Below are 71,735 nucleotides of genomic sequence, written 5' to 3' on the forward strand. Positions count from 1 at the left end.
AGAGTGAAGATAATGTAATGCACGCGCCACTCCAATGTAAATCTGGAGTCTTTGTTTCCACGACAAGGGATCGCCATCATGCTCCTGGAAATTGAGGTATTTCGAGAGGGTTCCATTTGGTATGAACTCATAGACTAGGATCGTCTGTTGATCATCGAGACAATATCCGATGAGAGGGACGAGTTACTATTCATTTGTTTTAAATGCAAATATTTGACTATTTAGCTACCAAAATTGATTTCAACTTTTCATTTTCTTCTTTCTAATTTCAAGTAATTGTTAAAATTGAATAATTTATTATCTTTTTAGTAGATATATGCACATGTTTGACTATTTGAACCTGTTAATGCATTCTATTACTATTCAACATGTTATTATTTATTTGTTTTAAATGCAAATATTTGACTATTTAGCTACCAAAATTCATTTCAATTTTTCATTTTCTTCCTTCTAATTTCAAGTAATTGTTAAAATTGAATAATTCATTATCTTTTTAATAGATATAGACACATGTTTGACTATTCAAACCCTTTTAATACACTCCATTTCTATTCAATATGTTACTATTCATTTGTTTTAAATGCAAATGTTTGACTATTTAGCTACCAAAATTTATTTCAACTTTTCATTTTCATTTTTTTAATTTCAAGTCATTTTTGAAATCTATATAGATTAAAAAACTGAGACATAGAATTTAATGTTGCTTTACTCCCGTTGAGCCACTTTATTAGCCATGTCATACTTTAAAAAAAAATTCCTTTATGATTTTTCTATTTATTTTATATAAATTAATTAAATATAGTTCATGGACGAACATGTTAATACTCTCCATTACTATTTCAACATGGTACTATTCATTTGTTTTAAATGCAAATATTTGCCTATTTAGCTACCAAAATTGATTTCAACTTTTCATTTTCTTTTTTCTAATTTCAAGTAATTGTTAAAATTGAATAATTCATTATCTTTTTAGTAGATATATGCACATGTTTGAATATTCAAACCTGTTAATACACTCTATTACTATTTAACATGTTATTAATCATTTGTTTTAAATGCAAATATTTGACCATTCAACTACCAAAATTGATTTCAACTTTTCATTTTCTTCTTTCTAATTTCAAGTAATTGTTAAAATTGAATAATTCATTATCTTTTTACTAGATATATGCACATGTTTGACTATTCAAACCCATTAATGCACTACAATACTATTCAATATGTTACTATTCATTTGTTTTAAATGCAAATGTTTGACTATTCACTATCAAAATTTATTTCAACTTTTCATTTTCTTTTTTCTAATTTCAAGTAATTGTTGAAATTGAATAATTCATTATCTTTTTAGTAAATATATGCACATGTTTGACTATTCATTACAAACGTTACTATTCATTAGATGCAAATGTTTGATTATATTCAACTACCCTAATTGATTTCAACTTTTCGTTTTCTTCTTTCTAATTTCAAGTAATTGTTAAAATTGAATATTTAAACTTTTCATCTTCCTATTCAAAAAAAAAAAAAAAAACTCTTCTTCTCTTCCTCCAACCTTTCCTCTCCCTCTTTGTCTCTTTATCTCCCTACTACTCTTTACTTTACTATTAAACTTCCTTTATCATTTTCTTTCTTATATTTTGACTCTTCTTCTCCCCTCTCTTATTTTGTATAAATTTGATATCATTTATTCCATTCATTCCATATTTTTTCCACACAAAAACCATTAGTACACACACACACACACACTCTCTCTCTCTCTCTCTCTCTCGATTTTTGTTCTTTCTTATAATTAACTCTAATTTAGATTGATGGTTTTTAAATTTTTTTGGGTTGTATTTTTTAAATTTCCCATCACAAATCACTTATAGATTTGGTTGAATTTTGGTTTGGGTTAATATGTACTTTTTAATAAAAATAGAAATTTGAGTTTATACATAGCTATGAATTTGAATGTGCCTACCAATGGACTTCCATTGAGCATAAATGTATTCACAATATTTTTAGCTTCATATACTTCTTTGGTAATGTGAATTTGAGAAAGAGAAAAGGGTAGGCAAAGGATGTATGATCTTTTCTAATCCCCTATGTCTTGGAGGAAGTAGAGGGTCTATTAGTCTCCATTTTATTAGAATTTTGTATAGAAAGCATTTTGCTATAAGTTCCTTGACTTTTTGTTATTTTTACTTTGGTCATTTAATTACAAATAATTAGCATCTCCATCATCAAATTTTTAGTTAATTTGAACTTTCTTGGTAAGGTTTTACTTTGCTTAGTTGATCATCTTTATTGAAAATGCCAAAAAGAGAATAAGTTAAAATATAATTTACTCTATAGCATCATTATGCTATTAATGTTTTTATGCATAGATACTTAAGGAATTTTATCTTTTTGCATTTTATTTTATTTTATATTTCCACTTTATGATATATGATTTATTGATAATGATCTATTGCATAGTTATCTTTATTTACTTTTTCACTTAGTTTCAATTGTGAGGAAGAAAGAAATGTGGATCTATGTTTTGGAGAAAAATATACCTATAAGAGTTGAATCGCATACATCTGTATAGTAATAAACAAAATATACATAGTTACAACTTGGGTCTAACAGCTCTCACACTATCAATTTAAAAAAAATATATTATTGTATTGTATTTTCATACATATCTCATTATATATAATACTTGACTACAAAAAACTTCTAATTTAAAACATGATTTCAAATAACACATATTGAACTTTTAAAAATATACAATCCAATATATTAATTCAATAATCATCCAATAAAAAATAATCATATCAAATTTTCTTGTGCATTGCGTGGGTCTGCGACTAGTACTTGATAAAAATCCAAACTAACTACAGGTCCGCATCAAGCTACAACTCATAAATGAAATGAACTGAAATCAATATATATTATATATAAAGCCAAAGACCTCATGTGAGAGTGCATGAAGTCCTACCAAGTGGAGCTTTAATTTTGCATCTAGCTTTTTTTTTACCTCTTTCATTAAGTTTTTTTTCATTGTTATCCAAAAGTCCACATCAACTTATTTTACTGTTATCTCATTAATGTCTCATTAATTGATTAAACTATTGTTGAGAATCAATTAATTGATTAAACTTACACCACACATTTTTCTACTCTTTATGTCTTTTAGCATACCCACTGTTTTAGTATTTAAAAAAAAAAACAAAAATAATTAAGGACTAATAGTAATAACTAATCAGATAAGGCCTTGAGAAGAGATAGAAAGACACAAAAATGTTATGGATTGTTAAATAAAATGCATTGTTTCGCTATATGTTACCAAAATAAAAGACCTGAGATTGACAAAATATTTGAAAGGGAGAGAAAGAGAAATCTAAGAGGTCACTACCTCTGTTATACTGGCCACCCACTACCATCAAGATGTTGAAATCCCTACGGTTATAATTTTTTTTCTTTTTTCTTTTTAAAATTAGGGGCTTAAATATGATTTAGGTTTGAGTAATTCGGTTGGATGGTTTTTACTTTGGGTATATAAGGAGAGAAAATATTTGGTGCGCAATGTAAAGCCATATTCTACCATAGTTTAGTTTTAAATCATCTATAAAATACATGCATATACATTTACCCACATCATGTCTTAATGTTACACTATCAATGAGTAGAAGACGATGAGAGAGTTGGGCATACTTTCATTTTATGGTATGAAATATGTGAACATAACACAAATCAGTTGATTTTTATGGTCTCGTTACTTTTTTGCATTTATCTTTGGTTTCATGATTTAAAAAAATAATAATCTTACCTTGAGAATGTTACAAATATCCAGTGAAACTACTAAATTAATTTTTAATATCTCAAAATGTATATGTTTATTTACTCTAATTTATTTTACTTTTTCTTTATAATATATGTACAACATTATCCAAAACCATCTTCCATAAAATATCTAAATGCATATATTAATTATCTATAGTTGTGTATTAATTATATATATTAAATGAATTTATATGATTATTTTTTATAAACTTTACAAAAGAGATCATTATTAGTTGGAATAACAATAATAAATTTAGAATATGACATTCTTACTAATGTTTAGTTGCTAATCCTTTAAACTTCCTAACTTCTTTCATATATATATGAGTGTGTGCGTAATAGAATAAATATATTTATTTTATTATAGCATAATGAAATTTTAATACTCTCTCCTTCTCAATTTGTTTGTTCTATTTGAAAAGTCAAACTTTTAAAGAAAATATCATTTATTTTCTTATTTTTCCAAAACTATTCTTAAATAAATTCGTAAATACACTCTTAGTCCCTACATTTTTTTTTTCATTTTGGTCCCTATATTTTCATTTTATCACTTTTAGTTCCTAAACTAATTAACGCGTGACATTTAAATCCTTATCGTCACCCAACTAACAAAAAAAACTGACGTGGCTGACGGCACCTTAAAATAATAATTAAAAAATCTATTTTGGCATTAAAAAATGCCACATCAGCATCTAAATTAATTTTAATTAAAAACAAAAATTAAAAACAAAAAATTACTTCAATTGAGATCTAAGAACATAAGAACATAAGAACTTGTTCTTCAATGTTCTTCTTAAATCAAGAAATAAACCTAGCAACGTCATCAAACCCAAAATCAAAGAGCAAACCCAGAATCAAGAAATAAAACTACCATCTTGTTCTTCAATGTCCCTCTCATACGCTCTCTCTTCTCTCTTACCCATAACGGCAAAACTACCATCTTGCGCTCTCTCTTTGAATTAGTGCCATGAAAACAGTTGTCTAAGAATTTTCAAGCTTTTCCTCACCACCACTGCTGCTAGTTCCTCACTGAAGGCTTCAATCAGGTGCTACGAACGCTAGCTTTGGTGCTCCACAACCATGGAAGAGAAAGTTTGCATTTGTGCTTCTGTTTGGATTTGGGTTTGAGTCTAGGTTTGTGTGCCAAACGTCAAGGGAATGAGACCCATGACCTCTGCAACAACCACAGGTAACGAATCACACCGGAAACGCCACCAATCGTTCTCCTCCTCCTTTGTTGGTTTAGGTCTTGGTTGGTTTAGGGATTGGGTTTTTTTTTGGGTGACAAAGATTTGGTGATTTTTGATTTGGGTTTGAAAGGTGGGGTTTGGGTATGGTCATCTATGGGTATTTTTTTGATTTGGATTTTGTCTGAAAATTGGTCTAATATAGTGTTTTTGTTGGAGTATGAATGATTATGGATATGTTTGTATGCTTTGTGATCAGAGATTTTTGGGGGTTTAAAGTTTTATATGGCTAAGTGTATATGTTTGTATGGGTTTACTCCTTGATTCTGGGTTTGCTCTTTGATTCTGGGTTTGATGTTGTTGCTGGGTTTATTTCTTGATTTCAGAAGAACATCAAAGAACAAGTTCTTATGTTCTTAGATCTCAATTCATGTAATTTTTGTTTTTAATTTTTTTATTTAATTAAAATTAATTTAGATGGTGATGTGGCATTTTTTAATGCCAAAATAGATTTTTTTAATTATTATTTTAATGTGCAGTCAGCCAAGTCAGCTTTTTCTATTAATTGGGTGACGGTAAGGACTTAAATGACACGCGTTAATTGGTTTAGGGACTAAAAGTGGTAAAATGAAAATGTGGGGACCAAAATGGAAAAAAGCCAAAATGTAAGGACTAAAAGTTCATTTACGCCATAAATTTATCAGTTTTTTTTTTTTTTTTTTCAAAAGAGTTATTCTTAAGGAAGCAACTAAAAAGGTGTCCCAATTAGATTAATTTTTTAAATATTTGTTAGTTTTCTTTTCAAATAATTTTGAAAATAAAGTGGGGGTATAATAGGAACTTTAGTACTTTAATGACTTTTATTTTTAGAAACTGGACAATATTTTGGGACATTCCAAAATAGAATAGAGGACAAACAAACTGGGACGGAGGGAGTATCATTTTTTCTTAGAATCATATGAGAAATATATATATATATATATATATATATGTTTTTTAATGTGAGAAACAATTGAAACACTGTATTATGCAACAATTGATGTAATGCCCAACAAAAAGGGGGAAAATTAGTAACACAAAATCAAGAATGTTACAAAAAAAAAAAAGTATATATACATTTTTTTAGTAGGCATGAAACATACTTATCTATATTAACCATTTTATCATGTAATCTTCAATTAGTGAACACATATATATAGTGTGATCAAATCACTACACTACTCTTAATGTCTTTCTATTTTGTCTAAAAAATAACTAAAGATTATAATTTTACAAGAAAATTTATTGAATTTTTTTTTTTACACATCAATAGTTGAGGGATCTGAATTATAAATGTCTTTATTGGAAATTGAGTGCCAACCAGTTAAGCTACAATATTCATTATAAAAATTATTGAAATATTGGTGAAAACTAATAATAAGTTGTACCACACATCATGTGAGAATTCAGCTAGTATACATAGACTACATATATGCAGTCAAGCAACCAATGAACGACAATAAATTAAATCAAGCATCAAGTCAAGATTCTCTTTCCAGTGCCCCCATAACTCTTCCAGGTATAAACTTCAAATAATTATCTAGGCACCAAGTTATTCTTTCACCTTATCATTTTATAGTTGCTCCCATTAACGTACCTACACATGAAATTGGCGATATTTTGTAACCATTATGAGTGATGTAATTTGCCATTTGTGTTAATGAGTAACAATTACACCCACTAAAACTTTTGACATTATACCTCTCAATATGTTTTTATTAGATACTATGTATTTTGACAAAATATTGTCATTTAGGATTGGGATCTATGATATTTATTTATCTCTCCCAATCTTCTTTATAGCAAAAACAAAGATTGTAGTGAAGTAGCTAAAGAATTTAGATAGTAAGTTTATACAAACCTGGAGTTTGTTTTTAACTGTTAATCACCCTTCCTTGTATTCTAAGCTCAGTTCAGAAAAATAATGGAAGGCACATGTTGGACTTTGTAGAAATCATCTCCTTTTTCTTCAAGCCTATGTTTGAATGCTATTGGCATCCATTGTATCTCCAGTTCCTTTAGCATGCCGACAAACTTCAATCCATGTGGAACTGTCACCAACTTGTTGCAATCTGTAATCTCTAAATGGCAAAGACTAGGCATTGCACCTGCCTCCACTGTCCACTCCTATAAATTAGGCAAGCCTGTAGTAGTAAAGATTTGAGTTGAGGAAAACCTTTCTCAGAGCAAACCATTTGCTTCCCAATGAAGGCTTCCCATCCTCTTAGGACCCTCAAGTAAGGTAGCTTCTCGAGTATTGGCATTGGATCTTCTGCAAGTCTAGATCCCCACAAAGTTAACTTGGCAAGGTATGGAGAAAATTCTTGGTGATTTGGTAGCTTGTTAATCCGCCCTTCTATGTGCAGCTTGTGAAGACGAGGACAACCTTGTACTACATGTCCTACATCTACTACCTTATCAGGGAATGAAAGCATTTTAGTCTTCATGGACAAGGATCGAGGGCTATTTAATTTTTCATTAGGGTGATTGAAGATTTCCTTCAACTCTTGGAAGTCTCTTGGGTCATGTAGCACCAATTTTCTAAGATTCATCAAACTAAGATCTCTTACATCACATTTGTTGGTGGGGAAGTTTACTAGTGTCTGCAAATTACTCAAATTTGCTAGTTGCAGCTTATCATCAGTTATATAGTTACACCACTTCGGAAGATAAAGATGTCTCAACTTTTTCATCTTCCATATCACTGTCGGTATTAGTACAGTTGATTCCCAACTCAGTTCTTCAATGGTTTCCATATTTAGGGTCTCTAAAAACACCAAATTGACTATGGAGGAAGGCAATTCTCGTATATGAGTTTTCTTCAAGCTTAAGAACCTCAAGTGAATCAAGCTTCCTATTAGCTCTAGTAACTGTCCATCCAATGACTGGATTCCTTCTAGATCCAAAACTCTAAGCAATTTTGAGTACTTAAAAACTTATTTGACTTGCTGGCTATTTTCATTGAGTATATAAGGGACCTGATCTCAAGATTCTCTTTGTAATAATTATTTACGAGAAGTTCATCATAAAATATGGCAAGTCTTCGAATACTACTGGTTGATGAATCAGCTGTCTCATTTCCACTCCAAGGATTCACTATGTGGAGGAAATTTTCCTGCTTTGCCTTTGACAAGCATAGGTCTCTCATAAGATCATGGAGACAACAGGATTTAATCCTTCCATTAGACCCAATTACACCCACTTGAACCATGCATCTATTTACCAACTCAACCAAGTAGCGTTCTACATAATCTTCTAACATTTCATCTCCCTCTAGTTCATACTTCAGTGGCACAAAGCCTTTTGCCACCCATAGTCGAACCAATTTCTTTGCTGGTATATCGAAGTCCTCTGGGAAATGGCTTAGATAAAGGAAGCATGGTTTCAATTGGTAAGGCAATTCAAAGTAACTCAAAGCCAACACCTCGTGAACCCTTGATTGTTGTCCTTCACCTTGGCCTTTGCCTAGGAGTAATTTTATATTTCGATGCACAATATCCCACTCATCCAATGTTTCTTTTGTTGCTAAAAGTCCTCCAAGCACAATAATTGCCAGTGGTAAACCAGCACACCTTGCCACCATTTCCCTCCCTAACTTCTCCATATCTTTGAATATTTGAATTCTGCATGTTCAAAGGAACTAAATTAGAAAGTATTACATTTTCAAGTCTTTGAAGTTTTATTGAAAGGAAAAGTGATGAGGATGAAAGGCATGGAAAGAGAGAATTAGGAAATTAGAGGCACAACAAGAAAAAGAAATAAATGGGACCAGTGCTTAACCAAATGACAATACTCAATACAGAATTACCAGTACAAATGCTAAATTTAGAATACACAGCTCTACCATATATATAGAATTACTTCAAGTGCCACTAATAAATTCTTTGATTATAAAGATGTGTCCGAGACTCAACAGGTGAATCTGGTAGCAACAAGGCTGTGTAGATATCTTCAAATTGGTGGGACAAAATTCAAGAAATGCGACTTCTCAAAGGATATCCGAGGTAACAACATTCAAGCCTTCTAGAGACACAACTACCCTCATAATTACTACAACTTCCAATAGTTAAATATACAACTCATAATACAAACTCAAATTACAAGACAATACACAACAAGATTTGATGATTATAAAACTTATTTTCAAAACAAAGATTAATTGACCAAGTCCACATTTTTCAATTGAATTTTAATCTTCAAATGGCTCTCTCTTGAATTCTTACTTGGAATTACGTATTCAGTTATGAAAAACTACAATATCCCACCAGATTAAAAAGAACTTGACCTTTGGTTTAAGATGATAGCTTTTCCCTCTTTCAGAATCCCAATAAAATCATTCTAGTCCTTTTTAGCAAAAAAGACAAACTAACATGCTACTTCTCCCCCTCTCAAAAAAAAAAATAAATAAATAAATAAAATGCTACTTCTCAATCAGGCATCACGCATGATAAGCATGGCTGAATAAATTTGAATGCATAATCTTCTTTTCATTAATTGAAATTGAAACAGTTTGCACCTATTCACCTCATAGCTTTCAATAGTTGATTTGAAACCCTCTTCAAAAAGAAACCATTTGTATTTCACAGCTTTTAATACCTTTGATTAAATAATAACTACAATAAAACCACTATTAATTAAAACACTCATCTGATGAATCAGATGATAAGATGTTGTAGAAATGAATCGAGATTTCCACAGTTTGTAGTGTGTATGTAGTAGTACATATGTATACAATAAAAAGTGGTAGGATGAGAATATACTTGGATTGTTTCTGTGAAATGCCTTCTTCTGAAACAGCTCCCAACTCTGTTCTTCGTTTAAACAGCACGGCTAATGTAGAAAACACTTGGATCTATATGCAAGGCTACTTCTCTATTGCGAGTTGTTAGTAAAATTTTGCTTCTACTTTTGTGTCCTAATGGGAAGCCTGGACTAAGTAAATCCCATGCCTCTTTGCTCCAAATATCATCCAGGATCACCAAACATCTCTTCTCTTTCTGAACTTGATTAAGCTTCTTTGCCAGCTCTTCATCTCTCATTTTCAAAATTTGATCCCTCTCATCTTTGGTTGGAGAGGTAAGTATGATTAATATTCCTTCCCAAACATCTCTTGTTTTGCATTGTTGAGATATATAAGCCCAAGCGAAACCATCAAAATGACGCCTGACCTCACTGTGATGGTAAACTTTTTTAGCAAGAGTGGTCTTTCCTAGACCACCCATCCCACAAATAGACACAACTTGGCAGTGTTTATCTTCATTTACCAACTGAGCAAGTGCAACTACTTCTTTTATATCTTCATCCAACCCCACGATATACTCTTCAACAATATGGGAATAAGACCATCTCAATTGCCTTTGTCTGTCCAGCGCAGAACTTGAGCCCACTTCTTTTATAGGAGTCACACCATAAGTTTGTAAACTTCTAGTAAGATCAGAGATTCTTGTTTTAATGTCCTCAATCTTGGACCCCACTTTATAAAGCTTTCTGGCGTTGAAAATAGGAACACGTTTCTTGAATGTGCTGTCTCTATTCTTCAAAGCAATTTCAAGGGCGAAAGTTTCAATAACATCCTCAACTTCATAGGCAGCTTCCCGTATCTGTGAAACCCAAATTCGTGTTGGGTGTATTTGCACAATAAGTTCAGCCCACTTTTAATAGACATGCTCATTTAATGAGCTTTTCTTTAATGTTCCTTATCTTTTTTTCATCATATACAAAAGTCAGCATGAGTTATTGAGGTTGGTTGGCTTAGGCGTCTTGGACACGCTGAAGAAAAAGGAAAAGAAAGATACAAAGGCCATTCGGCCTAAGGAGCTGAAGAAAGAGATTTTGGTTGAAGTAAAGTCAAAGTAAGTGGCTTGCATTTATTGTGATTCGATGAGAAGAGTGTGGAAGGAAGAAAAGAAGAAAAGGTGAAAGAAATAAAAGGGATAGCCCATTCGGCCATTTGGGGCAGAGAGAAGTGAGGTCCCAGATAAACTGAGGACTAAGTGCAGTATTGAAGAACTACGTGAGTGAGTGAGCAAGCAAAAGAGAAGAGAAAAATAGAGAGAAGTGAGTGAAAAAAAAAAGAGAGGTTTTTTCTTTTTGTTCAAGTTGAATCTCTAAGTGTTGTAATCTCTATTTAATATAGTGAAATTATTCGGAGTTTGTCTCGTGATTTTTCCCTTCAAGGAAAAAGGACTTCCACGTAAATCTGTGTTATTGTGTGGTTGTATTTCCGCTGTGCTTGCTAAAATTTATTCACAGTTATATAAAATTTTTCCTAACAATTCGAACACTCTCATCTTCGTTTTTCCTTTTATCTGCATCTTTTAAAAAGCACTGTATCCGCTCTAATTCAATTTGTGTTTGCTTGACTTGTTGGCTCACCCCTTTTAAATATGTCGCTTCTTCAATCAAAAGGTTGCCTAGCCTTCCCACTGCATTGAAAACTACAGACTCGGCCATGCTATGCGCCTCCTCCTCCTCCTCCCCTCACCAGAACAAGAAGCAAATATCAAAGCAAATTTCTCTTCACTTTGCTCCATCAGTTTTTCATTTTAGTTTGTAATATTGGCTTTCATTTATTTTTACCATTCTTGTAAAATAACCAAACAAATCACATATTATAATTGTTGAAGATTTGTGTTGCTTGTGCAAATTAATTAAAACAGCTACTCAGCTCTAATAAATAAGGGTCATGCTAACGAGTGTTCTTAGGGCACTGATTAAGAATCCATTTTAGGAAAGTATTAACATCACTTTTATGGGAAATGAAAAAAACTGTCAAAACATTAATTGTTTTTTTTCTTTTCCCATAAAAATTTTCTTTAACTGGATTCTTAACCAGTGTCCTAAGGGCACTCGTTAGCATTTCTCATAAATTAATTAGAGCACGTAACAATGACCCCATATATGCTGCCACCGGGAATGCCTCCTACAATAAATTAATTAGAGCACTTGACAACGACCTCAAATCTGCTGCTGCCAGGAATTCCTCCATTCAAACCAATTAATTTATAGCACTAACAACAACCCCCTATATGTGCCAAATTCTCTTTTCAAACCAAGTAATTTAGGAATAAAGTTTGCACTGTAGCAATAATTTTACAAAATATTACAATACAAGAAGCAAGCCATGCGGCACATGGCTATCCCAGTAATGCCTACAATGTTGAGGAGGTTCAGAGGAAGATCTCCCATGTGTTGTGGCGATAATCAGCCGAGAACAGAACAATCTTTGTCTGCATATCTCCTAGTATGTTTTGTCTCTTGTTCCACGCTTCTGTTTTTTGCGCTCTATCTGTTGGTGTTGTAGTAGTTTCAGACTTTCAGGTTTGGCCTTTTACTCTCTCATTTACGTTCACTCTTCATGTAGTGTACAATCGCACACATATGCATGAATGGTGTACAATAATACAATATTGTACACACTCCTAAAGAAAAACCTTAAGAAAAAGAAAGATTTGAGATATCTATTTTCTTTTTTGGAAGCATCATATTCACCAATGTCTACTCTTACAAAGAAAACGTTCAATGCACTTCATGAGCAAATCAGTTTGACTGAAAAGTGTAAAAGACCTTGAGCAGTTTGATGAATAAACAAGCAGTGATCCCCATAGTAAATACGGAGAACTAATTTATGACCAACCTCAAGTAAACTGCAGCATAAAGGCTATTACCGGGTGTTGGTCCGACCAAAGTGAGATCTTGGGAGGAAAAGGCACTTGTGCCTTACAACTCAATATCATCTAAGGATCTACCATTGCAACAAACGTAGGCCACTAACGGCTAACCTATCTTGCAGCATAAATGTGGACTTGATCTAAATTGTGACAAATTGAAGGCTCAACTTTATCATGAAGAACAAAGAATACGGTATCTTTGAAATACGATTTTCAGAAAAAGCAACCATTCGAATTTGGAAAGCAAATGAATAAGACTTTTACCGGCCTTCTCCAAGTCATAACGTTTTACAAAACAGTTAACAACGTTGAGATTATTGTGGTGGTTAATTCAAGCTTACAAAATACAAACAAAGTCATTTACATCAATCTATCAATACTGTGTAGCATCCATTACCGTGAAAACTTTATCCAACTACCATGGAACATAAATTTCTAACAAAACTAAAATCAGACCAATTTCCCAAACCCAAAAGAAGACCTCCACACCAGCTGTGGCAGCACTATCACTGTCAAACAATCCATTCTCACCCGCTTGGTTACACCAAACCATGAAATAGACTTTGAAGTGGAGAAGACCCCAATCCAAATGTGAATTTGATAATTGTATGTTCATTAAGCCGTTTGGCATGGCGGTGCCCAAGAACAAGTTGGCTGATTCCTCATAGAAGCACTTACAGGTATATTTAATTTAACAATGGGATAGGTATATTGAATCATTGGTCACTACCAGAACCCACATCATCTTTCCTCATCGCAGCATCTGCATACTCTTGCAGCTCCAATGCGTGCTCAAGGCCTATCTCCACTTCACCAATCGCAGGACGTTCCAAATTGTCTTCTCGCAGGCAAGAAGTGGCAATGTCCACGTATATCTTGAAACACTCCGGAGCTATCTTCCCTATCAGATAGGGATCAATAATCTGATTTATGGTCCCATCTTCTACGCATGCTGGAGCCCAGACGGCCATATTCTGTTCCCTCTCTGATTCCACGTCCACTGATCTTCTCGCACAGAGCACTTCAAACAGTACCACACCGAAACAGTAGACGTCAGTTTTATCGGTCAGCTGACTCGTTCGAAGATAAGCGGGATCCAGGTATCCAACAGTACCCTTCACTACAGAATCAATCCTAATTAAAGCCTTTGACAAACTCGGGGGACCCTTCTTGCACAAGCTGAAATCTGACAGCTTGGCCTCCCAGTTCTCACCCAACAAAATGTTTGTCAACTTCACGTCGCGGTAGATTATAGTATGCTTAACTCCAGTGTGAAGGTAGTGCAGTCCACGCGCCACTCCAATGCAAATCTGTAGTCTTCGTTTCCACGGGAGGGGATCATGTTGGTCCTGGTGGAGGAGGTGTCTGTCGAGGGATCCACCTACCATGAACTCAAAAACTAGGATCATCTCGTGTTTGTCAGTACAATATCCGATGAGATTGACGAGGTTAGGGTGGCGTAGCTGGCCAAGCAACACTAACTCCGTCCCAAACTCTTTGAAACCCTGTCCTAACATCCGATTACGACGCTTTATTGCAACGCTTACGGTACAGTCACCAATAAATCCCTTGTATACTTTGCCAAAAGCTCCCTCACCAATTACTGAATCATCGTCGAAGTTATTGATAGCTATCTTGATCTCAGCGAGTGAAAATCTCCGGCATAATCCCTCTGGAAGAAGTAAAGATTGTTTTGCTCTCTTCCCGGACGTACTGAATAACTTTGAAATATACTGTGAAATAGCTTCCATTGACGCTTCGGTCATACACCATGCGATTGACGACAAGAGAATTATCAGATTCAATGGAGTGGAAAGTGGCAGCTTTGACCCGGAGATGATTGATTAGATTCAATGTAGTGCTTTGATAACTTCGAAATAGAAACGGGTCTTCATGACACCAAGCAAACCAAGGAAACTACCAAATTGAACAGATTGATTTCAGCCAGTTTCCAAAGTTATGGGTTCGGATTGAAGTTTGTTCAAAAAAAAAAAAAAAAAAACGACGTATGAGATTGATTGAGTAGTAGGTTCAAAATGTTGTAATAAACCAATTTTACATCCTAAACAGTCAAACATCCTTACCTCTATCCTTCCGTTTTTTCTATTCATTCTTGTTCTTCTCTTTCCTTTTCGTTCTCTATTTTTATTTTTTTATTATTTCACCGGCCAAGGTGCAGTTTACTTGTTGGAGTTTTGAAATGAGTTGGCTCGATTCCCATTAGGAATTCTTTTGGATTACCTAATAAATAATACATGGTTTTCACCTTCTGGTAGGTGGGGTTATATATTCTGTGGTTCAATCCAAGGGGTGGTTCAAGGGACCCCTCTACCTTGTTAAGGTTCTAGGTCATAATATATATATATATATATATATATATTTATTTATTTATTTATTTATATTTCCCTTTTCTGTTCATCTATTTCTTTTTTCTCCCTTATCTTTTGTGAACTGATTTTCTCTGCTTTTCCCTCTCCACTCTCATCCAGTCACCAGAGATCACCGTCCCATTGCATATTTCCATCAATATCTGTCATCCCATTTTAGATCTTTGCAATCTCTGCTGATCTTGGTTTCCTTGACAGGTTAAGTTTCTTGTAGTGCAAAGGCCACTTTACCTATCTTGTAGCATAAATGTGGAATAGATCTAAATGCAACTTGTGACAAATTCAAGCCTCAACTTTTCCATAAAAGAATAGAGAATACGCTATCTTTGAAACAAGATTTTCGGAAAAAACAACCGTTGGAAAGTAAGTGAATAAGACTTTAAGAGGCCTTTTCCAAGTCATAAAGTTATACAACAAACAGTCAACAACGTGATTATTATTGTGGTAGTTAATTCAAGCTTACAAAATACAAAGAAAGTCAACTACAATTTCAATCTATGAATATACTGTGTAGCATCCTTCACCGTGAAAACTTGATCTAAGCATCTAAATACAATTGAACATATCTAACAAAACTAAATTCAGACCCATTTCCAAACTCAAAGAAAAAATCACTCCAAATGAAGACCTCCATACCGTGGCAATGATATCACTGACAAACATCCCATTCTCAGTCAATCTGCACTTCTTTTGGTTGCTCCTAAACTTGAAATGGACTTTGAATCAACCCTGAATAGAAGTCCTACAAGTATATTTAACAATGGGATAGGTAAATTATATTGAATCATCCTTCCTCGTAGCAGCATCTGCACGCTTTTGCTGCTCCAGTGCGTGTTCAAGGCCTGCCTCCACTTCTCCAATTGTGGGACGTTCCATATGGTCTTCTCGGACGCAAGATGTTGCAATGTTCACGTATATCTTGAAACACTCTGGAGCTATCTTCCCTATCAGACACGGATCAATCATCTGATTAATGGTTCCATCTTCTACACATTTTGGAGCCCAGATGGCCAGACTCTGCTGTTCGCTCTCTAATTTCATGTCCACTGTTATTTTCGTACAGAGTACTTCAAACAGTACCACACCCAAACCGTAAACGTCAGTTTTATCAGTCAGCTGCCTCGTTCGAATATAAGCAGGATCCAGGTATCCAACAGTACCCTTCACTGCAGAATCAACCCTTATTAAGGCCTTTGACAAACTCGGGGGACCCATCTTGGACAGGCCGAAATCCGTCAGCTTGGCCTCCAATTTCTCGTCCAACACAATGTTGCTCAACTTCACGTCACGGTGGATGATAGTATGCTTCACCCCAGTGTGAAGGTAGTGCAGTCCACGCGCCACTCCAATGCAAATCTGTAGCCTTCGTTTCCACGTGAGGGGATCATCTTGGTCCCGGTAGAGGAAGTGTTCCATGAGGGATCCATTTGCTATTAACTCGAAGATTAGGATCATCTCCTGTTCGTCAATACAATATCCGATGAGATTGACGAGATTAGGGTGGCGTAGCTGGCAGAGTAACAGTATCTCGGTCCCAAACTCTTCGATACCCTGTCGTGACGTCGAACTCTTACGCTTTATTGCAACGCTTACGGTACAGTCACTAATAAATCCCTTATATATTTTGCCAAAAGCTCCCTCACCAATTACTGAATCTTCATCGAAGTTATTGGTTGCTATCTTGATCTCAGCGAGTGAAAATCTCCGGCATAATCCCTCTGGAAGAAGTAAAGATTGTTTTGCTCTCTTCCCAGACGTCCTGAATAACTTTGAAATATACTGTGAAATAGCTTCCATTGACGCTTCGGTCGTACACCTAGAGCTTGACGACGAGAGAATTATCAGATTCAATGGGAGTGGAAAGTGGCGGCTTTGACCCAGTGATGAGCAGATTCAATGTAGTGATTTTATCACTTTGAAATAGAAACGGGTGATACCAAGCAAACCAAGAAAAATTGACAAATTTTTCTTGGTTCGCTTGGTGTCACCCGTTTCTATTTCAAACGGGTGACACCAAGAAAACCAAGAAATAGAAACGGGTGACACCAAGCAAACCAAGAAAAATTGCCAAAGTTATGGGTCCGGATTGATGTTTATGTTCAGAAAAAGACATTTAAAAAAAAAAAATTTGATATCGATTCAATTGTAGATTCAGAAGGTCTAATAAACCAATTTTTCCTCCCAAACAGTCAAACATCCTAATCTCTTGCCTTCTTGACCACCGCGCTTCTATCATTCCGTTTTTTCTATTCTAGTTTTCTATTCATTCTTTGTTTTTCTCTTTCCTTTTCGTTCTCTATTTTTATTTTTTTATTATTTCACCGACCAAGGTGCAGTTTACTTGTTTGAATTTTGAAATGAGTTGGTTCAATTCAATTAGAAATTCTCTTGGATTACTTAATAGTTAATACATGGTTCTGGCCTTCTGGCAGCTGAGGTCATATATCTATGGTTTAGTCCAAGAGGTGGTTCAAGGGAATCCTCTTCCTTGTTGTCATAAAATAAATAAATAAATAAATAAAATAAAACGCTTCGGTCGTACACCTAGAGCTTGACGCGAGAGAATTATCAGATTCAATAATGGGAGTGGAAAGTGACGGCTTTGACTCGGAGATGATCGATCATATTCAATGTAGTGCTTTTATAACTTCGAAATATAAACTGGTGTTCATGACACCATGCATTACGTTTTTTTTTCTATTCATTCTTTGTTCTTCTCTTTCCTTTTCTTTCTCTATTTTTATTTATTTTTTATTTCACCGGCCAATGGTGCAGTTTACTTTGTTGGAATTTTGAAATGAGTTGGTTCAATTCAATTTGGAATTCTCTTGAATTACTTAATAGTTAATACATGGTTCTGCCTTCTGATAGGTGGGGTCATATATGATATATCTATGGTTTAGTCCAAGAGGTGGTTCAAGGGAATCCTCTTCCTTGTTGAGGTTTGATGTCATAAAAATATATATATATATATATATATATTTTTTTTTATACAAGATAAAAATTATACTCTAAAATATTTTAAGTATATATGTATAGAAAACTTCTTTTTAGAAATTTAAACTTCAGCCCTTGCCTCCTACGCTCCACAAGAACTTATACTCGTAGAATGACCAAGATAATAAGAGTGTGCGGTGGTGTGTATATATTATATATATATATATATATACAATTTCTTTGACGTTCATTTTTTTTTTCTTTTTTTCCCTTTGTCTTTTGTGAAACGATTTTTTATGCTCTCTCCTCTCTCTCCTCTTCACTCACATCCAGTCACCGGAGATCACCGTCCTATTGCATATCTCCATCAATATCTGTCATCCCATTTTAGATCTTTGCAATCTCTGCCAATCTTGGTTTTCTTGGCCTTTTTGGTTGTTCTTGAAATTCGCAAACCGATGCACTGCACTAATGGTACTTGAGCTTGGTATAGCTTGGTTAGTTGACATCCAGCGCTATAGTTCAATTGGTGACTTTAGAAAACTGATGAATAATCAATTATAAATGCAAAAGACCTTGAGCAGTTTGACGAATGATAAAGCAAGGATCCCCATGATAAAGGCTATTACATAGTGTTGGTGCTGCCAAAGTGGGCTCATGGGCGGAAAAAGGCACACTTGTGCCATACAACTCAAGACTATCACCATTGCAAGAAAGGAAAGGCCCCATAATCTATCTTTCAGCATAAAGGTGGAAATGATCTAAACGCAACTTGTGATAAATTGAAGGGCTCAACTTCTCCATGAAGAAACAAAGAATCCACGGTTCTTTGGAACAAGAATTTCACTCCTTAACAATAATTTGAAAGGAAGTGAATAAGACTGACCAAACAAAAAAAAAAGTGTTGACAATGATGTGATTGTTGTACATGTTAATTCACGCTTACAAATGCAAACATAGTCATGTACATTGATGAGTCCAAAAAATAATGGCTTTGTCATCTATATTTATATATATCTAAAAGTTGAAGCGTAACATTTATTATTGTTACGCTCCAGTTGAGGCACATTAGCGTCTACGTTATTATTTTTTTCTTTTCTTTTTTCAATTTTCCTATAATTGTTTTTAACATTTATTTTTTTTAATATTTACACTTCTCCAACATTTCTCCCCCCTTACATTTTCATCTTCCCACTACCCTCTACATTAATATCTTTCTTTCTCTTTCCTTTCATCTTCCTTTATTTTAGTTTAGTCTTTTTTTATTCACAACATCTTACTATAAATTTGTCACTATCTCATTCATTATGTGCATAGTTTTTTCTCACAAAAAAGTGCTCTCTCTCTCTCTCTCTCTCAATTTTTCGGTGAATTTTTTTATTTTTCTTGTATCTTTGCTTTAGGTTGATAATTTTTTATATTATTTAAAACTCTACTTCAGGTTAATGCAATTTAGTTTTGTTTTTTAAATTTTTTTTTTTTTTTTGTTCTTTTTGATTGTTAAATTGTATCCTATTGTGTTATAAAGAACTAAATATAGCATATAAAAATATAATATTATTCTATTACATAGCATAATTTGGATAATTTGGTATTTATTGTTTTATATATATATATATTTATGTTCTCTTTGATTGTTAAATTTTATCCTATTACATTATAAAGAATTAAATATAGCATATAAAAATATAATATTATTTTATTGCATAGCATGATTTGGATAATTTGGTATTTATTGTAATTTGATATTTATTCTATTACACATCATTATTTTTTATAGTGCTCAATTTAGATGTTAACTATGAGACTCTACTAATTTTTGTTTATTTTTTAATCCTTTATGGTGGAAAAAGTACTCTTAATACTTGTATTAGAAGTACTCTATAATGTCATTTATTTAGAGAACAGCAAAGGTTAGCCAAACGAAAATAATAAGATGGTTGACAAATTTTAGCTTATGCAATTTTAGTTTAATTGTTATTATTATTTTATAACAATGCATATATAGAAATTTAATTCTTAGATTCTGCTAATATTTGTTTATTTGATAATATGTTTTGGGTGGATGAAATTACAATTTCTGCCAAGAAAATAACCTTAATAGATTATCAACAACAAATTGTTTTTCCTAATTGTTTGATTAATCATTGTTAAGTTTATTAATTTTCTTAGTTATGTTTTCCGGTGTTTTGGATTGCAAGCAGAAAAAAAAAAGGTTTGAAAAAGTTTGTTTAAAATTAAAGAATAATTTCCAAAATTTATATTCTTTTTAATAATTCACAAACTGTTATAACTAAATTTTATTAAAAAATGAATTTTTTCATTAATTTGCTTTTTGAATTTCTGTGAAAAATTGTATTATTTTCATTTTGGTATGAAAAAATTTATATTTATGATGTATGATTATTCTTGTATTACATTTATTATTGTTTCTATAATAAATAAAAATATGATTATGAAATACATTATTCTTTATTAAATTAGTTTAAATTATAAAAAATAATAATAATAAAACCACCATAAAAATTATTATCATGCGCAACACGCGGGTTCGCAACTAGTTCAAATAATAGATGAACCCAAGATACGTTACGCATTTATAGCGAGCATTTATGATAAGGAGTAACAGACATGAAAGAAGACGTTACGCAAGTCAAAGCACCAGTTTGTAACGCCTTAACTGTTACAAATGAGAATGAATGCAGAGATCTGTTGCTTCTTAAAAACAAAGATGGCTATAAAGTCGGGAAGAGACAGCACCAATTGGTACACAAAATTGTCACCCAAAAAACTACTCCTAAGTTGAATTCTTTTGCAATACACTTCAACGGAATCCCATTCTAACTTAATCATTAGAGGGTGTTTGGCAAACACCACACTGGTGTATCACTTTTTCTCTATTTTAGATATGTCGTAGGTTTGTCCCTGGACGAATCCATTATCATCGTCCATCCACACTGATGAATATCTCAACTATTGATTTTTTGCATCATCAGTTTGGCGTCCTCTGTGGGGACATTTGCAAAGCCATATAGTTTCTTGAATTGACAAAAGAAATCTCCATAGTGCGAGATGGACCCTAAGCAAGTCGCACAACAGATTCAGGCTTTCATGGCTAGTATAGCAGAATTGATATGCTAGAATGGAGAATTGCGAAAAGCAATTGAGACCTAAAGTGGATATGAGCAACCTAAGAGGATGGAAGGAAACAGTAATAGGAGAAAAAGAGCTTTAGGAGAAAATCCATCTAGGATGTAAGGTGAACTCCATAGCATGAGGAGAGAGATGGATGAACTCAGGAGGATTTTGAGAGAAAAAGACATGGAGAACCTAGATGTAACGATTTGAAGCATAGATTCACTGTTCACCACCAAGGTGTTGAATCGACCTCTCCCACCAAAGTCAATAACAGAGCTGTTTTACAAAACCTAGAAGTACACGAATGCAGAAGGCGCAGTAGTCGCGAAGGAACTAACCAACAAAAGGAAGAGAGATGAAGGAACAAGTTGCCACCTTGAGAAGAAGAAGGAAACACAAAGCTCAAAATAGACTTTGAATGGAAAAAGAAACCTCCCAAGTCGAAGGTCAAATTTAGCTAACCTTACTCCTTTGATAATGCCCATTGAACAGGTGTTAATGCAGATAAAAGATGAACCGTCTTTTCAATGGCCTCAACCCATGTTTGCTTTAGCAAAAGGCAGGGATATAAGTAGGTATAGTAAGTTCCATCAAGACCATGGACATCGTACCGATAAATGCAGACATTTAAAATGACAAATAGATACCTCAATTTGTTAAGGATAGCTGTGGAAGTTTGTGCGAAAGACGAGTTCACACAAATTAAAAATTTGATCCATTTTCCAAAACAAGAGCACACCCTCCCATAAAGATCTCCATCCCGTGGCAATCATATCACTGACAAACATCCAAGTTCTATTCCTAAAACATTGTAGAAAAGACTCAGCCACTATGCTTTCATTTTGGTTTCTCCTAACTTTGAAATGGAGAGCATCCCTATCTCTAGAAATGTGATTTTGATCATTGTTTGCGGTTGATGATTGGCCATTTGGCTTTTCCACAGAGAGTTGTGTTTGTGAGGAGATTGGGATAGTGTTTCTCATTATTGGTACATTTTGTAGTTGGAAAAGAGATATGCATGTCTAATCTTTAGTTCATATTGCAAAGTTACATGCTACTTATAATTTGTTTTTAAATATTTGATGATTGATCTATTTGATGAGGCATGTTATATAAACTAATTCATTAAAAAAAGGTCCAATGTTACTTGAAAATTCAATTGGTTGAAAACACAATCAGTGCTATCTAACAAATTTCCATGAAGCTCCCTGAGGGCCTGAAGATGAAGCCAAAAAACTCGTGCTTTTTGGGGTTGATATTGCAACTTCCAATGAAGCTACACTACAAATGCATTAAGGAGAAGATAGATGTGATAAATTATAAAGATGAAACTGGGATTCCCATATCTAACATCAATATGGGTAAGTCGTGAGAACTTGAATGCTGCTCTTGGGAGTGGGACAAGTAATGCATCTGCTCTTTGTTACAAAATAACTGAAACTCTGAGAGACAACGGTGGGCTTAAGATTGTTAAGATTGGAGCATCAAGAAAACGTTATTCAACAATGCCTTCTAAAAAGTAAGAGTTCTATCGCCTGTCACCTTCAAGGTAAGTTCTTCGTTACCACGATAGGGGGAAAACTCTTCTTAGGCATGCAAACTCTTCTTACAAGAAACATTAATGATTTTTCACGCAAGTCAAATAATAGGAAAAAAAAAATTCTATCTTATTTTACAGTCATTGTGCAAAAACACACCAAGTTATGTTAGTATATATGCAGGAGAATGCTTACCTTCTATAGTTGTTTTATGCACCTTAAAGAAGATCAAACATATTATTCCCCACTTATAGATATAATTAGGCTAAAATTCAATTCAACAAACTTAAATGGTATTAAGATAACTTAGTAAGGTTTGGACCAAGATTTCCAACAACAAAAAGTGGTCACAAAGCTAAATAAAAATACTAATTGTATGTCATAAAAGCAAACTAAACCAATAAAACTATAAATTAGGACAAAACTAGCTTTTGGGTTGAGCATGTGTATTTCAAGTATGATACAATTAGAGAATTGTAGTTGGTGATTTAGTCACCAGATTAGTGAGTTGTGCTATGGTAATTCAGATTTTTTTTTTTTTTTTGTTACTTTTTTACTTTTAAGAGCAATCTTTGATCTCTTGGTCTTATTAGCTCATGAAGAAACCCAAGCTGGTGGTCAAGTCTTCAAAATTGGCTTAGCTTAAATGTTTCTTTCCTCATGTGGCCAAACAAAGAATCATATAAAAATTTGCAGCATCATCGTTTTACCACAAATAAGTTATAAAACATGCTATCTTCTAGTGACTAAATCACTAGATTATCTCAACCATTGAAAATTTAAAGTTGTAACTGATTACTTAGAGACATATATTAATACAAAAGACTTAATTCATAAACACTTCTATCTAGTAAGATTACTAAATACTCTAATGTTGTAAAGTGGGCTTTGATGGTGGAAAGTTCTATTTTACTAGTACATTATCAATGACGTTGATGGCCTAGCAAGCCTAAATGCACATGAGAAAAAATGAGATGACCAATGACAGCTAAAACCAAGAGGCACAAACCATGAAATTGACTTAACCTAATGCAAGAGCATGTACTAAATTGACAAAGATGTTGATGGCCTAGTAAGCCTAAATGCAAAAGAGAAAAAATGAGATGACCAGGCAACTAAAACCAAGAGGAACAAACCATGAAGTCAACTTTAAACTAATGCAAGAGTGAGTGAAACATTTTGTCAAACATATGGTGTGTAAATTCCAAAATGTGATTGAAAAAAATGTATCGTAACATGAATCCACCCAAAAATTACACCCAAGACAAACTAAGCACATTACAATTGAACAATTGATTAATTATCCCAAGTTGCCAAGATTGAAGAAAAGTCCCCAAAATGATCATTTTTTTTTTTTTAAATAGAAAAAATAGCATTAGCACATAATGTTGTCGAAGGGAAGTTGAATTGCAGAATTAGAATATCTAGGAAGACTACTAAATATTCTAATGTACTATTGTCCAAGCCTTTTTTGATGAGTTTTCATAATAAAAGTTCAAAATGAGCATTGCTTCAAATGCTTTGTAAGAATTGAGAGACCAAAGAAAATAATAATTTGCAAGACTAGACAACATTATATAAACTTACCACATCAGAACATCATAAATATCAACTTAGTGATGAATTCCATAGTGAACGACTCAGTACAAGGAGTATTACATAGCATAGGAATAAAAATATCGCAATAAACTATTTAAACATCAGGATTCCCCATCCCAATAACTTTAGGTAAAGGAAAAGTTTGTGTCTCTTTTGCCACATTTTCTCAGCAATTACACAGACCATAAACTCCATCAGTAATAAAAGACAATATAAAGACAAAACCAATCCAAAAACTGAAAAAACACATACCTGTGAATTGTTTGTGGTTAATCATATTTGACCATTTGCCATTGCGGTTTCCAAGGACAATTCTTCAGCAGATGTGGTGCTCCCTAAAGCTGTTTTCCACCACGTATCAATTGGAGAAGCGTCTCCCGAAGAAGCATTACAGGTATATTCATCAAAACAATAGTTACAATCACCAGTAGCAGCATCTGCGCTATCTTGTAGCTCCAGTGCATGTTCAAGGCGTACCTGCACTTCACCCATGGTGGGTCGACGTTCGGCTTGATTTCGCACGCAAGAAGTGGCAATGTCAACGTATACCATAAAACACTCTGGAGCTATCTTCCCCATCAGATACGGATCAATTATCTCATTGATGGTCCCTTCTTGTTTACATTTTCGAGCCCAACTAACCAGATTCATCTGTTCTACCAGTTCAGATGGTTTCCTTCCACTGAGTAGTTGCAGCAGTACCACACCAAAAGAGTAGACGTCGGATTTATCAGTCAGCACCCCATTCATGGCATACTCAGGAGCCATGTAACCGTAAGTACCCACAATTCTATTAGTTTCGATCCTAATTAAAGCCTTTGACAAACTCGGGGGACCCATCTTGGACAACCCGAAATCTGACAACTTGGCCTCCCATTTCTCGTTCAACAGAATATTGGTCGGCTTCACATCACGGTGGATGATAGAATGCTTCAGCCCAGTTTGAAGGCAGTGCAGCCCAAGTGCCACATCAACGCAAATCTGTAGTCTTCGTTTCCACGGGACCGGATCGTGATCGAGGTTAGTGGCATAGAGGTGTCTCGCGAGGTTTCCATTGACCATGAACTCGTAGACAAGGAACCCCTCTTGTTCATCTTCGAAACAATATCCGATGAGACGGACAAGGTTAGGGTGGCGTAGCTGGCAAAGCACCAGCACCTCGGTCCTTAACTCGTGAAATCTCCGCCATGAATTGATGATATTCACACCCTTTATTGCAACGCTTATGGAACGGTCGTCAATAAACCCCTGGTAAACTTTCCCATAACGACCCTCACCAATTACTAAATTATCATCGAAGTTATTGGTAGCTGTCTTGATCTCAGCCAGTGAAAATCGACGGCAGGGAAGAACTGAATAAGATTGGTTAACATTTTCGAGCAGATCGGGGTAGCTGTATAAACACCTAAGTATGGTGAGTCTCTTTTTTGTCTCAATGAGCTGAATAATTGATATATTTCAATATTTTTTTCAGATTATTTATACTATATTGTTTTAGAGGCCTAAGATAATGTTAAAGCATTCTCCCTAGCATTTTTTAATATTTTTATAAGGTAGAGTAAATAGTTTTCTTCATCTTCTTCTTCTTCTTCTTTTTTTTCTTTTTTTTTTTTTTTTTTTTTTTTTTTTGAGAAACCAGACCTCAAGTCTGGGACTTTATTGAACTGAAAATAAAACTAATGAACATCAAAGTCTACCAAAACGGCAATGTCTGAAGGTAAAGCATTCATCCAAACTTGGCTTGGAAGAAGCCTTTTTTGCGAGAGCATCCGCAACTAAATTACCAGTGCGGTTGACATGACTAAAAGTAGCTGAAGAAAAACTAGGAAGTAAATACCGAATATCGTCAACAATATTTCCAAAGGAAGATAGTAGTGAAGACCCCTGGTTTACTGCAGAAATGACTGTGGCCGAGTCACCTTCAAAGATTACGCATTGAAACTCCAACTCTGCTGCTAATTGGACCGCTCTGAGACAGGCCAGTGCTTCCATATCAGCAACTGATGAAGATAGCGGAATAGGCATGGACAAGGCAGCAAGGGAACCTCCTCTCCAATCACGTGCGATGATGCCAATACCAGCTGAGTTCGTCCGCTTGAAGAGAGCCGCATCGAAGTTCACTTTGACTGCATCTGGTTTTGGAGGGCGCCATTGATGCTGAGCAGAAGGTTGATGGATAGGGATTTCTGGAATCTGGCTAGCAATGAATTCCTGTACCAGTGCGCTAGCAACGGAACTGATATTCGCCATGGGATTAGCTGGGCGACCAAAATGAAGAGCATTTCGTCTGTTCCACAAGCACCAAGCAATTGTTGCGAACAACTCTGTTCTGAGATCATCCCGAACCTGCAAAAGCTTGTTAAGTAAATCACAGAAATTAAGGGGAGGGGGAGATATCAAGGTTTGGAACCAGTGGAAAGGTTGCCACACAGGGGCTACGTGGCTACAAAAGCACAGTGCATGAAGGGCATCTTCCGGGGTATCTTTGCACAACTCGCACAAGTCCGACTCTGTAATATGATGCCGCTTCAGGTTACACTTGGTAGGCAGAGCATTGTTACAAACTCTCCAAACAAAGTCTTTAATCTTGTTGGGCACCTACAGCTTCCAAATTCCTTTCCAAAAACTTCTCTGAGAGGCCTGATTGGATGAACTTGCATGGGCTGTTGAAGCCGAGGTAGCTAGCAATTTATAGGCACTGCTTGTGCTATACTCCCCTGATGGAGTGCATGACCAAGTCACACGGTCAAGGGGTTTTCTGTGGCTAAGTGGAATCCCCAATACCAAAGAAGCTTCATGAGGTAGAAAAACCCGGTTAACCTCCTCAGATTTCCACACACCCAGCTCTGGATTGATAAGAGAGCTCACCTTAGTTTCCACCATAACTGAGGGGAGAGGGGAGAGAATTACTCTACTTGGTTTTACCGGGAGCCACTTGTCTTCCTTTATTCGAACAGATTGACCATTCCCAATACGCTACATCATACCCTTTCTAATAACATCCCAAGCACCAAGAATGCTCTTCCATGCATAGGATCCGGTATTGGACTCCTTGGCATCAAGAATAGAGCAATTTGGGAAGAAACGGGCTTTGAAGACCCTAAAGCAAAGGGACTCCGGGTTTTGCATCATCCGCCATACTTGCTTAGCAAGGAGGGCGTCATTGAACTTCTCAATTTCTTTGAAACCCATTCCACCCACTTCTTTTGCCTCACATAACCTCTCCCAACTAACCCAATGCACCTTCCTTGAATCATCATTATAGCCCCACCAAAACTTCCTAATAAGGACTTCTAACTCTTTGACCAACCCTTTGGGTAGCGTGAAACAACCCATAGTGTACGTTGGTATGGCTTGAATGACAGCTTTAATGAGAACTTCCCTACCTGCAATGGACAACAGCTTTTCTTTCCACCCCTGTAATTTCTTCCACACCCTTTCCTTGAGATAGATAAAACTCCTTTTTTTCGCTCTCCCCACTAGTGCTGGCAAACCCAAGTATTTTTCATATTGTCTGATTGCTGGGACTCCCAACAAATGTTGGATGCGAGATTGGGTTTGTTGTAGGGTATTGGAGCTGAAGAAAATATTAGTCTTCTCTTTATTAATTTTTTGACCTGTTCCCCTTTCGTACATAGCCAAGATATCCAGGACCCTCTGACACTCAACCTTAGTAGCACGACAAAATAGGACACTATCATCAGCAAAGAATAAGTGTGAGACTCGAGGACCATATCTACTAATAGCCACCCCCTTTATCTTACCTTCCAACTCTGCCTTTTTCAATAAGCCTTGTAGACCCATGGCACATAATAGGAACAGATACGGTGACAAAGGATCACCTTGGCGGAGCCCCCTAGAGGGTTTAATGTTTCCAACTGGCTGCCCATTGAGAAGAATTGAGTACGACACTGACTTCATACAAGACATAATTATTCTTCTCATCCTCTCCCCAAGCCCCAAATGTTGCATTATTGCCTCCACAAAACTCCACTCCACCCTGTCATAAGCTTTACTCATATCAAGCTTTAGAGCCATAAAACCCATTTTGCCTCGTGTTTTTCTCTTCAAAAAATGAAGCATCTCAAAAGCCACAAGAATGTTATCAGATATCAACCGACTTGAAAGGAAAGCACTCTGCGAATCTGGCACAGAAATAGCTAGAAACTTTTTCAAACGGTTAGCCACCACTTTAGCAATAAGTTTATAAATGACATTACACAAACTTATTGGCCTAAAGTCTGAAACTTTCTTGGGGTTCTTAATTTTGGGAATGAGGGTGATGAAAGTAGTATTTATGGATTCTGGAACAATACCTGAGTTTAAGGCTCGGAGTACCACTGCAGTCATGTCTTCCCCTACAATGTGCCAGAAAGACTTATAGAATACAGGGGACATACCATCAGGACCAGGGGCTGTGAGGGGGGCCATTTGATTGAGAGCTTCTTTGACTTCACTAGCTTGGAAATCACCCTCTGACTGCTCAGTCGAATCCATCCCAACAACACTTTGGATACCACACAAGATAGTGTCAAAACCATGCGGATTTGAACTGGTGAAAATTTGATCGAAATAGCCCTCCACCACCTTCCCCAAGCCGACCTCATCTTCTACCCAAATTCCATTGTCATCTTCCAATCCTGTAATCAAATTCCTCCTATTCCTTTGATTTGCTCTACAGTGAAAATATCTTGTGTTCTTGTCCCCTTCCTTAAGCCATCTGTTTCTAGATCTTTGCTTCCACATACACTCCTCTCATGCTTGTAACTGTTGGATGTCGTCTCGTAACTCCTGAATCCGAAAAGGATTGTTTCTGTACCCTCCACTCTCCTCCTCCGACTTCAACTCCGCCAATTTTTTCTTTAGAGAATGTCGAACATGGCCGAAAGTATTTTTATTCCACTCTCTAAGATTTGTTTGGCAGGTAGAAATTTTGCTATTGAAACCCCATGCTGTGACTTGAACCATCCCACCTCCCCAGGAATCTCGAATTACCTCTTCACAGGACCTGTCCCTTAACCACATGGCTTCAAACCGGAAAGGACGTCCTTTTTTATAAAAACCGGTTTTGTTCAAGATCTGGGCTTAGGAGTATAGGCTTGTGATCAGAATGAAAAGCATCCAAATGGTGAATTCTGGAGGTAGGGAATTTCAAAATCCAGTCAACGGTAGCAACCCCTCTATCCAATCGGATCCAAACATTTTGATTTCCTGGGCGCCTGTTACACCATGTGAATGGGAAGCCATTAAACCCCAAATCCTTCAACCTGCAAAAATCAAGAGCATCACGAAAACCCTGCATTTGCCTCTCCGGTCTATCAAGCCAACCCTGTTTCTCATCTGCATATAAGATTTCATTAAAATCACCAATACACAACCAAGGGAGAGTGAACCGTGTACTCAAAGTTCTAAGCATGGACCAGGAGTTTTCCCGGCTGGCGGTCTCAGGGTCTCCGTAGAAACCAGTGAACCGCCAGGCGTCATCAACTCCATGGTCAATAATGGCATCAATATGATTTTCTGAAAAAGATTGAACATCCACATTAGAATCAGCAGTCCAAAACAAAGCAAGACCACCCCCAGTGTTATGGCGTGGAACCTCAAAAAGATTAGCATAATGTATCTTTCTACCAATTCGTACTAAAACTAATTTCTCAACCTTGGTTTCCATTAAAAAAATCAGCTTGGGATCTTTGTTACTTACCAACGTAACTAGTTCATCTTCTGTCTGTGGGTTCCCAAGCTCACGACAGTTCCAGCTAAGGCAACTCATTGGGCCCGGTGGTGCTGGGAACCAGCCACCACCTTCAAGTTTTCTTTTTCAAGATAGTTACATTCTGCCAAACATAATTTTTTCCCTCCCCTCATATCAACTAGTTCAATGCTAGGTCTTCTATCAATAACCATAGGAGAAGAGATTGGAATTGGATTACCTGGTTCATGGGCCAACTTCTTCCAGGTTCGAATGGATACTTGTGGATTAGAGTTGGTAACACTGTTTGTGCAATCTTGCAATGGAATTGGATTAGTTCTCGGACTAAGGGGGAGTGAGGCTTTATGTGGTGAGCACTCGGCCCTACCCCTGTCGGATGGAATGTAGTTTTCTTGGATAGACAAACCAACAACATCTTCATCCAATCTCACTGCATGGCTTGGATTGGTTTGTTTCAGACATGGCTCATTAGCGGAATCACAACGTTGTCCTTCATCATGCTCACTGCCCACTCCAGTATTGCCTTTCTTGAAAGCCACAAAGTTATCCATGTAATGCTCGGCCTCCATAGCAGACTGTGCATCATGGTGTACATCATCTCGACGTGGAGCTGGGGTTTCATTACTTTTGCTTGATTGGTTTTTCTTCCACCATGGCGGCTGGTTGCGCACATTGCCTGGGATAACAGCCACGGTTTTTCTGCTTTGGCGAATCGGTTCCGCTCTCAACCACTCGCCGTATTGTTGATCCTCTCTTCTCAACTTCCCTCTTCCCCTCAACCAAACTTCACAGTCTCGCTCCCCATGTGTAACACGACCGCACCAATAACAAAAGTTAGGGAGGCGTTCGTATTTGAGTCCCACCAGCCCTAACTGTCTTCCCCCTGATCGAAGTCTTGAGCAGCGCGGAAGTGGCTTGGAAATATCCATGGTTATTCGGACTCTCAAGAACTCGCCGCCCGCGCCGTTGTCTTCCGGGTCAACCACTTGAACCACCATCCCAATTGAGTTACCTACTGCTTCACCGGTTTCCTGGGATAGGTTCTTAAATGGAATATTGTGCAACTGCACCCAGAAAGTAACCTGACCGAAATCAAGATGGGGTATCTGTTCAACGTCAAGAACCCTTTGGAAAGCTATTAAGCTTTTGTCATACGACCAAGGTTCGTATTCGAGGACTCGTTCAAGGTCCAAAACATCTTCAAACTCAAATACCAACACATTATCACCCGAGTCACGAATCTTTAACTCACCCGCCGGTTTCCACAGTGGCTTGAAGGTGCGAGCCACTGCATCAACATTTAGCGTTCGTTTCGTAAAAAACTTCCCTGCCAACCGGTGAACCTCCACATCCTCTTTGTTCGGAACGTCTGCACCCCCTTCTTCTTCCTCTGTAAGAGTGAAACGTGCCCACATATCTTCCAGACCAGCCATGCTAATAGTTCGAAGCAGAACAGGATTCAGAATAGCACTACACCGACTAAACGCACCGTCCTATCAGTCCGGAGACGTGAAGGGAACAGAAACCCTAAACTAGGTTAGGGACAATATTCTACACGCGGCTGAGAGAAAAAACCCTAGCCGTCATGAGAAACCTTTAATTGAAGTATCTTCATCTTCTATGTACTTATTTTTTTTCAAATGCACTTTTTAACAAATGCTTTATCATTTTTCTATTCTATTTAAATATTATTTCTTTATTCATTCTTTATTTCTTCTTTAATCATTCTTTGTTCTTTCTAAATTTCAAATAGCCATAATTTTTTAAAGTATAATTTTTAAAATTTCCAACAATCTATATTGTTAACGGTCTAATTTTAATTTTCATGCATATTTATTTGTTAGTATTTATAAAATCTATGTTACTCTTGTGCAAATCCTTTAAAATTTTAGGTAATTTAAAATTTAACAAATTTATGTATATTTTAGGAATGAGTTTATTCATTAATTTATCCCTAAAAGATCATCAGTTTTTATTGTTTAATTATTAATATTCATTCATTTATCATTATCTCTTTTCATTTTTTTTTTAATAAAAGACACAATTTAATCTTAATTTAAGGAATTATTATTCTTATTCTTGTCATTAAGTTTTAATAAAAGACAAATTTATCATTTAAAGGCATAGTGCACACCCTTACATTTCTTCCATATATATATATATATATATATATAAATTAAAAAAAAAAAAAAAAAAACAATAAAGGCCACACATTTTATTTTGTTGTAAAGATGTTGTGAACATAATATATCTCTTTTATTTTTGTCCACAAACCATTCTTCTTCTCAAGATCAGACGGAGAGGGAAAGAGAGCCCAGAGAAGAAAATGCTCCAGAGAGAGAGAGAGAGAGAGTGTCTTCGTCCTCCGTCGCCTACTCTGCCTCCATCACCGCTATCCTCATCCTCACCGTCGGTAACATGCAGCCGTAATGGGTCAAATCTGTGTTTTTTTTTTTTCTTAATTAATTTCTTCTAATTTCATTAGTTTTATGAGAAAGACTTTGTTTTGTAATTGATTGTTTTTTATGTTTTGTTGTCATTTGTAGCAGTTGAGAAAAGGCTGAAATTTTAATAAAATATGTTAAATTTTTTATTCCAATTTATTCAGGTGTGGATTATTTTAAGAAAAAAATAATTTGGAGTTGCTATAGTGCTTGCTTGGTTAAGAGAGCTACTGTAACAACTCTAAAAAAATTTGCAAAAATTTGAATTTTGAAGACGTTGTTGGAGCTGATTTGTTGTAGGTTTGCTCTCCAAAAATGGGTTTAAAAAGTCTATTGGAGATGCTCTTAGCCTGATCATTTTTCTCATTATCGAGTTTTCAAGTATATATATATATTTTTTTAACATTATTGATATTCAAATATTATTTTGGGAGTGTGCTCTGTCTTGGAAAGAGGTCTAGATGATTTCGGTCATTTTGGAGATTGTTGGATTGTTGAGTGATTGACTCAATGACTAAATATATTCAATAGGAGACCACATTCTACATTTTAAAATTTTGGGATTAAAGAGTTAAGAGTATTACTTTTAAGCTTTGCAAATCATTGCCCTGATGTCAATTTACGATAGACAAGTGCATATTTTGCCTACATGATTGGAGGGCCTATTAAGAACTTGCTTGATGCTTCTTTGAAACTTTATTTTTTTAACTAGTCTCGGCCCGTGTGGGCTATATAATATTGTTATTGGAGCTACAAATTGAGATAATAGCGTATACCGGTATACCCTGTTGCAAAAAAAATATATACCGGTATACACAGTATTTAGAATATCTTTGAGCAGCTTTAAAGGGAGGTACACGTTTTCCAAAGTTTATAGGTTGAAGCTCCCTGAAGATAAGCCAAGGAAACTCGTGCTTTTTGGGGCTGATCTTGCAGCTTGCAATGAAGCTGCACTACAAATGCATTAGGGAGAACATAGATGCGATAAATTACAAAGATGAAACCGGGATTCCCATCTCTGACATCAATATTGATGAGTCATGAGAACTTGAACTCTTTGGACAAGTAATGCATTTGCTCTTTGGGACAAAATAACTGAAACTCTGAGAAAATGGTGGGCTTAAGATTGTTAAGATGGGAGCATCAAGAAACCGTTATTCAATGGTGCCTTCTACAAAGTATGGGTACTATTGCCAGTCACCTTCAAGGTAAGTTCTTTGGTACCACACAAGTGAAAGCAGTGCGGAAAAGCTAGGTTTCTGTGAACAAAATCCTGAGCCATTTGCAAACTAAAATGGATTAATTACCATTCGGCAAGCCTCTAATCAATTTATTTACCTTCCTTTGCCTGATGATAGTTCATGGATGTAAATTTTCATAACTTTTGATGGAGGACATTGCTCTAACCGAAAACATTGATCTTGCAGACCTTGCCCAGCAAAAAGAATCCTAGGGGGACTGATCAAAGTAATAGTTTCAGTGAGCATTCAAGACAATTGAAGAACTTTAAGCTATAGAAACGATGCCATGGAATCTTGCTTCAAAACAATATGAGAACAAAAGATTTCACCAAAAAACAAAAGCTTCATTATAGACTTGGACAGATTGGGTTTTCATTTCATTCATCTCTGATAGTTACTTTCTTTTATATGTTCGTTCATCTTAGAAAGTACTTCCACCGAAAGATAATCAAGCAATCCCAATAATCATTCAATGATCTGATTTTAAGATTCATTCCTTATCAAGCTCTCAAACTCCATTAAATGGTGAGCTTGAATCACTTAATTAGAAAGAGAAATGTTCAAGAAGCATTGGCTACAAGCTCTATGGACTCCTATATTACTATTTCCATGGAACACACCGGTGCAGAAATAATGTTTAGTTCTAAGCAGCATATAATTAAAAGACTTGAGTAAAAAATAAATCACATTGTATTCATAAACCAGAAAGGAGGAAGAAAAGGGGGGGGGGGGGGGGGGGGGGGGGGGGATTCTTCACCTACATTGGTACCACGACACATGCTACAATTTGGGAACAGACTGACTAATGTTACTGAGGAATTTCAAGGTCCGGTCTCCTGTCAACTACTTCTCCTGTTGAATCATCTGGAAATGCATCCGGATAGGTAGCCAAAATCCTTGATTTCATGCTCCTGTAAATGAGAGAGAGAGAGAATTAAATCACCAAATGGCACCAAAATCTAGATAGCCAAGAGACAACAACCAAAAATTTAAACTTTCAAGTAAACAACTTGAATCAAGATAATAAAATAGATCTGGGATGATGTAAGAATAAGAAACTCGGCATACATAGAGCTTCATAATCAACAGTATAGTTGCAAAACACATCAACTTTACAAGTCAATAGAAAAATTCAGACATTCGGGCAGTAGGAAATAATTCATATAAAAGAAAATAGAGAAGGTGAAGGCAGCAGCAAGATAAAGTTGGAGATTCACAATGACAAAATATTTTGAAATGAAGTGCGCCATAAAAGGCTGCACAAGACTAAATGATTCAACTTCATAACATCTTCAACCACACAAATTTAGATAAAAAAATTTATATCCCCAATTAAAAATTGCAACCTGCCATCTGAAATTTAAAAATAGTTTCATACCAATACACACAAATATTCATAGGTTTTTAACAAATACAGGTCTTTCCAAGAGAAGAATGAATATATGACTGGAAATCTTAAAGTTCTCTTAAATTATCAAAAAGCCACACCTTGTTTTCATGGTATTGAATTTGGTTTTTTGATTATTGACTCCATGTGTGCCTGAAAGCCATTCAATTCCAATTTCAAGCATGAATGCACACATGCAGTAGATATGGGTGTTCAAGACACCAAGCAAACTGAGCAAACCAATTGATTTCAGTCTGTTTCCTCAGTTATCATGGTTCACTTTGATGCTTATTCAGGAAAAAAAAGCACCTATTATATCAATTCAGTAGAAGTCTAACACAGCACTTAAAACCAAACCAACCAATCAAATTATAATTTAATTTCTAATCATATTAATATGCATGGAAATATTTTAAGGGGGATAAAAAAAATCTTACAAATATGTTCACACCAAATAAATTCTTCTATTTTTACATCCCAAACACTCAAGCCTCCTAATCTCTAGTCTCCCAGAATGCCACACATCTATCATTTCATTATTTTCTGTTCTAGTTTCCTATTCATTCTTTATTCTTCTCTTTACTTTTTGTTCTCTATTTTTATTAAGGGTACTGTTAACGGGTGCCTTAGACGTTTATTAATGGACCACTTAAGAAACTTTTAATACCAGTTTTATAGGAAATAAAAATAGCTATCATAAAAGTCAGTTGCTTTTTTCTTTTCCATAAAAAGTTTCTAAAAATATTAACTAAACCAATGGCCTTAGGGCATCCACTAAATTATCATTTTATTAATTCACTTTTCTTTGACATTCATCTTTTTTTTCTTCTCCCTTGTCTTCTCCATTTTCCTCTTTTCTTCTTCTTCCCTTTGTCTTTGTAAACCGATTTTCTCTACTCTCTCCTCTCTACGTCCACTTTTTTTTCTCTAATACTTCCACACCGTTTTTGCCCCTATTCTTTGTAACCACTCACACTCAGACACCAGACATTGCAGATCACTGACCTATTGCAAATCTCCATCTCCATCAATATCTGCCATCCCATTCTAGATCTTTGCCAATCTCTGCCGATCTTGGTCTTCTTAGCATCTTTGGTTGCTCTGAAATTCACAAACCAATGCACCAAACCAATGGAACTTGAGCTTGGTACAGCTTATTTAGTAAACCTCCAGCACTGTAGTTCAGTTGGTGACTTCGAAAAACTGGCGAGGTCGGATCAGTTGGAAAATATCACTCAAAACCATCATAACAACTGACCCAGAACACCCCTAGTGTAGATAGTTAAAGATGATGAATTTGCCTCAAAGAGTAGTTAATTTTGAACTCATAAAAAAAAAAGAGCAGTTACTTTGCCTTTCGGTTATATGAGAAACGTTACAGTATTCTAAGTCTATTATAGTATTCTTAGTTTTTCTTCCATATTTCTACACATTACTGCCCATATCAATAATGTGTTCTTATAGAATTTGATTCTGTTGCTTTGAGCATAAAAAGGGTAATCGTTGACTTGGAAATATTATGCTAAAAGAAGGGAACAACACTAAACAGACAAGATGCTAGGGAGATGAGCGAGAAATAGGTTTCTAGGTATCACACCTAAAGTGCATCAGAATCACTGTAGAATTTCTTCGGCATCACATATGGCCTAAAGCATCACACATATAATTTCTTCAGCGTCACAAGTTGGATTAAGGTTGCAACACACAAACCTCAAACTAAGCTTTGCTTCTGAAACTTTTCAAAACAACTTAAGTGAAACCATTACATCCGTATATATAGGCATATAATGCTTAAACCTAATAGGACTTATTAGGCTTTGCCTCGTCAACCCAAACTAAATGACTATTAAAACCCTATAAAAACCCAATAACATAATAAAACCTGAAATAAGACCCAGTTGACCAAAACTCCAACCATACAGAAATCAGAAAATTAACTAAATACCCCTGACACTTTAAATTATACAAAACTAAATTAAAATGAAACCAACTTCTCACTGCCTAATTTAGGGAGACAAAAGAGCAAGAACATGAAGATGAGGGAGGGAAAGAAGTAGGAAAGTGGGGGTGGGTAAACAGGTAAGAGTGGCTAAAGTGACAATGTCCTTATATGTCATATGTCATTTATATCTAGAATATTTTTGTATGACACTAAAAAAATAATTGATTGCATTACATAACATTAAAGAATAAGGATATTTTCAGAATTTTTTATAAAAAAATTGGTGATTGAAAGCTGACCAGGTTCTTGCTTAATTAATAATAGATATACAAAAGAAATCTTAGACTTTTGTTCTAAAGTATGTGCAGATGCACACACAGACATGGTTTGGAAAATTTACAATTAGATGTACAAGGATTAGCTTGGGGTTCTGTAAGGATTCAACTTAAATTTTAACAGTAATCAAATGGACATGAGGCAAAGTGGTTATTAACGATAGTTTAGGGAGGATGTTGATTAGTTTTGTAATTTAGGGGGACATTGTAACTACATCAAACTTTTTTTTTTATAGGTATTAGGTAAGATTAATTGTTTTTGCAAAAAGGCATATTCATGTACAAATGAAAGAAAGAAGTCTAAAGAATTCATAAAAAAAAAAAAATAAAAAAAAAAAATCTATGTACAAAAACACAACAACTCTATTGATTCTGAAATGAAGTTACTAGTAGTAAAGCTCTAAATGTGAGACCAATCAAATAAGGAACGAATAAATATAGCTAACAATTAATTCCTTGTACTCAGTTGAAACAATCAGCATGGAACAAAAAATAAGTTTTAATTATACCTTAGTTTCTGAAATATGTAATCAAGATCTGACTTCATAGACCTCAAAAGACGTGTATTCCTAGAGAAGTCTCCAGAAACCTCTGAAAAGCAGTGCTCTGAATATTCATTAAAATGTGCCAGTACTGCATTGCTATCCTGTAATCTTCCTAATCTGTAATAGAAAGAGAAAGAGGTTACCACATGGTAAGCAACCACCAATCAACTCCCCCCATCCCCCAAAAAATTCCCAGCCAAGAAAACAAAGAGAGAATATGCTTAAGTCTAGAAGCATGCCACAGAAAACCTTTTTCATTTTTCTTTACTTATCTACAACAACAACAACAACCAAAAAAAAACCAGCTAGGAAATTTCAACAAAACGACCCAATTAACTGATCTTCAGGTTGCAGGTTTAAATTCATCTAAGATTCCTGAAAATACAAATATGCAAATAGGACTGCTCAGCAAAAGGAAGTTCCTGCAACCATATTTCTGATCTTGCTCTCACTTATCTCTTTTCCACAAAAGAAAAAAGGGGGAGGGGGGAGGAGGTTTGAAGATATTTCCCTTTTCACTAAATATTGTTCCAAATGTATTTTCAATATGATCTATTTTCATTTTTTAGGTTAACCACACTCAATGTGGGGATTTATGTATACACATAAAGTAGAAGTAATATTGAAGGGCACCTAAGGGGTACAACCTAAGTACACAAGAAGCATATAAATGAATGCCCCTCTCAAAGAGAAAATCTTCAAGATAGGATACTGAAAGTATAATTTGAAGGATCAAATTATGGTCAAAATTAATTGCTAAAACTAATAGCTTCATTAGTTCATCACAAACCAACACTTTTATTATTAACTTAATATTTGGCCATTTAGGTTCATCATTGGTTTCAACTCATTTCAACAACATATAAACACAGTACGAATCTATTATTTTACCATAGCCTCTGTCATGCCTCATACTCTTATACTAATCTCAACTAAGCCTAAATCCCAACTACGTGCCAACATGCCCTTACCTTAACTAAGCAACCCTCATCCATTTTTCACACATATCATCAAAAAAAAAAAAAAAAAACTACTTTGAAGTCTATCTTGGACTTCAGTTTTCTCATTCTGTGTCACATCATACTTAGACCATGCCTCAAGTTCCAGTATGTGCCTAGCTGACAATCTACAGATGGTTCGGATGTTAGGCTATAGAAACATGGCTAAATCATCAAGTTTCCCACATTTCTTCCTCTATTTTCTAGAGGATTAAGTGTCTGTTCATCCAAGTAAATATATAACTCTTTCCCAGAAGCAATTTTTCCTCCAGATTTTATACAAACCTTTAAAATTAATACTCATCACTCACTCAAGTAATATCATTTTAGTTTTATCATGGGATTATGGGCACTTTGTAAAATTTGGAATTTTTCATCTCTCATTTGAGTAATTTCTCTCTTAAGTTTCTAACAGAATTTGCTAGACTTGATCACAATCATAACAAAATTGTGATATAAACAAACAGAATATATTCTCATCCTACAGTCCTTTCCTATATTTATACACACCATCTTATTCAACTTTGACCCATGCACTGCCCATTTTACCACTAGTAAAAGAAGAAAAAAACAATTGTAATAGCCAATCAGCTCTGGCACAAGTGAAACTTCCTGGTGGGTGAGTCCTTGATTTCATTTGCAATTTAACCAATAATAAAATAAGCAAACATTAAATTAGAACAAGTTCAAATCCAGGAATGTGTACAACATGATTTGGAGAGAACCATTAACAAAAATTGAAAATATTCAAAAAGATTAATAATAGTATACAAGGTTTTGTTAACTTAAACATTAATGAATTGGAACAAAGTCTATGTTTTTGTTGTAATAGAAAAACAACATATTGTCTAACCGAGAGAGAGAGAGAGAGAGAGAGAGGAATGTACATAAGGTGCTGAGATTGCTTGAGGGAGTCCAAATCGTCAGCATTGATAAGGGTTTTGAATTCACGAGAAACCTCAGCTGAAGCCGCTCTTATCGCCTCTTTCTCCGTTTGCTCCATCTCCATTTCTCCACCTACCGATGATCAGAGAGAGAGAGAGAAACGCTAATGATGAAATGAAACTTTGGGCTACCTATAAGGGTCTTCATATTATTGGGCTATTTATTTGGTGGATTTAACAAGACCCAATAACTTGGAAAATATAAGGAGCTAGACTTTGGGCTTTTTGACACTTAAGCACACAAATCTAAGGCAATACTAATAATGTAGTTAAAAGTATACTAGCCTTTGAGCACGCGCGTGACTCTTCTATTTTTTGGGTAAGGGTTAATTTAGATCATTTATTATAATTTGGGATTACTACATTTTCTACTCACAAAAAAAAAAACCTAGGGGTGTGATGAAAAATTATTTCACCACACATAATACTCATCACTTAATTTAGAGCATTTATTATAATTTTGGATTACTACATTTTCTAATCACTAAAAAAACCTAGGAGTGTGATGAAAAATTTTTCAATAAAAAAAAAAAAAAAAACCTAGGGGTGTGATGAGTATTATGTCTCTGAGGCTAGTATAATGTAAATATTTTGAATCCACTACTAAAATATTCGTAATTTTTTTCATTACTTTAAAGCCTACAAAGCATTTACTATTCAAGCAAAAAAACTTTGTATGAGTGTCATGATTAATATGTTACAAAATTAAGACTCAACTTCAACTAAAATATTCTTAAAAGATCATTATAAAAAAAAAAAGTTTTAGAAAGCAATAATTCAACTCTTGTTCTTGAGTTTGTTCCAATGGAGATTCTTACATTCTATTTGAAAAACAAAATTTAGCAGTTAATTCATTATCATATAATTTGGACAGGACAGAGAAATAGAGCAATAATATTTTTACATTGTGTAACTCATCCAAAAATAAAAAAGCCTGAATACAATTTATGCTCCTTATAATTAGAATATAGAATCTATAGATAACAAATCCAGAAAAAGAGGTTCCCATATAGCCTAACCCATTATGTATGTTGCGGGTTCATTAGACAGTGGCTTCAAATTTGGGAAGAAATAGATCATTCCATTCCTTACTTGGATAGAATTGATCACTTGACTTAGCATCCACTCCAAGTGTGTTGTATTTGGCAGCTTTAATCCCTTATTTACATGCCTAATCAAGGAACTCAGTATTAAGTTTCGTTCTTGTTGAAAATAGTATAATAAAGTAGCACAAAGGAAAATGTGGGTGTGTAAAAGATTTGTTAAATTTCTTTTGAAAATTTGAAATTTACCAAAAAAAAAAAAAAAATCAATCGTTCATGGACATTGGTTTTTTGGAGCCATAATTTGCTAGTAAAATTGTATAAGAAATTCTAAAATCTAAAAAAAAAAAAATGAAAAGAAGGAAATAGGGAAAAAAACTCAAAGAATAAGGTATAGATATAGACATGAATATCAATCCACCTGAATTGTTGATCCTCACTTAACCAAGTGCAAAGACATTGCTCCAATACCAGAAGACTTTATCCGTGCAAATCTTCTTCAAAATACACAAAACCAACAGATAAAATCAACATGCCATAATTTGCTGATAGAATTATATAAGAAATTGTAAAATCTAAAAAGAAAAAGAAAAAAAAAGGATTTGGCCGCAATAAGGCAGTAAACAAAAAACTAAAAATTTAAAAAGAACATGAGAGAGAGAGAGATGCCTAGCATATAAATGAGATACACCAACAATTGTATCAAATCTTTCCTGATAAATTCCCGCCTACACACCATCAAATTGGAACAAATAAATAAAACACAACCTATGAAAATCACAACACATAAAAACTAAAATGATAATAACAGAATACATAAGGAAAGATTAGAGTATGTAGCTTTTGAATTTTATATTGAGCGATGGCCTTCTTTGCATGTCCTCTCCGCCAATCTTTTATTTGTTTTATTATTTTTGGTTTGATACCAGACCTCTAGGGCTCTTAACGTATCAAAGACTCTTTTTTTTCTTTTCTTTTTTAAAATTTGAATTTGCATTAAAGATGGGACGTGAGGATAAGGATGGTAGAGTTAAATAAAATTGTAACTGCTAGACTCCCAACCCATTATCATCAAACAGTTGGTCCAACTGTTTGATGATAATGTTTCTAAAAAAAAAAAGAAAAAACTGTTTGATGATAATGGGAAGTTTTTTTTTTTTTTTTTTTTTTTTTTTTTTTTTTTAAATATGAGGGGAGTTTAAACTTGTACGTGGGTGAAAGAGTGGGTGAATTTTCCTCTTTTTTTTTTTTTTTTTTTTTTGGAGTAGCTGATACATTTTGAATGAGAAGTTATTTTTTTTTAGGAAATTGGGAAACAAAGTAGCGTGTAATGCGTAGTAAGAATGTTTCAAGTTGTTCCTTCTCAAAAAAGCGTGTAATGGTGTAATACCCTAAAAAAAAAAAAAAAAAAAAAAAAGTAGCGTAAATTCCTATTAAAAAACAAAAACAAAAAAAGAGTTTGTGTTAGTTTTAAATTGAGAAACAAATTAAGTAGTGTAACGTAAATTCCTAAAAAACAAACACCAAACCAAGTAGCAGGCTTGCATGTTATTAAAGAATAATAGTGGTCAAAGAGTTTGTGTTTGATTTAAATTGGGAAACCAAGCAACACAATCTTCGTTCAAAAAAGAAACAACATAATCCATTAAAGCAATTCTCCACATTTTTAAGTCTAAACATAAACTTTTATGCAGTACATCAACTTTACCAAACACAAAAAGAAGTTTTGAAGAATCACAAACTTACCTATACACCTCTTTTGTGCGCTCCATGTCTTGGGGGCGTCAAGCTCTTCGTACATGGCATAGTTAATCCTATAAAACAAAAGGCAAAACGCAAACAATCAGCAACAAAGTTTAAGCATACGAAATCCAATTAAGCATACGAAAAAAGTTTAAGCATACGAAATCCAATTAAGCGAATTTCAATCCAAATTCTCAAACAGCAATACCTACAATAAGTAAATATATCGCTGCCGATACGATTTCTCTCTTGTAAACCTCTCTAACTCTCTCCTTATTATCCCCTAAAAAAAAAAAAGCATAAATTCCTACATCTAAAAAAATTAAGAAGAAGCATAAAGATAACAATGGCTTGTTATCAAAGAGTTTGTGTTTGATTTAAATTAGGAAACTAAGTAGCATAATCCCCTAAAAAAAAGAGTAAATTCCTACCCCTAAAAAAAAGCGTAAATTCCAATTATTTAAAAAAAAAAAAAAAAAAAAAAAAAAAAAAAAAAAAAAAAACCAAACCAAGTAGCGTAATCCTCTAAAAAAAAATAGTGTAAATTGCACAAAAAAAAAAAAAAAAAAAAAAAAAAAAAAAAAAAAAAAAACCAAAAAAGAAGTTTATATGAAGAAGGAAAAAAAAAAAAAAAAAGTGAAGTGAGGAAGGAGAAGGAAATAGTAATTGATCATTTATATGTAACTATTTTTAAATAAAATGTAAACAAAGGCTATTAAAGGAGTTAAGGGAAGCCATATTGTTTAACTATTTACAAATGATTTTAAATACTTCTTTTGTAGTATAAGGCAGCCCTGTCTTTGGATCACAATACCTACAACATGAAGGAACCATTTATTTCAAAATTACATTTAAAAAAAAGAAGAAGAAAAAAAAAAAAGAGTTAACGTGATACATATAAGAAAAAAAAAAAAAGTAGAACTTAAAGAAAGTCAATCATAAACAAAAGAAAAGAAAACAAAGAGGAACTTGCAAAAGATAGAACCTGAAAATTTGTTGAAGCCTCTGACAGTAAATATTTTTAATCTGAAGAAAAGGAAAGAAGGATGTAGAGCTAAATTAAATGTCTTCAATTTGAAGAAGGATGAAAGAGAGAAAGTGAGATAGAAACTGCAAAGCGCACGTGAGTTTGTGGTTTTAAAGTGTAGGAGTTTTAATTTACATATCTATCCCTGGTAGTTGAAAACTTGTAAGTGGGTATGATGAGGGTATCTTAGGCATGAAAAAAGTAGAATCCAAACAGGAGAAGTCCCTTAAATAGTAGTATAGATATTTATATATATACTATTAATAGCCAAAGTTTAGAGAAAATCTAACTAGATTTTAATTGGATTCTTAATTTTACACAATGTGTCTTATATAATTTTTTATTTTGTGTCAAGTGAATTATTGAATGTAAAAATCGAAGAATCCAAATCCAATTAGATTCTAAATTGGATTTTAATTGGAGTCTAATTTTTCGCCACATGTCCATTTAAGTTTTATATTTTTGTGACGAGTGGATTATGGGGTGCAAAAATCAAAGAGTCTAAAACCAATTAAATTCTAAATCACACACACACACGCACACACACGCACACACATATAATGAGAAACAATTACATATAAACATATATGATTTTAAAAAAGTATAAGCTAATACCATATATAATTTGAACCTCTTCTATAAGAAAAATGTATAATTTGAATTGTATAATTATAATATTTTTAATTATTTCCATGCATATACACGGAGCTACACGTGTGTGTGTGTATTAATAGGCAAAGCTTAGAGAAAGTTCAATTAGAATCCAATTTTGCGTCATGTATCTAAATTTATATGGGGACCACACCAAAATTATCAACTTAAGTTTGTGCTATGTGTCCATAAGGTTTTTAATATTTGTGCCAAGTGAGTTAATGAGTGCAAAATACTAAGAATTTAATATTAATGAACTATAATATATATATATATATATATATATTTATCACATATACTCAATAAAAATCATCACACAACAAAAATCACCACTGTTCTATCTTATTAAAAATTAGGAAATAAATTATCATAAGTAGTATTAAATTTATGTAAGAATTTTAATAAGTGACTAATTACATTTACTTTAAAAAAATTGACTAATTATTTATATTTCTATGATAAAAATTGTGTTTAATTTTAAATGTATCTATACGTATGCATTAATGCATGTGTTATATGCTTCTTCTTTTTTTAATAATTTGGCTAATTATTTATATATTTATAATAAAAATTGTATTTAATTTTAAATGCATCTATGCATTTGCATGGATTACATGCTAGTCTATATATATATATATATATATATATATATATTAATAGGTAAAGCTCAAAAAAAAAATCCAATTAGATTCTAATTGAGCTCTAATTTTGTGTCATGTGTCCTAAAAGTTATTTTAATTGTGATGCACAGATACTTATTACACGCTAAAATTGAAGGGACTAGGCAAAATTTTATCCTAAATTTTTTCTTAATTTTGAATCACAAATATTTACTACACGCTAAAACCGAGAGGACCAGGCGTTAGAAACAAGAGAAAGATAAACCATGAAAATGATGAAATTATTTAGAGGGGCACATGAGATACACGTCCATTGGCAGAACTAGGTGGAGAAGATAGCTACCTCTCTCTCTAACTCTAAAACCTTTGTAGAGATCTCAATCCATTGTGTGCAGGATCATTCGTGAGACAAAAACCATGACCAACTTCTCCATGAAATCGAATCCAAAAGGTTAATTTGTCTGCTAAGGCCCTGCCTCTTCTTCTTTTGATTAGATCCAAATTATACAAAATTTTAAGTTATGGTTTCAATTATTGTTAAAACAATCAAATAGCTTATGATGTTTGATTTGTGACAATTGAATTTTTATATTAAATTTAATTAATGGTTTGCTATATTTGGTTCTGATTTTGTGTTGTTTAAGTTAAGTACAAAGGCTCTTAGCAAGAGTAAAAGAGGGAAATTGACAAACTGTCTTTTTTTTGTGCTAGGTTACCTGCCTTTGTTGTTTCCTCACTTTAAAGCCACATTTCAGACTTTGGAACACTTCCTTTAAGTGTAAAAGTCGTGCCCTTTGAATTCCAATACCTTTATTTTCAATTTTTAATTTTTCAGTACGTTCTCACCTTTTAATTTTTTACATCATTCACTCTGGAACAATTATTGAAACTAATGCGTTTGTTCTTGGACCAATACAAAAGATATTGGTTCATCAAGATTGGCAATGTTTATATCTTTGTTGATATCCATCCTATTTATTTTGTTTAATATATGTTGACCGTTTCAAGTCATATATATCAATTACGTGGCAAAAAGATTTAAACTTTGTTAGGGATTGATTTCCATTATGCATTCAATATATTTGAAAGAATGTTTATGAAAACGAGTGAGATATATGATTGGCAGTAGTGGGTATTACAAAAGGATATATTTGTTGTGTCGCTGATAAACATTGTTCCCCGAAAATGATTCTCTGGATGCTAAACTAATCTATTATGAGAAAAATATAGACTATCTGATTTAGAATGGCTTAGATGATGGTGATGAAGATGATTGCAAGAGGTACCAACTCAATTCCCTTCAAAACAACATTCAATTCCACAGCTCTTAATTCTTTCCTATATATATTTCAGTCTTATGCTGTCTCTATTCATTCCTTGAGAGTTTTCAGAATGGAGTCTCTAAACATGAATGCCAGGCTATAGTCAAATCTTTTTTCTTAGCATTGGCCTTTAATTTTATCTCTTAAAAATTGCCTGCAAGATGTTTGTCAAATGCTTGACTATAAGATTTTTATGACATAAGGACTTTAAAAGTGTTTTTTTTTTTTTCTAAGTTTCTTTCTAGAATCCTTTGGCTATTTTGTTATACTGATCTCTAAGGTTTGAATTGATGCCTTAAGAGATAAAGAAAACCTAAAAAAACTTCAATATGTTAGAGCTCCATTTAATTTAAATTGTCAACTCCCTCTTTAGTTATATTTTTGTGTTGTTAAGCATTTGAATGAGCAATTAGTCTATTGAGAATTACATGAGTCATTATTGGTAAACTTGAAACAAAACTTATGAGAGCATAATATCCATTGATTCGAAAATTTACATTTGCAATTCTAATATGGAATGTTTTCTTTTGACTTATTGTATCCATTTCAATAACATTCGTATCTTATTTATTTTATTTATGTGAGTAGAATATCTATTGTATTATGTGGACAATTGATTTGATTCGAAAATTTACATTTGCCTAATTCTAAAATAGAATGTCCTTTTTTGGCTTATTGTATTTATTTCAATGAATCTTCGTATCTTATTTATTTTTTCTTGCTTTATAGCCTGTTTGAATGGAGGGGGGAAGGAGGGGGAGTGAAGGGGTAGAGTAGAATTGGTTAAAAATAAGCTAATTTTGTGCTAAATCTACTCTACTCTACTCTATTCCCCCTCCCTCTCCCTCAATCCAAACAGACCATTAGTTTTTACATAGCGAATAATATTGATTGGGACAATTGCAAAATCATTCTTAATCATCCCTCCTCAAATAATAGAACCCCAATGGAAGAAATCAATAACGGATTATTAGTAGGATTATCACTATAGTTCATGTTGTGTGAACCCAAAACATACAGTAACATCAAACATTTCCAGGTCATGCAGCAACCTGGTTCGAAATGCTATTCTAAATGAGTTAAAAACAAACCATTGATATGGAATTGCTAGCACAAAACAAAGGTCATGCCTGAAAGAGTTTCAAGTTTCACAAATACAATGCCTACGAGTTACGACCCAATTACTACAGCATGTAATTGTAAAAGGTTTTCTTGCTTAGAGACAATTACTAAAGCTCCATGATTTAGTCACAACTGATACTAATTTGTTGTTTCTATTCTTATTTTGTTGGTAGGTTGATTGAAGTGACACATATACAAAATTTTCCAATGCATCACTTGAGTTAGCAACTATCCCTAGAAAATTGAGATCAAAGCACAATATACGAGAAAATCGGTGATAAATTAAAGTCAAGGCATAATCAAAATTCAAATTAGCCTCTAATTGTAGTTTAATTTTGTGTTAAGTGACCCATTTATAATACTCAACGAGAAAGCTGGGATGACTTTCATTAATTATTACTATTATTCAATATTTTCGTGTGTTAGCACGGATTACAATCTAGTATATATTAATAGGTAAAATCGAAAGAAAATTCAATTAGATTTCAAATTCAAATTCAATTAGAGTTTAATTTTGTGCCACATGTCCCATTTAAGTTTTTAAATTTTTGTGTCAAGTGAGTTAATTCAGTGTAAAAATTGGATTTCAATTAGAGTTTAATTTTACACCAGGTGTCTCATCTAATCTAAGTTTTTTAATTTTTGTGTCAAGTGAGTTAATTCAGTGTAGAAAACGAGGAGTCTAATATAAAAAAAATAAAAAAAATAAAAAAAAAAAAAAAAAAAAAAAAAAAAAAACCTAATCATATATCTAACTCTATAAATAAAATTAGAGGAAAAGAGAATTTGAATGATTTTATATTTATGAGCCATTTTTTGTGTAACTAAAAATAATTCAAATTTATAAGTTATTTATGTAATATCCCATAATTATGTATGGTTCATTACTAATTGGATAATATATATATATAATTATTATTTACTCTATGAGTGTTTTCAAATTGCCAGTAAGCCTATGTAAAGTTATAGAAGCCATGATTCGTAAGTTTTGGTGGGGGCAAGGGTATTCGGAGAAGATTCACTGGATTAATTGGAGATCCTTGTGTTCCTCTAAATCTGTTGAAGGAATAGGGTTCAAAGATATTCAAAAATTTAATAATGCTTTGCTGGCAAAACAGGTTTGGCTATTACTTCATAATAAGGATACTTTGCTTTACCGAGTTTTTAGTGCTAGATACTTCCCTGACGGTAATATTTTGGATGCTCCAGTCCACCCAAAATGCTCCTTTGCATGGAGAAGAATTTTACAAGCCCGTGAGGTTATCAATAGAGGTGCTATATGGACTTATGGAGAATGGGAAACTGATTATCTATTGATGTATGGAATCATAGATGGCTGCCTAAACCTGAACAGAGTAAGATTGTTTCTCCACAACAAGATGCAGAGATCAGTAGAGTGCATGAATTATTTTACCCAGACATAAGAGTGTGGGACCCAAGTTTGCTGGAGAGGTGTTTTTTACCGTGGGAGGCAGAGATGATCAAACAGATTTATGTGCATGAAGCGGGTGGGGATAATGTACGGGTTTGGCCACTTACCCCGGATGGTAATTACAGTGTGAGGAGCGCATATCGCATGTTGGCAGCTGATGGAAATAATCAAAACCCGAGCTCATCTTCTCCATCTGAAGCTAAGAAAGTATGGAAGGGAATATGGAAGATCAAGACCCCAAATAAAATTCTCCATTTCGTTTGGAGAGCTGCCAAGGACTCATTGCCAACCAAGCAAAATTTGAAGGCCAGACATATTCCTTTGGATGACACCTGTGTGATGTGTGATGATCAACCTAAAACTTTACTGCATTGTCTTTGGCTCTGTTCTCATGCTCAATCGGTTTGGGGATCAGATATAACATTTGCTAATCTGTATAAAAAGAAGCATAGAAGTTTCTTCGACTTGCTGGATGATGTGATGCAGAATAGCTCGGGTTATTGTGTGGCTCTGTTTTCCACCATTGCGTGGAGTCTGTGGCAGAGGCGGAATCAAATTCGGGAAAATCAAGGGACTTTGCCATTGCATGAAGTTGGAGATAGGGCTAAGGCTTTGGTAGTGGAGTTTTTGGAAGCAAACAAACATATACGCAACCCAAGCTTGAGATGGGTAGCAAGTTGGTTGCCTCCACCAGAGAATTGCTATTAAGTAAATTTCAACGCAGTTCTTTTTGATTGTTTGGGCTGTGCAGCCATCAAGGTGGTAGTACGAGATTACAGAGGAGATGTTATGGTAGCACTAAGCCATAAAATTGCTCTTCCTCTGTTAGCAGCTTTGGTAGAGGCTCGAGCTGCCCATAGAGCAATCACCTTTGCTCAGGAAATGTGCTTTTTTCGTATTCAAGTAGAAGGGGATTGTCTGGGGGTTATTCATGCTTTGCAATCTCAAGCACGGTGCAATACCTTATACGGACATGTGGCTGATGATACTCGAAGATTAAGCTCTGCTTTACAGTCTTGTCAGTTCCATCATATTGGAAGGGAATGGAATAAGTTAGCTCATGAATTAGCTAGAAGAGCAGTTTTCTTTGTAGATACTTATATGGGTAGAAGATCTACATTTTGATTTGGATGTTGTATTTCAATTTGATTTTATTAATGAAATTTTCTTAACGTTTTCTCAAAAAAAAAAAAAAAAAAAAAATTACCCAATGTACCATTTCATATATATATATATTAAACCATATGTTAGAGAAAATTCAATTAGAATCAAAATTGGATTTTGCTTTTGTTAGCTTTCCATAAACTAATGAGCATTTTTTTTTTATACTGTTTTTATTCAAATATTTTGTATGGGAAATTTTGAACCTAAAAAATTGTAATTGAGTAGAACTATTCCATGCACCCATCTCCATTCAATTTAGGAGATACTATTGGACCAACCTATTCTTTTTATTTTGTGTTGTATTTAGTAGAATTTCATGTACAATGATTGTGAATTAATATTGTATATGTAATATCCAATAGTGATTTTCTAAATTATATGCATAATAGTAATGTAATGAGAAATTTAGTGTAACTGATATCATGAAAATTGCAAGGAAAAACAATTTTAGTACCTCTAAATGTCTTGGTTAAACTAATGTTCTATATGTTTAATAATTCAAGCTAACATCAATAGCACTGCTTCAATTTATCATTCCCGTGTGTAAGTATGGGTTACATACTAGTATATATTAATAGGCAAAGTTTAGAGAAAGTCCAATTCAAATTTGAAATTGGAGTCCAATTTTGTGCCATGTGTCTAAATTATGTGGGACCACATCATAATTATCCCTCCAAATGTCCATTCTCAATCTAATTAGATTCTTCAATTGAAGTCCAATTTTGCGCTACATGTTTCTAATTTTTTTTTCTTCTTAATTTTAGTGCTAAATGTAGGGAACACACCATAAATATCCATCTAGGTGTCCAATATGAATAAATCACTTTTGGATTTATCTTAGAAGAGTAGATAAAAATAGTGAATGGTGACATTTATTCATCTCCCTCAATCTCAATACAATTTTTATGAGTCTGATAACCTTGACGTTTAGGCTTCTACTTCTCTGCACATGGTTGTCTTCTCAACTCCTTCTAAGGCCCCCCTTAATTAGTGGTTTCGCTTTTTATAAACAAGCAGAAGCAAGGGCAGCGGTAGTGGTAGTGGTAGATTCATCCCAAATTTAACTATTGAAGGAAAACTCAAAGGTCTCCAGAGATGAATGCACTTTAGGGATCAGCTAGCCATCCAAATTTGCCACAGCCAATTTCTTCCCATTGCAAATAGTTGTTCTTTAATCAAGATATTTCATTGTAGAGTATTTTTATTGCATTCAACAGTCATGCAATCAAAGTCATGAACATAAAAATTTTTTATGAGTTTGTTTGTTTGATTAACATCTTATGTCTTAGAAGTCGTCTGTTGACTAGTGGGATTATTTTATTGCCACACCATCTCTCTCTATCACTCTCATCTGGAATAAAACAACAAGCCTCATTGATTGTGAAAATATTCACTGTTATAAGGTTTTGTGTGTGTGTGTGTGTGTGTGTGTGGAGATTTTGATTGTTTGCGCAATTGTGGCGTTCATTTAGTTTTGGAGGAGATGTGAGAGTAGTGGTGTTAACACTTCAACGAAAAGCACCAAACAACAAGGAAGCACATTAAAATTGAACAATTGATTAATTATTCCAAGTAGGCAAGATTGAAGAAAAGTCCCCAAAATAGAAAAAATAGGTTTAGCACATACTGTTGTCGAAGGGGAGTTGAATTGTAGAATTAGAATATCTAGGAAGACAGCATTCGCATCCGAGTTTTAGAAAATATCTCATTTTACCATCTCAAAAGTTAATTTATCTATTATATCATATCATTTTACAATATACCCAACATCCCAACTTTTATTTTACCATACAACACATTAAATAATATATCTACACAATAAAATAAAAAAACATAATACCCAAATGAAACCCAAAACCCAATAAAATATTATTTTAAAATTATACCATCTTGCTACAGTAGCTTCTAAGAGCATTAGCATCCGGTATCTTCAAACTATTCTATTTTACCATCTCAAAAGCTACTTTGTCTATTATACCTACCATTTTATAATACACCCAACTTCTATTTTCCCATACAACATCTTAAATAATATAAACAACCCAATAAAAATAATAAATCCCTACTCTCTCTCTGTTCTTTCCAATCCTCTATAGCTTCTCTCTCTTGCTCTCTGTCTCTCTCTCTCTCTCTTTCAACCACCCAAACCACCCCAAATCAACCCTCCATTGCCCCACTGCCCACCGAAATTCCACCTGTTAAAATCAACCCACACCACAACACAACCCATAACCTCCACCACTCAACCAACCACGCAGCCACCACTTGACCCACGGCATCCAAACCCACCACCTGCTCCATGCCTCCAAACCCACCACCTGACCCACGACCCAAACCGCCACTGCAACCACCTGCTACCACCACCACCACCGCGAACAAACCCAAAAAAAGCTACTAAAACTCAAACAAGCTACCACTAAATTAAACATTTAAACAAAAACCCATCAACCCATCGACGAGGTTGAGAAGCCCATTATCAAAGGCGAGGTTGAGCAGCCCATCATCGGAGGTAAGCTTGAGCCCCTCCATCACAGGACCACACGATCAAAACCCCATCGAAATGAACCCACGCCGATCAAAACCCAATCTCCGTGGAACCCACATCGATCAAAACCCCATCAGAACCCACCTGATCTCCACCCAAAATCAAAACCCCATCGGAACCCACCCAAAATCAAAACCCACCTTGCCACGACCCACGACAAAACAGCCCAAGTAGCTCCAGTGGCAAGTCTTGAATGGGAGAGAGATGTGAGAGAGGGAGTGAGGTCAGAGTGACACGGAAAGAGACAAAGTGGGAGAAGAGGAGATAGTGAACGAGGGAGAGAGAATAAAGTAATAAAAAAAAAATACAAGCCTACTTCATTGTCGTCATACATATAAGACGATACTGTAGCAGTATTGCAAATTATTTTACAATTGCAAGTCCAGATAATGCATGCTTTTTTATGCTTTGATGCTAAAATTTAGCATATTTTGAGTTATACAAGTTCCAATACTAATACTCTAAATGTAGGATACTACTATAGCTCAATTGTAAATTTTTTTTTTTTTTTTTTTAACAATTGGCATGCCGGGTAATGCTACACTTTTGTGATTTGATGCTAAACTATAGCATTTTAGGAGTTTTACATGTGTGGATATTGATGCTTAGTATTGGTGGTGTTAAATTGCTAAAATGCTATTTTTAGCACCACAAACTACAAAAACTGTGTTACATCAGTGGAGCTATAAGTAAAATTTTGGCGAAAATACACTTTTGGTCCCTACATTTTGAGTCAATTCTCATTTTGGTCCCTTAATTGATTTTGCGCCTATATTAGTCTCTGAAAGCTAAAAATCGATTTCGTTTTGGTCCTTACCGTCAACCAACTAACAGAAAAGTCCTACATGGCAAATGGGGTGCATAGGTGACATGTTAGATGCTAACATGGCTAATAAAATAATATTAAAAATACCACGTTAGCATCCATGTCAGTAGCTAACTTAAAAATTTATTTATTTTAACCACAAAAAAAAAAAAAACATAATTAAAAAAAATGGAATTTAGATCTAGTGTGTGTTTGTATTTGTTTCTGTTGATGTGTGTGTTTGTGTTTGTATTTGTTTTTTTTTTTTTCTTATTTCTTTTCAGATAAACACAAAAAAATAATAAATAATCTCATATCTCTCTCTTGGTCCGTGTGTCTGTTTGTATTTGTTTCTCTTTCTTCTGTGTGTTTCTTTTTCTTCTTTCTTGGTTCGTGTGTGTTTCTTTTTCTTATTGGTCCGTGTGTTTGTGTTTGTATCTGTTTCTTTTTCTCTTTCTCTTCTTTTTCTTCTTTCTTTACAGATCCATGAGTTTCTTTTTCTTCTTCTTGGTCTATGTGTTTTTCTTTTTCTTCTTTGTTCGTGTGTTTGTGTTTATATCTGTTTCTTTTTCTCTTCTTTTTGTTCTCTCTTTACAGATCCATGAGATTCATTTTCATTTTCCTCTGTCTCTCAACTCTTTTTCATTTTCACATCTTTCTCTCTTTTTCCTTTATGGGTATGATTTGGGTTAGAGAGAGAGAGAGAGAAAGAGGGGTCAGATTAGTGGTGGTGGAGGTGGTGGTTGCAGATCGATAGTGGAGCTAAAGATTGGTAGTAAAGGTAGTGGTGGGGCTCAGATCGGCGATGGAGGTAGTTAAGGTGGAGATTGACGGTGGAGGTGGAGAGTAGATCTGAAAAGTCAAATCAGTGATGGTGGGTAGATCTAGATTATTTTAATATTAATTAATTAAAATGAATAAATATTACAATATAAATTTAAAAATGTGAGAGTGAATATGGAAGATGGAGAGTTAGTGAAAATGTTTAATCTCACATTGAAAATGAGAGAAACTATTTTGTTCTTTTTAATTGTGGTGATTAATGGGTTAATATGTATTGATTCAGATATTGAGTTAGATACGTGTACAAGAAAGAGGTGAAGGGAGGAGGTGTCAAAAATGAAAATGAATCAGCCTCATAAATCCTCCTACTTAACAGTCCATTCAAAATAATTACCATATCCGTTGTTGAGTAAATGACCCGAATTGGTACTCCATTTTTTCTGGTGGAGCTTTGGGCTTGAACACTTTATGCAGAGGTTGTTCTAACCATATAACACTTGTTAGGCTGTTATATCTTGGGAGAGACAAGTCAAAGAAGGTCTGCACCAGTTACAAAGTTTAGCCAATTAAGGGCTTGAATCTCCTTAAAAAGAGCGAGTGTCGCGCTTCAGCCCAAATAGTATTGTGAATTTTCTAATCTCAAATTAATAATATTCAAAATATTATTCAGTTTCTTTTTGTGTTATTTCAATTATTATTGCGTTTGCACCAACATTTCTTGTGGTATGTAATCTTCATGGTTGATTTTGTGGATTCTTTTGGCAGTGGTGTATGTACGGCACTGCAAATTCTTTTTTCTATATAAGCCTATATGGGCAGCAGTGGTTCTTGATGGTGAACAACAACGGGTTGGTGGCTATGGTAGGGAGAAGACAGAGAGATAGAGAAGAAAAGAAAGAGAAAAAATAATAAATAAATGGATAGTGTATAGCTGTCTTGTGAAAAATAAGTCCATTGATGTTATATGGCTCTACCAATGTGGATGCTCTAAATATCTGTTTTTCTATTTTTATTCTAAAAATAAGAAATATGTGGATGCTCTAATAAATAGTTGTCCCAACAAATCAAGTAATTTTTATTCTACTATTCACAATGTTGTGATTTTTTCTAGTGGGTTTGTTGTTTGGCTTTAAAACCTTCCTCTCTCATATCTATTCCCTTAGTCAAGCTTTGCCAATCCTCCCCTTGGGTGCTGCCAATGTATATCCAATGGCTTTGTGTGAGTGAGGTCTTGGATGTTGGAAACCAAAGCTTTAGAAATTAAGTGTTGGAAATTGTTGATCCTCCTTGGGTTTGTGTGAGTGAGATCATGCACAAAAAATAAGTATGAGGAAGAAGACGAAGAACAGAAGCCTTTGAGAGAGAAATATTCAGTGGCTGATATTTGAGTTCTATTGGGTGAGACAGATAATGATAGAAACACCTTCAGCAAAAGACAACAAACCCAAAATATTTTGGAGTTTTGTTGTACACTTTCTTCATAATTTATTATAATTGAGATTTCCTTCCCCCCCCACACCCCCACCCCAAAAAAAAAAAAAAAAAAAAAAAAAAAAAAAAACAACTTGAGTTTATGTGTTCCAATGAAGTTCTTCAACTAAGTCTTTATAATTTTTACACAAGGAACTTTTTGATTTTGTTTTCTCTTTTATTTTTATGTTATTTTCATTTTGGTAGGAGAGAGACATAAAATTGGACTAAAAATACATATTTACCCTTATTTTTAACAGGGGTGCGTTACAAAATCTTAACGGAGCAAACCTTAGGTAGGTAAAGTGACACTTTTCAACCACAGATATGCAAAGTGATTTCGGGTCAAAGCACAGGTGGGTTTATTGCAATTACCTTAACTGTTTCTTTCCTCATGTGGCCAAACAAAGAATCAAAAAAAATTTGCAGCATCATCGTTTTACCACAAATAAGTTATAAAACATGCTATCTAGTGACTAAATCACTTGATTATCTCAACCATTGAAAGTTTAAACTTGTAACTAATTAGTTATAGACATATATTAATACAAAAGACTTAATTCATAAAACACTTCTATCTAGTAAGATTACTAAATACTCTAATGTTGTAAAGTGGGCTTTGATGGTGGAAAGTTCTAATGTACTAGTATATTGTCAATGACGCTAATGGCCTAGCAAGCCTAAATGCACATGAGAAAAAATGAGATGACCAATGACAACTAAAACCAATAGGCACAAACCATGAAATTGACTTAACCTAATGCAAGAGTACGTACTAAATTGACAAAGATGTTGATGGCCTAGTGTGGGTTTCTGCTTTGGACAAAGCCCAAGCATAGTAGTTTGAGAGGATCTTGGGCCTCCAAAGGATAATGTAAATAGTTGGTGGACTGGGCTTGACTCACCACGGCTTTGTTGGACCATTTACGAGCCAATCTGTGCACAAGACATGGGCTCCACAACACGAATATCACAAGGTTCAATAAAGTTCAAAAATCACAGACTTAGATAGCTCTCTTTGGGCTTTCAAGACTTGTGAGGTTTGAATCTCTTTGAATCCAAGTGTATTCTCCAATATTTCCGGTAGGATCCCTCACAGTATCTCACTTTTTCTGTATAACAAGCTCACAGCTCTCTTTTTGCATCTTTTCTAGTGTATTAAGTTCTTCTTTGCTGAATGCCTTTTGGCTGGAGCTTTAGCCCCTTTTATAGTGCCACTTCTAGGGTTTTTTCATACCATTGATCCATTCTTTTGGTGCTCTGGGTACCAGAACCAATGTTATGTCTACAACATTGGTGGCTAGTCCTTTCCCCTTTCTCTCATTGTTTCCACTTTTAAGGTTTGGCAACCCAAAAGTCCCCAACTGACCTTCCTTTTATGGGAGATCCTGTTTGATTAATCGTATATGCTCTTCCCAAGTCAAGGCTTCTCATCCTTTTCCCAAGGTCTTTAAAAATACATCTTAGAGCTCTGGCTGCTTCATACTTTGTCCCTTTCCTTTAAATGGGTAGATTCCTCATTGATGATGATGAAAGGTAGAAAGGCTCCCAGCCACCTTCCTTCTTGGTTCCCCTTTCCTATTTTACCCGAGGCACTAGGCTCCTTCATCAGGTGCTGACTTCTAAGCCACTATCTGTTCCCAAAGCTTTCTTCTGAATTATGGGCAGCTAATGGGACACGACCTCCTTCGTTTCTTGTGTCCATGGGCATGCCACCCTAAGCTGTCCAAATCCTAACAGGTTTTCCCCAGCATTTCCTGAGGATCCCCCTTAACTCTGGTGGATCCTATGTAACCTGGCCCAGCTCCTACTTGCCTCCCTTTTGGGCTTCCTTGGATACCACCTCTTGCTTAATCCCATGGCCCATGATTCCCTTTATGCCTCTTTTTTCTTCCTAAGGCCCAATACTTTATTCTTTTCTCTCCATGGGCAGGGCTCCTCCCTTCTTTATTTTCTTGAGGGCCAAGCCTTTCTTCTTCATGGGCTAGGCCTGTCTCACTTTTAAAGGTCTAGTTCCTTATTGCAATTTTGAATCTCAACACCTAGTAAGCCTAAATGCACAAGTGAAAAAATGAGATGACCAGGCAACTAAAACCAAGAGGAACAAACCATGAAGTCAACTTTAAACTAATGCAAGAGTGAGTGAAACACTTTGTCAAACATATGGTATGTATATTCCAAAATGGGATTGGAAAAAATGTATTGTAACATGAATCCACCCAAGAATTATACCCAAGACAAACTAAGCACATTACAATTGAACAATTGATTAATTATCCCAAGTTGGCAAGATTGAACAAAAGTCCCCAAAATGATCAATTCAAAAAAAATATATAAATAATAATAATAATAATAATAGCATTAGCACATCCTGTTGTCGAAGGGGAGTTGAACTTCAAAATTAGAATATCTAGGAAGACTACTAAGTTTTCTAATGTACTATTGTGCAAGCCTTTTTTGATGAGTTTTGATAATAAAAGTTCGGAATGAGCATTGCTTCAAATGCTTTGAGGGGAATTGAGAAACCCAAGGGGAGAAAAAACAGAGTTTGTAAGAATTGAGAGACCAAAGAAAATAATAATTTGCAAGAATTGAAAAGTCAAAAAAACAAAAACAAAAACAAAAATGAATAGTGTGTGTTCCAAAGAAAGAGAAAAAGAAAAGGAGAAAGATTAGACAACATTATATAAACTTACCACATCAGCACATCATAAATATCAACTTAGTAATGAATTCTATAGTGAACGACTCAGTACAAGGAGTATTACATAGCATAGGAATAAAAAATATCGCAACAAACTATTTAAACATCAGGATTCCCTATCCCAATAACTTTAGGTAAAGGAAAAGTTTGTGTTTTCCCCATCCCAATAACACTTCATGGTTGTCTCTTTTGCCACAATTTCTCAGCAATTACACAGACCATAAACGCCATCAGTAATAAAACGTAATATAAAGATAAAACCAATCTAAAACTGAAAAACATACTTGTGAATTGTCTGTGGTTAATCATATTTGACCGCTTGGCATGGTGGTGTCCAAGGACAATTCTTCAGTAGATGCAAAACTCTCTCCTCTGAAGCTATTCCACCCCATCTCCATCGAAGAAGTGTCATCTGGAGAATCATTACAGATGTATTCATCAATGGGATAGTTATAATCACCAGTTGGATCCACATTCTTGCTCGTAGCATCTGCACTCTCTTGTATCTCCAATGCATGTTCAAGGCCTGCCTGCACTTCACCCATGTTGGGTCGATGTTTGGCTCCCCGTCGCACACAAGCAGTGGCAATGTCAATGTATATCTTAAAACACTCTGGAGTTATCTTTCCCATAAGATACGGATCAACTATCTCATTAATGGCCCCTTCTCGTTTGCTACTTTGAGCCCACCTAATCAGATGTATCGGTTCTTCCATTTCAGATTTTTTTCCGTATGCCTTTCTGCCACAGAGGACTTCCAACAGTACCGCACCAAGAGAGTAGACATCTGATTTATCGGTCAGCTCTCCGCTCATGCAATACTCGGGATCCAAATAGACTAGAGTTCCCACCACCCTAGATTCCAGCCTAATTAAAGCCTTTGACAAACTTGGGGGACCCTTCTTGGACAACCCAAAATCTGACAACTTGGGCTCCAAATTCTCGTCCAACAGAATTTTTTGCGTCTTCACGTTACGGTGGATGATAGTATGCTTCACCCCAGTGTGAAGGTAGTGCAGCCCACGCGCCACTCCAATGCAAATCTTAAGTCTTTGTTTCCACGGGAGGGGTTCATGGTGGTTAGTGCCGTAGAGGTGGTTTCCAAGGTTTCCATTGACCATGAATTCGTAGACAAGGAACTCCTGGAGTTTATCTTCGATACAATATCCGATGAGACGGAGGAGGTTAGGGTGGTGTAACTGGCAAAGCAACAGAACCTCGTTCCTTAACCAGTCCGAACCCGGCATTGTCTTGGTATTCACACACTTTATGGCAACGCTTATTGTAGGGTCGTCAATAAACCCCTTGTATACTTTCCTATAATTCCACTCACCAATGAATAAATTATCATCGAAGTTATTGGTGGCTGTCTTGATCTCAGCCAGTGAAAATCGACGGCATGGAAGGTTTGTTTTGTCTGACGTCCTTCTCTTACCGGACGGCCTTATTAACTTTGAAATACATTCTGAAATACCTTTCATACCACCAACGACCTTGAAATGATGCAGTAAAAGGAGTGGCTAGTTGCCCCAGCGATCACGGATAAGATTCCCTTTCAAAAACAGACAAACTAACAAAGTAGAGGTTTTCTATCTCTTATCTTATCTCAAAAAACACAAAGTAGGGGTTTTTTTTCGTAAACAATATAGTTATATACTTATATAGATTATACAGAACTCTCAATGAACTAAATACTGGTGGGGGTGGGCCTGTTGGATACTTCAATTATTTGACTTTTCTTCAATGTCTCATCCAATGGTTCTGTTATTTCAATATTTTACAGATTATTTACCCTATGTAGTTTTATAGGCATAAGATAATGCTAAGCCCTGATAATTTTTTCCTTGAAGCAGACTATATTTGAGTTCTCAAGCACACTTTTTTTTTTTTAATATATATACACATTTTTGAGATTCAAATATTATTTTGGGAGTGCACTCTATCTTGGAAAACGTCTACCTGATTTTGGTCATTTTGGAGAATTGTTGGATTATTAATGATTATATTCAATTACGAGACCTCATTTTGTAGTTTAAATTTCTGGGATTAAAAAATTGGAGTGTTACATTTAGGCTTTGCAAATCATTGCCCTGATGTAATTTGTGGGAGAGAAGTGCATATTTTGCCTACATGATTGGAGGGCTTGTTAAAGACTTGTTTGATGCTTCTTTGAAGCCTTATTTTATAGCTAGTCACGGCCCTTGTGGGCTATAACATTGATATTGGAACTACAAATAGGGGGAAAACTCTGAGAGACAATGGTGGGCTTGAGATTGTTAAGATGGGCGCACCAAGAAACCGTTATTCAACGGTGCCTTCTACAAAGTAGGAGTTCTATTGCCTGTCACCTTTAAGGTAAGTTCTTCAGTACCATATGATAGGGGGAAAACTCTTCTTAGGCATGCAAATGTGAATACATAGCACACAAGTGAATGCAGTGCGGAGAAGCGAGGTTTCTGTGGACAAAATCCTGAGCCATTTGCAAACTAAAATGGATTAATTACCTTTCAGCAAGCCCCTAGTCAATTAATTTACCTTCCTTTGCCTGATGATAGTTCATGGATGTACATTTTCATAAATTTTAACTGAGGACATCGTTCTAACCAAAAACATTGATCTTGCAGCCCTTGCCCAGCAAAAAGAATCTTAGGGGGACTGATCAAAGTAATAGTTTCAGTGTGCATTCAAGACAATAGAAGAACTTTAAGCTATTGAAAAGATGCCATGGAATCTTGCTTCAAAACAGTATGAGACCAAAAACTTTCACCAAAAAAAAAAAAGCTTCATTATAGAGTTGGATAGATTGGGTTTTCATTTCATTCATCTCTGATAGTAACTTTCTTTTATAAATTCATTCATCTTAGAAAGTACTTCCACTGAAAGATAATCAAGCAATCCCAATAAACATTCAATGATCTAATTTTAAGCTTCATGCCTCCTCAAGCTCTCAAACTCCATGAAATGGTGAGCTTGAATCACTTAATTAGAAAGAGAAATGTTCAGGAAGCATCGCCAAAAAGATTTTCCTTTTTATGTCTCTTTCCTTTTCCCTCTTTCAATTTAAATTTATGCTCTATGGATTTCTATATGCATTTACTATTTCCATGGATCACATTGGTGCAGAAATAATGTTTAGCTCTAAGCAGCATATAATTAAAAGATTTAAGTGAAAAATAAATCACATTGTATTCATAAACCAAAAAGGAGGGGGGGGAGGGAGGGAGAGATTCTTCACCTACATTGCGTTTCCCAAGAGGTAACATGATACATGCTGGGGGAACAGATTGACTAATGCTACTAAGGAATTTCAAGGTCTGGTCTCCTGTTGAATCATTGCATCTGGATAGGTAGCCAAAATCCTTGATTTCATGCTCCTATAAACGAGAGAGAGAGAGAGAGAGAGAGAGAGAATTAAATCACCAAACGGCGCCAAAATCTGGATAGCCAAAGAGGCAACAACCATGAATCTAAACTTTCAAGTAAACAACTTGAATGAAGATAATAATATATCTGGGATGATGTAAGAATAAGAAACTTGGCATACATAGAGCTTCATAATCAATAGTATAGTTGCAAAACACATCAAATTTACAAGTCAATAGAAAAATTCAAACATTCGGGCAGTAGGAAATAATTCATATAAAAGAAAATAGAGATGGTGAAGCTGGGGCAAGATAAAGTTGTTGGGTGCGCTGCACCATGTTCCAGCCCACACTTTGTCTTAGCTCATTAAATGAGCTTGTAGAAAAATTGGCAAGAAGTCAGCAAAGCAAATTGAACCTGCTGGAGGAGATTGTCCAAAAGAGAAGAAATTGGGTTCATCTTTTCCTTTATAATTATGTACAAAAGTCCATCAATATTTATGAAGGGATGTACAAAAGTCAAGCCACATAAATGATTATGTGATGTTAAACTTGTGAGACACGTTGGAAGGAAGAAAGAAAAGAGAGAAGCAAAAGGCAAGGGTGATTCGGCTAAGGAAGAGCTGAAGAAAAGAAATTGGTTGAACCAAAGTCAAGATAAGTGGCTTGTATTTAATGTGACTTGATGTGAAGAGTGTGAAAGGGAGAAAAGTAGAAAAGGTGAAAGAAATAAAAGGGTAGAGGCCATTCGGCCATTTGGGCAGAGGGCTGAAGAAGTGAAGTCCCATAGTGAGGTGAGGACTAGTGCAGTCTTGGAGAGCTGCGTGAGTGAGAGCAAGCAAGAGAGAAGAGAAAAATAGAGAGAGTAAGAGAAAATACACAGTGAGGAAGAGAGCAGTGAGTGAAAAGAAAAAGAAAGTTTTTTTTCTCAAGTTGTATCTCTAAGTGTTGTAATCTCTATTTTATATAGTGAAATTATTCGGAGTTTGTCCCGTGGTTTTTCCCTTCAAGGAGAAAGGGCTTCCACGTAAATCTTTGTGTTTTTTGTGTGGTTGTACTTCCGCTATGCTTGCTAGAATTTATTCACAGTAATATAGAATTTTCCCAACAAGTGGTATCAGAGCGTAGGTTCGACTGGGAGCAATGGCCGGAGAAGAAGGAAAGACGTCAGGAATCGAGAAGTTTGACGGCACAGACTTTGGCTATTGGAAGATGCAAATCGAAGATTATTTGTATGGGAAGAAATTACATCTTCCTCTTTCGGGAAGGAAACCTGATAGTATGGAAGAAGAAGAATGGAGTCTTCTTGATAGACAGGTGCTAGGAGTTATACGATTAACTCTAACAAGATCAGTTGCACATAACGTTATGAAGGAAAAGACCACAGTGGATCTTATGAAGGCTTTGTCTAGCATGTATGAAAAGCCTTCAGCTAACAATAAGGTGCATCTGATGAAGAAGTTATTTAATCTGAAGATGGTGGATGGTACACCTGTGGCTCAGCATCTGAATGAGTTTAACACCATCACAAATCAATTGTCCTCTGTGGAGATTGATTTTGACGATGAGATCCGTGCATTAATTGTTTTGGCTTCTTTGCCAAACAGTTGGGAGGCCATGAGAATGGCAGTGAGCAATTCTGCAGGGAAGAGCAAACTCAAATATGATGATATTCGAGATTTGATTCTAAGTGAGGAGGTTCGCAGAAGAGATGCTGGTTTAAACAATGCACAAGATCAAGCTCTTGTCATGGAGAACAGGGGCAGAAATAGAAGCAAAGGGCTTGATGATCGGGCCAAATCCAATGACAGGTCACAGTCAAAAGGTAGATCTCAGTTTAAAGAGATGAGAGAATGTTTCCATTGTGGGAAAAAGGGTCACATAAAAAGAAACTGTTGGCATTGGAATAAAGAACAAACTGAAGAGAAAGATGAAAAGAATGATGATGAGAAGAATACTGCAGCAGTTGTGTTCCATGAGGATGTTTTGATGCTCTCTCTTGAAGAGCAAAAATGTAAGCATGTTGCTAAAAATGATGTTGAGTGGGTTGTTGATTCAGCAGCTTCCCACCATGTTATCCCCACAAAAAGGTTGTTCACCACATACAAAGCAGGCGACTTTGGTGTTGTGAAGATGGGTAACTCCAGTTATTCAAAAATTGTGGGAATTGGTGATGTATGCATCAAGACAAATGTTGGTTGCACGTTGATATTGAAGGATGTGCGACATGTTCCAGATTTAAGGATGAATGTGTTGTCTACATTGGCTTTGGATCGAGCGGGTTATAGTAACCATCTTGGCAATGGAAGATGGAAACTTTCTAAAGGATTATTGGTTATTGCAAGAGGACGTGCTTGTTGCGGTATGTACAGGACTCATGTGAGGACTTGTAAGAAAAAGTCCAATGCAGCCAAAGTTTTTGAGAAAACTCAACAGTTGAGAGTTGATAGTAATGGTGTTGCAACCAAGAGAGTAAAATTCTCTCTACCTGAAAGTGATTTAAATGAGGAAGTGATATTTGATGAAAAATATCATGATGCTAGGAAGAATGATGAAGTGAAAGATTGTGAAGGTCTTGAGCAGGGGGAGCCAAGAAATTGGATTAAGGATATCCAAAGTGAAATAAATTCTTTGAGAATGAAAGGAATTAATTTTGATGAAATTTTCTCAGTGTTAGTGAAGATAACAAAGAAGGTTGAGTCTGGTGTTGACTTGGCCGGAATGAATTCTAACTGAAGAGTTGGATCGAAGATCTCCTCCGTAGTGGGCTAGAGGGGGAGATTGTTGGGTGCGCTACACCATGTTCCAGCCCACACTTTGTCTTAGCTCATTAAATGAGCTTGTAGAAAAATTGGCAAGAAGTCAGCAAAGCAAATTGAACCTGCTGGAGGAGATTGTCCAAAAGAGAAGAAATTGGGTTCATCTTTTCCTTTATAATTATGTACAAAAGTCCATCAACATTTATGAAGGGATGTACAAAAGTCAAGCCACATAAATGATTATGTGATGTTAAACTTGTGAGACACGTTGGAAGGAAGAAAGAAAAGAGAGAAGCAAAAGGCAAGGGTGATTCGGCTAAGGAAGAGCTGAAGAAAAGAAATTGGTTGAAGCAAAGTCAAGATAAGTGGCTTGTATTTAATGTGACTTGATGTGAAGAGTGTGAAAGGGAGAAAAGTAGAAAAGATGAAAGAAATAAAAGGGTAGAGGCCATTCGGCCATTTGGGCAGAGGGCTGAAGAAGTGAAGTCCCATAGTGAGGTGAGGACTAGTGCAGTCTTGGAGAGCTGCGTGAGTGAGAGCAAGCAAGAGAGAAGAGAAAAATAGAGAGAGTAAGAGAAAATACACAGTGAGGAAGAGAGCAGTGAGTGAAAAGAAAAAGAAAGTTTTTTTTCTCAAGTTGTATCTCTAAGTGTTGTAATCTCTATTTTATATAGTGAAATTATTCGGAGTTTGTCCCGTAGTTTTTCCCTTCAAGGAGAAAGGGTTTCCACGTAAATCTTTGTGTTTTTTGTGTGGTTGTACTTCCGCTATGCTTGCTAGAATTTATTCACAGTAATATAGAATTTTCCCAACAAAAGTTGGAGATTCACTCTAACAAAATATTTCGAAATGAATTGCACATTAAAAGGCTGCACAAGACTTAATGATTCAACAGAAAATATGCTAACTGAACTCATAACATCTTCATCCATACAAATTTGGTTTATATATATATATATATATATATAAATAGTTTCATACCTATAAACACAAATCTTCATATGTTTTGAACAAATACAGGTCCTTTCCTAGAGAAGAATGAATATATGACTGAAAATCTTAAAGTTCTCTTATATTATCAAAAAACCACACATTGTTTTCATGGTATTGAATTTGGTTTTTTTATTATTGACTCCATGCGTGCCTGAAAGCCATTCAATTCCATTTCAACCATGAATGCACACATGCAGTAGATATGGGTGTTCAAGACACCAAGCAAACTGAGCAAATCGATTGATTTCAGCCTGTTTCCTAAGTTATCATGGTTCATTTTGATGCTTATTCAGGAAAAAAGGCACCTATGATGTCGATTAAGTAAAGGTCTAATATAACACTTTAAAACCAAACCAAACCAACCAATCAAGTTATAATTTAATTTCTAATTATATTAGTATACATGGAAATATTTTAAGGGGAATGAAAAGAAAAATCTTACAAATATGTTCACACCTAATAAATTCTTCTATTTTACATCCCAAACGCTCAAGCCTCCTAATCTCTTGCCTCCCTAACTGCCACACATCTATCACTTCATTATTTTCTATTCTAATTTCCTATTCATTCTTTATTCTTCTCTATCCATCTACCACTTCATTATTTTCTGTTCTAATTTCCTATTCATTCTTTATTCTTCTCTTTCCTATTCATTCAACGGGTGCTTTAGAGCATTTATTAATAGACCATTTCAGGAAACTTTTAATACTACTACTATAAGAAGTATAAAAAGCTATAAAAAAAAAATAAATAAAGTAATCAATTGCTTTATTCGTTTTTCATAAAAAAATTTTAAAAATATTTTCTAAACTAAGGTTCTTAGCACATCCTGTAAATTTCCTTTTATTAATTCCCTTTTCTTTGACGTTCCATCTTTTTTTTTCCTTCTCCCTTTGTCTTCTCCATTCTCCTCTTTTCTTCTTCTTCCCTTTGTCTATGTAAACCGATTTTCTCTACTCTCTCCTCTCTACGTCCTCTTTTCTTTTTTTTTCTTTTTTTCTCTCTACTGCTTCTGCACAGTTTTTGCCCCTCTTCATTGTAACCACTCACACTCAGACGCCAGACATTGCAGGTCACTGTCCTATTGCAAATCTCCATCTCCATCAATATCTGTCATCCCATTCTAGATCTTTGCTAATCTCTGCCAATCTTGGTCTTCTTGGCCTCTTTGGTTGCTCTGAAATTCACAAACCAATGCACCGTAGACCTCCAGCACTGTAGTTCAGTTGGTGACTTCGGAAAACTGACAAGGTCGGATCAATTGGAAAACATCACTCAAAACCATCATAACAACCGACCCACAAACAACCCCTAGTGTAGGTAGTTAAAGATGGTGAATTTGCCTCAAAGAGTAGTTAATTTTGAACTTATCAACAAAAAGAAAAAGAGTACTTACTTTTGCCTTTTGGTTATATGAGAAACGTTACAGTGTTCTAAGTCTATTATAGTATTCATAGTTTTTCTTCCATATTTCTACACGACTGCCCATATCAATAATGTGTTCTTATAGAATTTGATTTTGTTGGTGTTAGCATAAAAAAAGGTAATCATTGATTTGGAAATATTACACTAAAAGAAGGGAACAACACTAAACAGACAAGATGCTAGGGAGATGAGTGAGAAATAGGTTTCTAGGTATCAAACCTAGGTTGTTTTAGAATCACTATAGAATTTCTTCGGCATCACATATGGCCTATAGCTTCACACATACAATTTCCTTAGCATCACAAGTCGGATTAAGGTTGCAACACACAAACCTCAAACTTGTAAATGCACTTGTACAAGCTAAGGTAAAGGTTCAGGCACAAGATGGTAATGCTGATGACAGAGCTGCTGAAGCTGGTGATAAAGCAGCTGGTAAGCAACCTATAGTATAGTTATAATAGGCAAAACTGCAGGTAACATAAGTTAGCTAAGAAGGATAGAGTCTGTACACGTGTTAGTGATCTAGAATGATTGAATCAGAGTTTGTTAATCCATTCCACATTATACGGAGGAAGTTAAGGTATATATATTTGGGGATTGTATCAGATCAAGTGAAGCAACAACAGAATTTCTCATTTTCATTGAAATCGTTTCTATTCTCTAAGTTTTCTCTGTTTTCTTCTTCATTTCCTATCTTGCATTGCTTTACTTTTCATGGTATCAGAGCCACCATTAATGGCTTCTACTCCGAGCTCCAATTCTTCTACAACTTATTCAACTACTACTACCACAAGCTCTTTGCTGAATCCATCGTTACTCCTCTTGTCAAATATGTCAAGTATGATGACTGGGAAGCTTAACTTCACCAATTATATCGTCTGGAAGCATCAGATCATTGTGATTCTTGAGGCCTATGCCATGATTGGTTTTCTTGACGATTCATGTGTAGCTCCTGATCATTTCTTAAAGTATAGTTCTAGAAATTTCACTAGAGAACCTAATCCAAAGTATATCAATTGGAGAAGCAGAGAGCAAGCTCTTTTCACCTTCATCAATTCTACTCTATCACCATCGGTTCTAGCTCTCACAATTGGTCAGAGATCTGCGAAGGGGGTCTGGAATATGCTTGAAAAGAGGTTTGCTTCTGTATCTCGTTCTCATGTTTTGAGTTTGAGGAATGAATTATTGAGCATTAAGAAAGGTCCTAAAAGCATGGATAATTTCTTTCAAAGAATCAAAGAAGCTAGGGATAGATTGAGTTTCGTTGTTGTGTTTGTTGATGAGGAAGAGCTTATACATTTAGTCTTAAAAGCTTTACCAAATGAATATAGTGCATTTTGTTCTACCATAAGGACCCGTAATGATGTAGTTACTATAGAGGAGTTGAATACATTGTTGAATGCTGAAGAGAGAGCTATTAAGAAGAAGTCTGTGACTAGGGATACAGCTATGGCTATGCTTCTTCAGAGTGGTTTTAATCAGAATACCACTAGAGGAAGAGGTAGAAATGGAAATCAGAGGGGTCGTGGCAGAGGATTTAATAATTTTGGTCCTAATTTTGGGTTTAATAATGGTCAATCCTCTGGTCATTCCTCTAGAAGTGCAACGGGTATTCTTCAACTTCCTACTTTTCAGCACAAGAGTGGTTCTGGTTTTCCCTCTTTCCAGTCTTAAGGGTCATCTCAATCTTCAAGACCTACTTGTCAAATTTGTGACAAGAATGGTCACATTGCCTATCAAGGCAGACATGCTCCATCCAAGTTAGAATCTATGGCAACTAGTTCTATGGTAGCTAGTTCTATGGCATCTATTGCCTATCTACTTCAACACATCCATCAAGCTGGCTTACTGATACAAGGTGTTCTGACCATGTTACACCTAATCTCTCTCAGCTTTCTTTGAAATCACAAGCTACCAATGGTCATGAAACTGTTACTGTTGGAAATGGGCAAGAGTTGTCTATGACTCATGTTGGTGATGGTAAGCTTCAAATACCTTCTCATTGTTTTCGTTTAGACAATATTCTTAGGGTTCCTAATTTGGCTTCCAATCTTTCATCTGTTCACAAACTTTGTTTACAAAACAATGCCTTTTGCTATTTTGATGCCAATCAGTTCTTAATTGTGGATTTGGCTAGGGGGAAGGTTCTTTATCAAGGCCTGAGTAAGGATGGTGTATATCCCATTCCATTCCCCCCACAACTCTCTGCTGATATAGCTTTTACTTCATCTCTTGCTTTCAAGTCATTTGTTCACACTCTTGTTTCCAATGAGGCAATGCTGTGGCATCAAAGGCTTGGTCACCCTTGCTCCAAGCTTCTTCATTCTGCTTTATCTTCTTTCTATAATAATGTTGCAATTTCTGTACATAATGACATTTGCTCTCAATGTAAATCTTGTATAAGTGCTAAGATGCACAAACTTCCATTTTCACAGCATGTTAAGTCTAGTTCTTGTCCTTTACAACTTGTTCACAGTGATGTTTGGGGCCCTGCTCATGTTCCTTCTGTTCTTGGATATATATACTATGTCATTTTTGTTGATGACTTTAGTAGATTTACTTGGCTATTTCTTCTTAAACAAAAGTCTGAGGTGTTTACTATTTTCTTGCACTTTAAAACTCTTGTGGAGAATCAATTTGGGGTTAAAATCAAAACACTTAGGACTGATGGTGGGAGTGAATATGTTAATAATTCTTTTAAGTCCTTTTGCTTAGATCATGGCATCCACCATCAGCTTTCATGTCCTTATACTCCTCAGCAAAATGGAGTTGCTGAAAGGAAGCATAAGCACATAGTTGAAAGTGTTTTGTCCATGTTGTATCAGTCCAATCTTCCTTCCTCCTACTGGTGTTATGCTTTCAGCAAAATGGAGTTGCTGAAAGGAACCATCCAATTAAAAACTCCACAATTATTTTCTTACTATTTCGATTGATCGAGCCAATGTTTCAACCGATCGAAAATGCTGAATTTCAAATTTTCACTAAGAAAATTCCAAAACTTGAATTTTCACTTTAATAACTTTATGAAACAATATTCCCCAAACTTAAACATCATTATTATTGCAACCTATTCATGTATATACCTATATATACAACAATTAAGTCATTGCATCTATGTTTGTCATGGGCAATTGGGCATTAAGTGTACTAAATAATGTTTTCCGGTTCTTGTGACCTATTCCAGTGCAGTTGCTTGGCAATTGAATTAACACTTACTCGTCCAGGAAAACAAGTGCAAGTTGAAAGGGATGTGGGACATTCTAAAGATATAGATGCACATGATGAGGATCTATGCATCATTGTATCTTGTTCACTCAGCTCAAACAAAGCTGTTAATATTTGTTTGTTTTAGTAACTCTTATCCTAACAAGTTTTATTGCACTTTCTATGCTTTTTATTTATAGAAAACGAAGAACTGGTTAGTTATGAGAATTTCCTTATCAGTAGGCCTAAATTGCAGGAAATCGAATACATAAAGTAGGGGAACTTGAGTTCCAAGGAGCTTGACGCTTTTGTATATGTTTTAGGATTAGGTGGTGGAAAGTTGGGACAAAATTGGACCTTTGGAAGTGGAAGAAAACCTCAGGAAGGTACTGTAAGGGTGCAATCTGCAGACAAATCATTGCTAGTCTTGAGTCAATAGGAGTGAAAATATATGGAGTTAACGAAGCCCAAGCCCGTGTCTCTTCCTCAAAAAAGGAAAATAAAACTTATTTTAATTGTTTTTTCTTTTTAGAAACAAACACACACACACAAAAGAGGAAAAAAAGTTCTAACACAAAAACACACCATATAAAATGGCTGAAAATGCAACCTAGTTTTATATCTTTAAAAACTAGTTTACTTTTGGTTCTCTCCAAAATCAAGTTTCAAATTTTTAGTTCTTTCACATGCATAATTTCAATGTTTATTTTTAATTTGCAAATTTCACATATATGAATCTTAACTAAAACTGAATATGATATTACTCTAGAATCTAGACAAACTTGATATAAATTAAACTGTTTATTAATTTATTTATTTATTTATTTTTGAGTGTGTGTGCGTGTGTTCGACTTCTATTTAGAACTGAATCAGTTTGTGGTTTTGTAAATGTCACATGAATATATTACTTGCCAAATAAGCTACACGCTATTTGTAAATACGTATATGCTGAATCTAAGATTCTAAGTAGATTATTAAAGTGCAATTAAACTTTTGATTAAGATTTTTATACTGATGATTTATTACTTTTTCTTTAACAAAAAAATAAAATAAAATAAAATAAAAAATTTGAAAAACAAATTCTCATATAAAAAATCTATCAAATATTTTTATTAATTTTATAGAATTTTTTCAAGTGAGAAATTTTTTTGTTAATGGAAATTTTTTAACGAAATTATATGAAAGACCTGAATCGAATAAACTTGAAATTTAGATAATTCAATTGAACAAAGTCTAAACAAAATTTGAAATGAAATTATACAAAAGACCCCAATCGAATAAATTTTGTAAAAGCGCACATATTTGGTAAGAATGTAAAAAACAAAGAACCACTTCAATAGAAAAATAATTATAGTAACCCAGTCCTAAAGAAAATTCATTGTGAAAAAAATAGTTACAACAATCTACTACAAAACATTTGTATTGCTAGATTCTCTATTGCAGAATCTACAAACGACTTGCCTTTTACCTTTCTACCCCAGTAGCCCTAGAATCTTCGGAATCTTACTTAACAAACTTCTTCCACGAACTCATTTTCAGTAAAAACTAAAATCTATAGCACTCCAAGGATCCTCCTTGAAGATTTTATAGTAGTATTCCTCATTGGATCACAAGCAAGTGGGTAAAACATTAAGGTTTAGAAATTTTTCTCAATAGATAAAAGCAACAAATTTTTCTCGATAGCTCAAGGTGTCACAACTGCTTCTCTAT

At 34.9% G+C, this 71,735-nt stretch overlaps 8 protein-coding genes and 1 pseudogene across 9 annotated transcripts; 1 reads left to right on the forward strand and 8 right to left on the reverse strand.

The window, feature by feature from the left end:
* Positions 1 to 6,684: 6,684 nt before the first annotated feature.
* On the reverse strand, positions 6,685 to 11,486 carry LOC126728540 (putative disease resistance protein At1g50180; annotated as a pseudogene).
* Positions 11,487 to 13,048: 1,562 nt separating this feature from the next.
* On the reverse strand, positions 13,049 to 14,793 carry LOC126726657 (receptor-like protein kinase FERONIA). The gene has a single exon (XM_050431974.1). It carries the CDS (start codon positions 14,467 to 14,469, stop codon positions 13,420 to 13,422), a length of 1,050 nt encoding a protein of 349 aa, XP_050287931.1. The 5' UTR covers positions 14,470 to 14,793; the 3' UTR covers positions 13,049 to 13,419.
* A 703-nt stretch (positions 14,794 to 15,496) lies between these two features.
* On the reverse strand, positions 15,497 to 17,205 carry LOC126726658 (receptor-like protein kinase FERONIA). The gene has a single exon (XM_050431975.1). The coding sequence runs from the start codon at positions 16,885 to 16,887 to the stop codon at positions 15,865 to 15,867; it is 1,023 nt and encodes a 340-aa protein (XP_050287932.1). The 5' UTR covers positions 16,888 to 17,205; the 3' UTR covers positions 15,497 to 15,864.
* A 7,102-nt stretch (positions 17,206 to 24,307) lies between these two features.
* Positions 24,308 to 25,759, reverse strand: LOC126726660 (receptor-like protein kinase FERONIA). The gene has a single exon (XM_050431977.1). It carries the CDS (start codon positions 25,362 to 25,364, stop codon positions 24,576 to 24,578), a length of 789 nt encoding a protein of 262 aa, XP_050287934.1. The 5' UTR covers positions 25,365 to 25,759; the 3' UTR covers positions 24,308 to 24,575.
* Positions 25,760 to 25,988: 229 nt separating this feature from the next.
* On the reverse strand, positions 25,989 to 27,185 carry LOC126728542 (uncharacterized). The gene is made up of 2 exons (XM_050434347.1): positions 27,087 to 27,185; positions 25,989 to 26,648 (listed from the first exon to the last, which is right to left on the reverse strand). The coding sequence occupies exons 1-2, from the start codon at positions 27,183 to 27,185 to the stop codon at positions 25,989 to 25,991; spliced, it is 759 nt and encodes a 252-aa protein (XP_050290304.1).
* A 2,886-nt stretch (positions 27,186 to 30,071) lies between these two features.
* On the reverse strand, positions 30,072 to 31,448 carry LOC126728543 (uncharacterized). The gene has a single exon (XM_050434348.1). It carries the CDS (start codon positions 31,446 to 31,448, stop codon positions 30,072 to 30,074), a length of 1,377 nt encoding a protein of 458 aa, XP_050290305.1.
* A 1,674-nt stretch (positions 31,449 to 33,122) lies between these two features.
* On the reverse strand, positions 33,123 to 39,978 carry LOC126726662 (uncharacterized). 2 transcript variants are annotated; one of them, XM_050431981.1, is made up of 4 exons: positions 39,795 to 39,978; positions 37,874 to 38,026; positions 34,462 to 34,611; positions 33,123 to 33,917 (listed from the first exon to the last, which is right to left on the reverse strand). In XM_050431981.1, the coding sequence occupies exons 1-3, from the start codon at positions 39,914 to 39,916 to the stop codon at positions 34,509 to 34,511; spliced, it is 378 nt and encodes a 125-aa protein (XP_050287938.1). In that variant the 5' UTR covers positions 39,917 to 39,978; the 3' UTR covers positions 33,123 to 33,917; positions 34,462 to 34,508. The 2 variants fall into 2 exon arrangements, with proteins under 2 accessions (XP_050287938.1, XP_050287937.1); XM_050431980.1 differs by lacking the exon at positions 33,123 to 33,917 and having other exon boundaries at positions 34,144 to 34,611.
* Positions 39,979 to 48,856: 8,878 nt separating this feature from the next.
* On the forward strand, positions 48,857 to 49,936 carry LOC126728544 (uncharacterized). The gene is made up of 2 exons (XM_050434350.1): positions 48,857 to 49,487; positions 49,563 to 49,936. The coding sequence occupies exons 1-2, from the start codon at positions 48,857 to 48,859 to the stop codon at positions 49,934 to 49,936; spliced, it is 1,005 nt and encodes a 334-aa protein (XP_050290307.1).
* An 8,324-nt stretch (positions 49,937 to 58,260) lies between these two features.
* LOC126726656 (receptor-like protein kinase FERONIA) lies at positions 58,261 to 59,915 on the reverse strand. The gene has a single exon (XM_050431973.1). The coding sequence runs from the start codon at positions 59,761 to 59,763 to the stop codon at positions 58,588 to 58,590; it is 1,176 nt and encodes a 391-aa protein (XP_050287930.1). The 5' UTR covers positions 59,764 to 59,915; the 3' UTR covers positions 58,261 to 58,587.
* Positions 59,916 to 71,735: the final 11,820 nt, after the last annotated feature.

This window comes from Quercus robur, chromosome 5 (genome assembly GCF_932294415.1).
Source record: "Quercus robur chromosome 5, dhQueRobu3.1, whole genome shotgun sequence".
NCBI classification, from domain to species: Eukaryota; Viridiplantae; Streptophyta; class Magnoliopsida; order Fagales; family Fagaceae; genus Quercus; species Quercus robur.

Coding starts and splice junctions, on each gene's coding strand:
- LOC126726662 (XM_050431981.1), bottom strand. CDS start 39,916: ATGGAGATGGAGCAAACGGAGAAAGAGGCGATAAGAGCGGCTTCAGCT. Junction 38,027..39,794: donor AAGCAATCTCAGCACCTTAT/GTACATTCCTCT, acceptor TTTCTATTACAG/ATTAGGAAGATTACAGGATA. Junction 34,612..37,873: donor TACATATTTCAGAAACTAAG/GTATAATTAAAA, acceptor TCTCATTTACAG/GAGCATGAAATCAAGGATTT.
- LOC126728544 (XM_050434350.1), top strand. CDS start 48,857: ATGATCAAACAGATTTATGTGCATGAAGCGGGTGGGGATAATGTACGG. Junction 49,488..49,562: donor AAGCTTGAGATGGGTAGCAA/GTTGGTTGCCTC, acceptor TGGGCTGTGCAG/CCATCAAGGTGGTAGTACGA.
- LOC126726657 (XM_050431974.1), bottom strand. CDS start 14,469: ATGACCGAAGCGTCAATGGAAGCTATTTCACAGTATATTTCAAAGTTA.
- LOC126726660 (XM_050431977.1), bottom strand. CDS start 25,364: ATGGTCAATGGAAACCTCGCGAGACACCTCTATGCCACTAACCTCGAT.
- LOC126726658 (XM_050431975.1), bottom strand. CDS start 16,887: ATGGAAGCTATTTCACAGTATATTTCAAAGTTATTCAGGACGTCTGGG.
- LOC126728543 (XM_050434348.1), bottom strand. CDS start 31,448: ATGGCTGGTCTGGAAGATATGTGGGCACGTTTCACTCTTACAGAGGAA.
- LOC126728542 (XM_050434347.1), bottom strand. CDS start 27,185: ATGGTGGAAACTAAGGTGAGCTCTCTTATCAATCCAGAGCTGGGTGTG. Junction 26,649..27,086: donor TACCTCATGAAGCTTCTTTG/GTATTGGGGATT, acceptor AAGCTTTTGCAG/GTTCGGGATGATCTCAGAAC.
- LOC126726656 (XM_050431973.1), bottom strand. CDS start 59,763: ATGAAAGGTATTTCAGAATGTATTTCAAAGTTAATAAGGCCGTCCGGT.